This window comes from Grampus griseus (genome assembly GCF_964374135.1).
Source record: "Grampus griseus genome assembly, chromosome: 16".
Lineage (NCBI taxonomy): Eukaryota > Metazoa > Chordata > Mammalia > Artiodactyla > Delphinidae > Grampus > Grampus griseus.
Window position 1 is genome coordinate 38,734,486 of NC_139010.1, and position 72,089 is coordinate 38,806,574.

Sequence of the window (72,089 nt, forward strand, 5' to 3'; positions counted from 1 at the left end):
AAAAGACCTGTATGCAAAAAACTATAAGACACTGATGAAAGAAATTAAAGATGATACAAGCATCATCTTGGGGAGAGATATACCATGCTCTTGGATTGGAAGAATCAATACTGTGAAAATGACTATACTACCCAAAGCAATCTACAGATTCAATGCAATCCCTATCAAATTACCAATGGCATTTTTTACAGAACTAGAACAAAAAATCTTAAAATTTGTATGGAGACACAAAAGACCCCAAATAGCCAAAGCGGTCTTGAGGGAAAAAAACGGAGCTGGAGTAATCAGACTCCCTGACTTCAGACTATACTACAAAGCTACAGTAATTAAGACAACATGGTACTGGCACAAAAACAGAAATATAGATCAGTGGAACAGGATAGAAAGCCCAGAGATAAAACCATGCACCTATGGTCAACTAATCTATGACAAAGGAGGCAAGGATATACAATGGGGAAAAGACAGCCTCTTCAATAAGTGGTGCTGGGAAAACCGGACAGCGACATGTAAAAGAATGAAATTAGAACACCCCCCAACACCATACACAAAAATAATCTCAAAATGGATTAGAGACCTAAATATAAGACCGGACACTATAAAACTCTTAGAGGAAAACATAGAAAGAACACTCTTTGACATAAATCAAAGCAAGATATTCTTTGATCCACCTCCTAGAGTAATGGAAATAAAAAAAATAAACAAATGGGACCTCATGAAACTTAAAAGCTTCTGCAAAGCAAAGGAAACTACAAACAAGACGAAAAGACAGCCCTCAGAATGGGAAAAAATATTTGCAAATGAATCATTGGACAAAGGATTAATCTCCAAAATACATAAACAGCTCATGCAGCTCAATATTAAAAAAACAAATAACCCAATCTAAAAATGGGCAGAAGACCTAAATAGACATTTCTCCTAATAGGACATACAGATAGCCAAGAACCACATGAAAAGCTGCTCAACATCACTAATTATTAGAGAAATGCAAATCAAAACTACAATGAGGTATCACCTCACACCAGTCAGAATGGGCATCATCAGAAAATGTACAAACAACAAATGCTGGAGAGGGTGTGGAGAAAAGGGAACCCTCTTGCACTGTTGATGGGAATATAAATTGACACAGCCACTATGGAGAACAGTATGGAGGTTCCTTAAAAAACTAAAAATAGAATTACCATATAATCCAGCAATCCCACTACTGGGCATATACCCAGAGAAAACCATAATTCAAAAAGACACATGCACCCCAATGTGCACTGCCGCACTATTTACAATAGCCAGGTCATGGAAGCAACCTAGACGTCCATCGACAGACGAATGGATAAAGAAGATGTGGTACATATATACAATGGAATATTACTCAGCCATAAAAAGGAATGAAATTGGGTCATTTGTAGAGATGTGAATGAATCTAGAGACTGTCATACAGAGTGAAGTAAGTCAGAAAGAGAAAAACAAATATCGCATATTAACTCATATATGTGGAACCTAGAAAAATGGTACGGATGAACCAGTCTGCAGGGCAGAAATTGAGACACAGATGTAGAGAACGTATGGACACCAAGGGGGGAAAGCAGCAGCGTGTGGTGGTGGTGGTGGTGTGATGGGAGATTGGGATTGATATGTATACACTGATGTGTATAAAATGGATGAATAATAAGAACCTGATGTATAAAAAAATAAAATTTAAAAATTCAAAGAATATACACAATGTACTATAGTTATTTTCACATAAGTACTCCACTCGTGGCAAAATTATTCTCAGCTGTGATTTAAGAGGTTTAAGTATCAGCACACATGATTTTCTGTGAAGTTAGAGCCCCTCTGGGTGGAATTTTTAGCCCCTTTAATCTTCCCCCATTGTTTTTTTTTCGTGGTACCCTTTCAGCAGGGGGGAGGTGCCACATATAAAGCAGCGGACCCTGTGATAGGCACATAGTAGGTGCTTTAGAAATGTTGGCTGACCAGGACTTTCCTATCTTTGGGGAGAGGACTATCCTTGTGGAGGGGATGGAGGCTTTGGGTTACCACAGCTCCAAGACCACCCATGCTTCCATTTCCCATGTACATCCATTAATACATTGACTTTCTGATTTTTATTTTAAAAAATATCACTTCTCCTTGACACTCTCTCCTCCTGACCACACAACCTGAAGTCTTCCTCCCAGGCAGTCCTAGCTTCATACTCCTGGAAGACAGGGGCCATGTATATTAATACTACTCAACTCTGCCTTCCTAACACGAAAGCAGCTGTAGGCAATATATCAATTCATGGGTGTGGCTGTGTCCCAATAAAGCTTTATTTATAAAGACCAGTGGCAGGCTAGACTGGGTTCCTTGGCCACAGTTTGCCAACTTCTGCTCGAGGTGGTGTTAGGCATGAAGTGGGCAGAACCTGAGCCCCAGCTCACTGACATGAGCTGTGAAAGCCACCAAGAGGTGATGCTCCTGGATAAACAGAAGTTCGTAGCCAAGATGGCAATGGTGCGAAATCCTTCCTCCCATCCTACCCTTGAGTGTCATCGAGTTGGGAAGAGGATTAAACTGAAAAGATTGGCATCACACAGTAAGAGGAGGGACTTACCCAGAGCACGGAAGCTTCATTCTAAGAGATGCATCTGTCTGGGCATTATGAACTTGATAAATTCATATAAGATTCCGCAAATCAGACTGGTCTCTCCTCTGCATTTTCCCAGACTGCATTTCCAAAGGGACACAACCAAAAAGGTGGCCTCGAGAACAGTAGCATATTTAAGAATGCATGTCTATTCTACTGATATTTCTTCAGGCAATTACATGTAGTTATGCCTGTGTAACCAGGAGCCTGCTTTTATTTATTTTTTTGAAAAAGAGTGAATGAAACTCAGGACTTCTCAGAAGTCTAAGATATGGAAGAAACTAACATGACTAGAGGGCTTAGCTCTTGTTGGGAAACAGGAAGCCTCTGTCCCATCCATGCTAGACGGTGGGGGGAGACATGGCGATCCATCCTCAGACAGAACAACCGATCCTTTGCTGGATGCACAAGATCACGAGACCAACTTCCTTCTTCATGACTGAAAGATGTTCAGCTTCCCAGATTATAGCATAATCCCTCCAGGGCAGGGACGGTATGACACCGTTGCCCTGTGTCCCTATAGGTTAAAGTGATAATCTTTGCTAACGTTTAAGGAGCAATTATTTTGTGCCAGGCACTACCAAAGTGCTTTAAGGCCCTTCTCATTTAACAACCTCACAACTCATGCCTTGGGACCCTTTATCATTATTATTCCATATCGACAGATAATAGAACTGGGGATAAAGAGATTGAGTAATTTGGCCCAAATCATGCAGCTACAAGTGTGGAGTCCAGATTTGGACCCAGGGATCCCAGCTCCAGAGACACTGCTCTTAACTTCTATCTATACTGCTTCTAATAATGCAACCAATACAGGTGATCAGTAAACTTTTGGGGTGGATGACAGTAGTGACTTGGAGAGATGGGGAACAGAGGAGGAGGTCTGGGTTGAAGCTAAGCCAAACTGTGCATGACTGCCAGTGAGCTCACTCGGTGCTTTCTCCTGGGTGGGCAACACAGGACTGTCTTGAGGGCTCTGCACTGGAGCCCGGCTCTAAGAGGGCGGCTGCTACTGGAGGAGCTGCAAGGCACGTCTGCAGCTCGTAAAGGCCTTTGTTCAACCGCCGGAGCTGGGAGGCGCGGGAGATGTGCCTACAGCTGGGATCAGTGCTCTCTCTGACCCTCCCAGAGCCTTCCCTAAGGGGCCAGGCCTTCCTAATTTCTCAGTGATTGAGGTGAAGATGAGGGGCAGCTGAGCAGGAGGAGAGGGAAGAGGCACTATCAAGCTGGGGCTTGACATAATAGCTTTGTTCATTAGACCACTTGGTTTTTCCTTCCTCAATACCCAGATTATTTTGATTTTTCTTTCCATTTTCTTTCTTTTTTTTCTTAAAATGTTTTTGATTCAGAAGCTATTTTAATCTCTGTTTTTCTTCTCTAACACTGGCGTTTGGGAGTAGGAAATGTAGTCCAATTACAGTTTTGATTGCATCCCATGGTATACAGGGAAGACTGCACTTCTACTGTCTTTTGATATATTGTGTACTTGGTTTACTTCTTTAACAAAACAGCTATTTAATAGTTTTTGAGCAATTGGATAGCTTTTAATTAGCTCAGCATTCTACACCTCCAAAGTCCTTATATCATGTTATGAGAATGTCGTGGGCAATGAAGTCTGATTGCTTTTTTTATGAGAATATTTTTCAAACAGACCCTATATATCTTTGTAAAAGACCTCTGTACTCTTGAAATATATTTTATCCTTCACTTTTAAAATTTTTCTTAAAAATTCTATTAAATCTCTCCCAATGAAGTGTGGAGCAAAGCTGTTTCATTTATTCTGCTGATCAAACATTTAATTTACTTATCATTGCTTTCTTTGTCTAACATACTCTGATAACAGGGTGCAAAGATTCTGTACATGCAATTATTTCCAAGAGTCAGAGAACCTGTACTCAGATCCTGGTTTATCTTTAAGCTGCTGTATCACTTTGGCCCAAATCACTTGACATCTCTGGACCTAGGTTTCCCTTTTTTATAACATGTAGAGTTGAATTAAAACTTTCAAAGCTGTCTTTTGACGATATCATTCTAGGACAGCTTTCAGTGAGGCTTTACCACCAGGACCATCTTTCCCCTTCCTTTCTGCTCCAAGGTAACCCTTCTAACCAGATTTCACCTGATGAAGGGAAGGAAAGATCAAATAGACCCTGAGAATCACTACACTGTCCTTGAAAGGAAAAGGAATTCCTTGTTCTGCCTACACACACACAAACAACATATAGGATGCCTGAATGTGAACTTTTTAATAATCAATTGTAACGTACTGATGAGAAAATTTTTATTCTGAGCAACCAGCAAGTATTTGGTAAAGGGATTTTTCCTTTTACTTAAGGGCAAATATCAAGAGGCCACAAGCCTAGGGGGACCCTGGCCACCTTATATCTCCCTAGCCTTGGAACGGATACAATGGAACAATCGCAGAGAAATGCCAGCCTCAGAGGGAATAAACTTAGAATCTTCAAATTCCACAGCCTGGCTGTCACCACAGTATATCGGTCAGATTTCACTCAAGTCACTGCCGGGAAAGACCCAGACACCTGGCTAGGATCAAGGTCCTGCAGGCATCTGAAAATCAACTATTCCTTCATGGACTGAGGATGTCGGAACCAAATAATATGGATTGGCTTCAGCATACAACACACATCTACTATGAAAACATCCAAGAACAACTGTCCAATGTACATACAGTGTGCAAGAAAAACGAGCATTCCCTGGATTGGACTCAATCACAGTGGGCCAGCTGCGCCGGGAATTCCAACTGAAATCCTTGACTTCAGGCCCTCTGAGATCTCCAGCATGTCAGACCATGCTCTGGTTCACCCAGAGCTGATAAAAATTACAGTTGGAATTTCAACCACCAAGCTGGGAATAACATTTCAACACCCTCTCTTCAGTTCAGATGTCCCCTCCAAGAAGCTCTTTATGTGCAGCAAAAAGTGACCAGTCTGCTGATCGAGGCAGGGACTGAGAGAAACGGGGTGCTTCCCCTGAGCCCATCAACAGGTGAATTTAAAATGTGGGGAAAGACACAGAACTGAAGAGGAAGTGGCGGCAAAGGAGCCCTGGGAAAGAAAGAGGTTCCCTGGACTGGAACGTTCCCTTGGAAAATGTAGGCGACAAAAAACAACAACAAAAAAGACCAAAACTGCTGAGCTTTTACCCACGTCATTCCCCTTTCCTGGACTGAAATTTTCTCTTTTCCAAATATGAAAATCCTATTTGGAACCCCAGTTTACGCTCCTTCTCTATAAGCCTTTCCCAAACCCATCCACCCCACAAAAACTGCTCCATTCTCTAAACTCAGCCGGTGTCTCGTTTCACTCTAACAATAATGCTCACACTGTCTTCTGGCATCTCACATCCTTGTTTTGTGACATCATGTAATTATTCCACTATTATTCAGCTTTTCACATACTCATACCTCGATTTCTAAACTTGATTCTAACCTTCCTTCCTGAAAGTGAACTCCATGATCATTTTAGCTTTTTCCTCTAAGGCAGCTGTTTCATACATGCTAATTGATAAAGGAAGGAAAGAGGAGGGGAAGGTAACACAGTACAAAAGTGTTCCCTGGTAGCACAAGGGTGGACCTGTCCTGACAGAAAGGGCAACAAAATTCCATGCAAACTAAGTACCAACAGCACCCAGCAGACACCTAAACATGTCTGTTGAATGGAAGGAAGGGAGGAAGGGAGGGAGGGAGGGAGGGAAAATTAGAGGAAATGATAAAGGGAAGTGAGGAGGGGAAAGAAAAAGAGGGAAGGATGGAGGGAGAAAGGGAGGGAAGGAGGAGAGAAGAATAGAAGAATGGAAGAAAGGATGGAAAGAAAGATGGATGGAAAGATGGACAAAGGGGTAGAAGGAAGAAGGAGGGAGAGTGGAAAAAAGGGGAAAGAAAACACAGGATACAGGCCCCAGATGGCTGAGGTGCATATCGAAGGAATGATTTCAGTGAGCCCAGACTCTTGCATCTTCCCATACACTGAAAAGCGCTAAATTCCTTAACTTGAGATACCTGGTTTTCTTTAGTTAACAATAACCTTTTGATGTTCTGACTACCTGCCCTTTGTTATAAAACTTCTATATAACCCGGCTCCCCTCCTCGTCTCCCCGGAGCAGTTTCTCAGAGTTCACTGAAACGCTGTCTGCTCCGCTGCAGTCCTCATTTTGCCCCAAATAAAACTTAACTCCCAACTCTCATGTTGTGCTTTTTTTTTTAAGTCAGGAGTTACGGCGACCACGAATAAGGGACCCAGAGTGGACTTCTCTCCTTCGCCTGAACTCTAAGAGGAAACGGAGCCTTGGTACCAGTAGCGACCCCTTGTGCCCATCTGCCTCCTTGGAGAGTCCAGACGAATTTGGGTAAGTCTCTCCTGGTTCTTGGATCTCCTATGTTGGTTGATGAATCTGAGTTTTATTTGGTGGTGTATAGCAGGTACCTGCCCCCACCCAGCTGAAAGATACTGGGGTGGTGGTGGTGGGGGGCCTGGTTGAGATACCAGGGTTTGCTCAGTTGTAGGAGACTGAGTGGTCTTGGCTGAGTGGTTAGGTAAGAGGCTGATCTGATGCTTTTCCTCAATTTTGCTGCCTTAATAGAATTTTTCAGGGTAAAAGTAAAGATATTACATGAGAGTGTTGCTCTGAAAAAAAGGGACACGACTCCTCCCGGCTGGTTACGGCTTTGAGAAACTCATGGGAGTGGTGGATGCAGAGTCCTCGTACCATGCAGTGGTCCCATAGGAGAAACCTATTACAGGGAAGGGTGAACCATCCTGGGTGCTTACGTATACACCCTGGACCTTGGTAGAACTTAGAGCCTTGGCTAAGGAATTTTCCGATCTGAGTCGGGATCCATTGGGATTTGCTAAGAAATCTGAGTTAACCATCCAGACCTATGAGCCTCTATATCAATCAGTATTTACTTAATTGGAAGTTAAAGGAAATCACATCCTAAAAATGACGAGGCTCTTATGTTGCATACGCAGTTAAGTTAAATTAAGGTTAAAAAGCTGGCTTGATAAAAATATCTTTTCAGAATTCTAACTTTAAACAAAGGCCTTCTGGGGGAAACCTGCATTTCTCTTCCTGTGCCTTTGAGATGTAAATGTTCTACCTGATCTTCCTAGGACTTTCCGTGTATGTCTGTGTTTTGAAAACTTGACCTCTGCCATACTATTTTTTTTTTTTTGCGGTACGCGGGCCTCTCACTGTTGTGGCCTCTCCCGTTGTGGAGCACAGGCTCCGGACGCGCAGGCTCAGCGGCCATGGCTCACGGGCCCAGCCGCTCCACGGCATGTGGGATCTTCCCGGACCGGGACACGCCACCAGGGAAGCCCTGCCATACTATTTTTGAGAGTAAACTTTCTGGATTTTACTTAGGTTACACCCTCCCTATCTCTCTTATGGGGAAGCCTCTTGCATCTTAATGGTTTGAATCACTATAAATACATATACTTTATTAATGCCCAAATGATGGATCCTTTTAAAACTGGAGAAACTAACAAATTGGTCAATCTAGAGTGCTCTCATTATAAACAGCTGTTTTACTGGTACCTATAAAAACAAATCACATTAAAGGTGGAAAAAAGAAATATATCTAATGATTACCTAAGAACTTCTTTAGTTTAAAACAAGTAAGAAAAACTGGTGTGGGAAGCTTCATTTGTGGTCTTTGCCTTCCCTCAATGGGTCTCACAGATGCTAACAGAATCATTACAATAATTAATGTTAACAGTAAAAATCCTATAAGGAAAGTCTAGATACTATTTCCAACAAGGTAGAAATTTTAAAGGCATTCTCTCAAATGAATAAAGAAATCTTTAGATGGTTATTTAAAATGGGATAAATAAAATGGACACTGATGTGACTTAAACACAAGGTTTTGATATTACACTACCTAAGGTTAAATGGGCCAAAGGGACCCCCTACTGGTCCCCAACATTAAAAGCCAAACATGTCTGTTCTATTTACCCCAGCTTTAAAATATATTTAACAGGCTAAAAAAATTTGTTTTACACTGAGATACCTGACCAGCAATTACTTGGGACAACAGTTAGGCCAAAGGGTCTAAGTTCCTTGCGTCAACCTCACTCTGGGGATCCCAGAAGCCTTTTATATAAAAAAAGATAAAATGGACAGGGAACAAAAAGAAAAACTTCTAGAATTCCTCCTGTAAGCTTGTTGATTGGCTCTTAATGAAAAGTAAAGTTAAAGGTATAAAGTTGATGGAATTGAGATGAAAGTATATAAAATTGGTATATTTAAATGGGCTTTATATAAGATGGCTACATCTCTTTTGTTTAATTATATTGTGGAATAGTCACGTTTCACTGGGAAATACTTCCCCTACATGGTATTATAAGACAACGCCTATAAATCTGCCCCTCACGAAATATTAATTGAACATACTAAAAGACACCAACAGGGTTACCTGAACCATACAAGTAGGTAAAACTGGGAACTAACATTCAAGGGCTAAGAAAAATAAAAATAGTGATTTTGCTCTGGGTTTAACCTGTCAACTCAGAAAGAAGGTCTTTGCTGAATGCCTTATACAAACCTTTGAAGGCATGATAAATTAAACTCTAAAGTTCTAGAACATAGAACTTGTAAAATAATTTCCAGTTTAATTAGAAATCTTGTCACTGATAAAATCTTTTAGTATCATTTAGGTGACAGACCTGTTCTTTGGGAAACTAAATCAACTGTCTTTCCCTTGCAAATCTCTTACAAAGCAGAAATGTAAATACAGGCCACAAGGACCTGAGACTGAGCCTAATTAGCTCAATCAGACAAGACCTGAAATCAAGGAAAAAAAAATGACAAAGTGGCAGTTATAAAATTCAAACCGCTGCGAATGCTCCCTCAGCCAAACTTTACAAATAGTAAAGCCTTAGTCATATAAACAAGCAACTTTAATGTATTCCAACTGTCCTTTGTAAACTAGTAAGTTTATATTGTAATACCTAATTCATAACTAAGTTTTTTTTTCTTTTAAATGAAGCCATGAGATCTCTAGTTTTGCCTGTTTATGTCTGTGTACACATTATACATGTGAGATATCTCCACCTCTGGAAAGTATTATCAAAATTGAACTTATAAAGAGCTCTATTTAATTTTTTAAAAAGCGCTTACAAATAAAGAAACCGGCCAAAATAACTTTCAGGTTCATGTAAACCGGGAAATATTCAATATTAAGTTGATATCTGGTATTAAAGCTTGTTTGTGGATCTAATTAATATAGACATACCGTTAGAGTCATCAACATTAAGCGTAATACTTTACTGTACCTAGGTTTAATAGAAGTCAAATCAGACCTTATCATATCTGCTGCAAGAAAAATAGCTTGATAACACTTTAAATAACACTTTAAATGTAAATAAAAGCTTTGGGGTAAACTCTAAAAATATATTTTAGATATGTCTACTTAAAATTATCCCTTCAGATATTTGATAACTTAAAGTTCTAGAGTTGTGCTAATTTAAGTTATGGAAGTCTATTGAATACCTAATTTCCAAAAAAAAAAAAAAGATACTGAGACATCAATTACTAAGTAGAGAAACTAAAGGTATTTAGGACTATTAACGAAAATGTTTGCTGCCACCCTGAGATGTCCTCTATAAGAAAACAAATGTTTTTAGAAATTATCACTGGTATTTATGCTCACCAATCTACAGAATGCTAATATAAAAGACAGTTCATAATTGCTTACTTCTTAACTTTCACTAGAAATTAAGGTTTTTAAGAGTTGAGGATTCTAATTTAAACATGTAATTAAAGCTGATAGGAATAATACAGAAATATTTCAGTGTACAGTAGGAAAGTAGAATGTGTGTTTCCAGTAAAGAAGATATGAGGAATGGAATTAAATGTTATTGAGGGAAAAGGAAGAAAGTATATCTTAGGGCTGGTTGGTTTATTTGGATAGAAAAAATAAGGGACAGGCTGATATGAATACAGATAATGAAAGGTTGTGGAAAAGAAACCCTGAGGAAAAAAAGTTTTATGCATGGTCAGGATTAACTAAATTTAGACTGAAGTTAACTAAGTAAATAGATTTTGTTAAGTAAACTGGTACAAGACTGGAATCTGAACAAAGTTTCTTAGAGTCCTCCTTTTTGATAACAGATTGTGTGAGTTTCTGTTCCCTTAACTAATCTTTCTGTGACTTTGGTTAAATGAATAAGTATTGTTTCACAATGACCTGTTGTGTTTTAAAACCTTTTTGATATTTTTAACAAACGTCCCAAATATTAAAATCCAACTAAAGTTCTTTTTAGCCTCCAGCTGACTCTGGGATGCTTTGAAGGAACATCTCTGAGACATCTTAGAGAGGAATTTTTTTTTTTTAATCTTTATTGGAGTATAATTGCTTTACAATGGTGTGTTAGTTTCTGCTTTATAACAAAGTGAATCAGCTATACAAATATCCCCATATCTCCTCCCTCTTGCATCTCCTTCCCACCCTCCCTATCCCACCCCTCTAGGCGGTCACAAAGCACCGAGCTGATCTCCCTGTGCTATGCGGCTGCTTCCCACTAGCTAGCTACTTTACATTTGGTAGTATATATTAGTCCATGCCACTCTCTCACTTTGTCCCAGCTTATCCTTCCCCCTCCACGTGTCCTCAAGTCCATTCTCTATGTCTGCGTCTTTATTCCTGTCCTGCCCCTAAGGTTCTTCAGAACCTTTAGAGAGGAATGTTAAACTAAGTTTATTTGGTATGTTTAATTACTTCAGAAACATTGTCAAGTAATTGGAGACGAACCTTAGGTTATAGTGTATGGATAAATGTCAATATAGATATTCCAAAATTTATATGGAATTCCTAACATCTGATATGCCCTGATACAATGTTATCAGTCATAATTCTAATTATTCTAAAATGTCACGGAAATATCCAAGTCTCCTACTAATTGCACTGTACTCAAATCTTTAGCCATGCTATTTTAAGTTTTGTCCTGATGCTTTTACAGAATGAAGATTTTCAACAAGACTCATAAAAAGAACTTTTTTTAAAACAAACATAAGTTTCTGATGGCCTTTAGATAATACCACTGAACTATGTAACAAATGATGGAAAACCTGATTACTTCATCCAGATCAACAGGAATCAATTACATGGGGCTGAATGAACTGATGAATGTGATTTATAACTTTATGACTTTGGGAAATATACTAGCTTTAATATTGTTTTTCCAGAAAAACCTTTTCTCTTATGCTATGACCTACAAGTTGATAAAGTATACCCTTGTAAACAAAGATAAAACATTTATCTTTTTCGCTCTACCTGATCCTGCCAGAATTTGGCTTTTCCAGCTGGCCCTCCTATGGACTTGATGGTTTATTGCAACTGGATTACAACAAGTTATACTAAGCATTGTTTTAATTTGTTCTTTGTTTCTAAATTGTTTATAATTGTGTCTCCCTGCTGCACTATGACTTTGTCAATATTACTAGCTGCATTACTTATATCCTGTCTATTTTTTTTCTTTTTTGCGGTACGCGGGCCTCTCACTGCTGTGGCCTCTCCCGTTGCGGAGCACAGGCTCCGGACGCGCAGGCTCAGCGGCCATGGCTCACGGGCCTAGCCGCTCCGCGGCATGTGGGATCATCCCGGACTGGGGCACGAACCCGCGTCCCCTGCATCAGCAGGCGGACTCTCAACCACTGCGCCACCAGGGAACCCCCATATCCTATTTTATAAGATCGTTGTCTCTTACAGTACTCAATGATAGTAATCAGGCTATTAGCCTACTGAATTCTGAGGTCTAAATGATGGGAAAAGCAGTGCTACAAAATTGCACGGCTCTTGACACCCTTACAGCATCTCAGGGAGGCACCTGTGCCATAATTTAAACTGAATGCTGTGTTTTCATACCTGATGAATCCTCTAATACAACATGTTTAATGAACCATGTGAAAAATCAGATTTCTGCCTTAAGTGACCCACTCCCAAATCCTGACCACCTCTTAGAAAACTGCTTTGGCGTGGGACGCTCTTGGCTTAAGTATTTACTCATAACTCTATTAATATTATTAGCTATATTATTTGTATTTTGCCTGTTTTACAGGATCGTTTTCTATATTACCAAATGTGTGACTGAGCCTCTAACAAAAATAATGATGACTAGGCGGCTTGAAACAGTCGATCAAATAAATAGTTCTGTATGCGATCAGTGATTGTAATAGTGCAACTCTAGATATGGGAAGATTCAACAAGGGAAAACATTTCCTGGATCATAATAGGTTAGTAAGAAAAAGGATCCAGAAAATCTTTAATCTGATGATTAAACAGGGCCTAATCTGAAAATTAACACCTGGAGTTGCGTATCAACAAGAATTTTCACCTGATCTGGGATGAACCTCCCAGCGCTGTGGGACAAAATTTGGTCATGAAATGTCTCCCAAACATTGGTCTAATTTCCGACCAAGAGGAGGGACTGATAAATGGAATATTTATAAATGTAATGGAATATTTATAAATGGAATATTTCCTACCATATCACTAAACAAAGGATGTCACAGTCATCAACGATTGCAGCCCTTCAACGTGAGCCAGTGAGCCCTGAGGGAACTCAGGGCTGAAAAGAATACCTGCCATCTAGCAGCCAACTGACTGCAGCCACTCCCTACGGTGAGCCCTGAGGAAACTCAGGATGTGAAAACACAGGATACAGGCCCCAGACGGCTGAGGTGCATATCAAAGGAATGATTTCAGTGAGCCCAGACTCTTGCATCTTCCCACACACTGAAAAGCACTAAATTCCTTAATTTGAGATACCTGGTTTTCTTTAGTTAACAATAACCTTTTGATGTTCTGACTACCTGCCCTTTGTTATAAAACCCCTCCTCGTCTCCCCGGAGCAGTTTCTCAGAGTTCACTGAAACGCTGTCTGCTGGGCTGCAGTCCTCATTTTGCCCCAAATAACTCGCAACTCTTATGTTGTTTTTTTTTTTTTTAAGTCAACACTGCCATTTCTTGATTACAGAAAATAGGCTTCATTCAGTCTCCATTACTTTCCCTGAGTTCCAACCAGCAGGTTCAAACAGTTGCTAATTAGGGAAGGGGGGGGCATGCGCAAACAAGGGAGGAACTGCCAAAAGAAACAATAGTGCAGCCTTGGGGTAGGGTCCTGGTTCCCCCTCAAGGGACACGCAAAACAATACCTTTGAGCTGTGTTGCAGATACTGAAACCCCAACCAGGTGGGAGAAGTTAACTGTATGCTTCCCACAAGCACGTAGACCTCAGGCCACCAGGTGGAACCAGAAGGTTGATGATGCTGCCTCCCACTTTACCTCACCACCAACCCAATCAGAAAAATGTCCACCAGCTGATCACGCCCTCTTCGAACCATTACTAATAAAACGCTTCACTACCCCCTCCCTGTTGGGACGCATAGTTTTTGAGGGCACTAGCCCGCTCTGGCCCCCTTTGCCTGGCAAAGCAATAAAGCTATTCTTTTGTACTTCACCCAAAACTTTGTTTCCAAGATTTAATTCGGTGTCGGGGTACAGAGGCCAGATTCAGCTTCACTTACAGGGCACCCAGCACCTAGTTCCAGGCTGCCTGATTCACCTGCATAAAGATGTGCGTGAACCACCTCCAAGGCCAGTTTGCTTCACTGGTCAGCACCCACCATCTCCTTCAAGTGCCCCCCGGTCCAGGGACGCCGGCTCCCACAAAGCTACGCCTCATGACCCAGGGCTTGGAGCTCTGGGGGACGTCTCGGCAAAAACCTGGGCACTCCTGGTGCAGCGGAAGGCCATCTCCTCTTACTTGTGACAAGGCAACACATGACGCAGCCCACTGGCTTCCTGGGCAGCCCATTAGGGAATCAGGGATCCTGGGTTCCGAGGGGTCGGGGTGGGGAGCGCCTCTGAGGACACGCACTGGCGCGCATGCAATGCTTCCCTCACTGCCAACCACCGACCCCCCCTGCAGCCCTCGCCCCTCCTGCACCCCCTCCTCCATGCACCCCCAAGGACCTGGAAGGCGGGAGAAAGGGGTGGGGGGAACTAGAGCCTTAAAGCCCACCCGCGTCCTTCAAGGGGAGGGAGGAACGCATCTTCCTAACAGTACTTCTCTCAGGGATCAGCCTGAAAGCAAGGACCCTGTGGGGCCCTCCTGGACACAAAAGCCTTTCTGTGTCCCCCGTTTCTGGTTTGTAGGAAGTAGGCGTCATTCAGCCTCCAAGACCTTCCCCGAGTTCCAAACAGCAGGTTCAAACATTTGCAAATCAGGGAAGGGAGGGGGGGATGCGCAAACAAGGGAGAGGCAATCCAGAAACAATGTGCAGCCTTAGGGCTGGGTCCAGGTTCCTCCTCAAGGAAAATACAAAGCAAGATCTTTGAGTTCTTCAAGGGACCTACAAGCCAATGGGTGAGTTTCGAGCCCGTGGATGAGTTGTAAACCCGACAGCCCAAGACTCAATCAAATACTGGAACCTACTCTAAGAGTGGGGGGAATGGTTAGGAGGCTGAGTCCCACTGCAGCGGCTCCAGCCCTGTGACACCGCACATCCCCGCCCCCCCCCACTTCCCCTCGCTCAGTAGGTGGGGCGCTGCGACTGCAGCTGGGACGCTGAGACTGCGCCTCCCCCTCCCCATTCCCCTCAGGAGGCGCAGGTTGGACCTCTCCCCACTCCCGCCGGCCCCGGTGGGCCGGGTGGAAGGCAGGAGCTAGACGGCGCACCAAAGTTCCTCTGGACCAAGACGCTGCCCCCAGCTCTTCCCAAACAGCAGGGACGGCCCCGAACGAACGCGAACACGTGGGACTCAAAAGTTGGTCTCCCGCAGCAGCCCAGGGACGCGGTATTGGGTCTGCCCCTACTTACCAGGCGCGGCGCCCCGAGGGTGGACTGGGCTTCGGCTGGCGGGGTCCAGCCCGAGTGCGGCGGCGGTGCGGCCGTGGGCGAGGTCGAGGGTCGCGCCGCCCTCCCCTCGGGCTCCGGGGCAGCGCAGCGGCGGCAGAGAGAGGAGACGCCAAGCCGGGAGTTCGGGCTCCGCGGGGACCCGGGCTTCACTCTAGGCGTCGGGGGTGGGTCCGCTCGGCCCTAAGTCTCTAGAGGAGGGGGGCGGGGGCGGCGGAGAGTGTGGGGAGCTAGAGGGAGTAAGCGGGGCCAGAGCGGGCGGCGGGGCACCACGCCTCCGCAAAGAGTTTCCACCTTATGAAGATCCGCGGGCTACGCAACGCACGCGTCGCCCACGCGCCGCCTGCTCCTATGCCTTGGCGCGAGCGCCCCCTGGGGGCCGGGAGGAAGGCGGGCAGGGAGCGGAGTGCACCGCCCGGCCCCTCCGTGCCCCGCCCGCCGGGTGTCCCGAAGCGGGCGGTCCGGACTGGGGTAGGCCCGCCTTGGCAGCAGACCTGGCTCTTGGCTAGGCCCCATCGCTCACCTACAGCTCCTGGGGACACGTCTCCTCTCCACTTTGGGGTAAAGCGGGGATATCTGGAAGCGGGTAGGAGTGAAGCTTCTTTCCGCACGCATTCCAGGAAACTTCTTGGATGGTTGTTCAACTGCCACAAAAAACGGTGAGGATATCGCTCACCTGTGCATCCTCAAGGTCTCCAAGAGCGCCTGGCCTATGGTAGGAGCCTGGTAATTATTTTTTAGTAAATAAGTGCATGAATAAATGGATCCTGAGGCTTTTTTCCATCCCATAATGTCTTCTGGAATACATCCACTTCACAAATAAGTGGAAGATAAAGAAATTCTTGGGGAGCACCAATGTTTTAAAATAAATATAAACAGGCTGTCTTATGTAAGGGGTAACCACTGCCACATGTTCTGAAGCACTTTAGAAAGGAAATGTGGCTTTCCTGTTCCAAGCTTATTAAAAGTCGAATTCAGACAAATGAGCGCTGGAGGTGTATACTGTGCCTTACGTCTGATTCTTTCTGCAACAACAGATAAACTAGACAGCTACAGTAATCAAAGAGGATTATTCCACATCCAGAAACGGAGCCAGCTGTCAGGTGGAGGAGCATACAAGCCAAAGGAGGCCTGTTGGCGTTTTTGAGAGTGTCTGCTTCCAGCGTAAGGTTTACTTTATTTATTTACATTTTTATTTATTTTATTTTATTTTTAAAAATCCATTATTTATGAAACCGTTCTCTTTGGTCAGATATATACTGGTATTGAAAGCAGTTAAAACATGTAATGGTTATCTACAAAAAAATCATTTCTGATTGTTGTATTCCCTCAATAACATATGCATCTACACAGGTGCAAGGATATTATATTCCCCAAACATTTTATATTCAGAATTAAATTTTAAAGGACCATGTTTTCCATAGTTTTGGTCTGGTGAACAGGTTATTTAAAAAAAACCCATTAAAAGGGGCACAAGTCATCAGAATAGGCGCCCAATATCACAATAGGCACCAACCGTCAGAATAGGTGCCAACTGTCAGAACAAGGCATCAGCCATCAGAACAAGCACCAATGACCAGAAGAGGCATCAACCATCAGAATGCTTGACATACTGCTTATTCCCCATTGAACTTTCACTTCACTTATTCATGTATTTATATTGGAAAGGACTCAGCTTTCTGTTTGATTCAGTGGGTTATTATCCATTACTTTCATTGTTTATTTTAATCCTCACATTGTCCCAGATTTGACCAGTGAGGACCTCTTCAAACTGGATTCTGGGTCTTTTTAACATGCTCCATCATTCTTAGAGCATTTTGTTACTTTGTAGGCCCCAAAGATCTTACAGACTCATCTTGTATTTTCCCTGCCCCTTGGATTCTTTGAATGGAGAATGGCTTTTAGAAGTCAGATATGGGTGCTAGGTGTGCTCATTGCTATTGGGGTGCTCATTGCTCCTAGGCTGTCTCAGTGGACAGAACAAAAAGTGTGTGTGTATATGTGTGTGTGTCTCACAATGACATTAATATTTATCTCTATATATTGAAAGCCATTAATTTACATAATACCTCTAATTCTAATTCAAAGCCACAGGGCTCATTCTGGTTTTCTCCCCTTCTGTATTTGTAACTGCCTTCTTAATCAGTGAGAAAACTGGCTCCCATCATTCTTAATATATTCGCTTTGCTTGGTTGATCTCCCTGCATGGAGCCAACTTCCCATAGTAGGACACCCTCCCACCAGCACCTCGTTCTGCTTGGGCTTTGGCATTCCACCTTGGCTCTTCCCTTTTCTCGTGTGGACACCCTCTTCATTGTATTTGGGCTCTGACACTCTGCTCCCCTGTATGGATACTCTCTTTGTTCTGTTCTGGCTCCGACATCCCATGCCAGACCCTCCCCACCATGGGGTGCTCTGCTCTCACAGTGCTGGGCTGCTCCAGTAGCTGCCCTACCCTGTGCAGATGTACTCCTCCCTACTCAGCTCCAACACCCACCTGGTCTGCCCTTTATGGGGACATCCTCTCATTCCACTTGGGCTCCAACTCCCTGCTCTTAGCCTCTGAGACTCCCTAACCCTGGCCCATCCTCATGAATGCTGAGTCTCTGGTGATGGTGCCATGCCTCTAGACTATAGCAGTTAATCAGGTAGCCCTTCCTCCACAGTCCCCTAGTTCTATGACTGGATTGTCTCCCCTGATTCCATTAGCTGTAGGGTGGTAACTTCTTTTGCTAGTCTTTGACTGCCTCACCATATCCTGTATTTTCCCTTAACTCTGCCCACGCCTCTCTGTTACTTTCCCATTTAGATCTCTTCATGTGGCTATCTGGGGGTGAACTCTCCTGCTTGGAGTACGACTGATATGCTACCTTTCATTTTCTTGGTCTCCCTTCCTGGAAATTTTATCAATTGGATAATGGATCATTTGCATTAATCATCTATGCCTCTTATTTTTGCATAGAATTTCCATCTTTTTGTGTTTTTGCTCTACATTATGAGACATTTCTTTACCTTCCCAGTATTCCCGTCCCTCCCAATAAAATATTTTTCAGTTTCAGCAATCATGCGTTTAATTTTCAAGGGTTCTTTCTTGCTTTCTTGGTCTTATGTTTTCATAGCAATCTGCCCTTATTTGCTGGATTCAGCAACTTTGTTAATCTCCCTAAGGATTAATGGAAGTTTCTTGTCTCTTAAGGTTCTTTTCTATTTCCTGAAGTATTTCAGCTTCTTTTGAGGCCAATTATTTTATTTATCTTGATGTTTTTTTCTTTTGTGCTGTTGATTTTCTGAATGTATGGGACTCTTTGGTTCTCTGTTCATAAGAATGGGAAAATAAATGGATTTTCCTGGATAGCTGATGAGGCTTTCCTTTGCTATGGGTCTTCCAGGGAAAAAGCAAGACAGCTACCCGGAAACTCTCTGTATGGGCGACATACTCGTCAGCTTCCCTTTAGAATGAGCAGGTGGAAGGCCAGGGACATTTCACAGAGGGCTGTGTCTCCAAGAATGAGTAGGAGTTTTCCAAGTGCAAAATGAGCTCAATGAGTCCAGGTTCTGGAAGCAACATCTACACAAGCCTGGATGTGTAAAACACAATGACATTCCCTAAAAATGAAGAGTTTATGTGGAGAAGGAGTCTGGGGGAGGCACCTTAGGAAACCTTAAGGAGAAATAGTGTCAGACTGATTTTATTTATTTAATCATTTAGAATTTGTTTTTAAATTTTTACTAGGGTATAATTTATATATAGCCCAGTGCAGATATCTTAATTGATGAAGTTATGTGTATTTATACATTCAAGTGACAACCACTCAGATGGCGATATAAAACATTTCCATCACCCCAGAAAGAGTGTCAGGCTGACTTTACAGGCTCCCATGGCTGAGCACATAGAGCCCGTTAGGACCCTGTTGGACTAATTCAGGAGAGAGGTGTGTATTGTGCCATGTGGCTGGAGAGGTTTTCGACTAGAATTGGTAGGCACTGCTCATTAGCTGTGGGTAGGGAGCTCAGGGAGGTGGACAGGCACATAGGACACAGGAGTGATAACAGCAGCCACAGATCTCCAGGATGTGTTTCCTGCCAGGGACTGTACTAGGAGCTGCTTGCATCTCATCTCATTTTTTCTCAAGCAAGATTTTATTACTGACTCCATTTTACAAAAGAGAATCTGAGGCTTGGCGAGTTGGCTCCCACGCCTAGCTCCTGACCACTCACCACACTGGTTCTCAGGATGCTCAAAGTAATAGCAAATGGCCCGCAAGGAAGTGGGTTGGGTCCATCTTCACTTCCTGACCCTCAGCTTTCTCCATCAGACCAAGGACAGCATTGATTGACCTTGCAGTGGACTGAGAGTTCAAACTTTGAGCTGTCGAGGGCCAAACACACCTTTTTGACTCCAAGGTGATTCATGTGGAACATTCCTAAGGGGGCAAGGAGTGAGGTCTGTCACTAAGCTATTAAGGAAGGTCAATGTCTAGGAGGTTGGACAAAGCCAGACACTTTTGTGGTGCAGGGAAAACCCTATTGAGCCCCTTCCTCAGAGACTGCAGAATGCAGCCTGGCCACTGGCAGGACCTCCCAGACTGGGGTCCTGGCTCCAGATGCCAGCGAGTGGGGAAGTACAGCTCCCGGTTTCTTGCTCATGGGCTTTGCTTTCTTGGGGAGCTCCAGATATTCTTGCTCTGCTCTGTTCAGGGCTCAGCTGCCACCAGGGGTTGCTGTTTCCTTCCCCGGCTGAGCAAGGGTCTGATAGCTAGCTCCTGCTGCATTGGTTTAACTAGGAATGTCTGCTATCAGGCACTCCGTCCCCTTCTCAGTGGCTCTCCGGTGCTGAAGAAGGAGTTCGGACTTTGGATTCAAACCCCAACCCCACCATCTACAATTTGGTTGACTGAGGCAAGTCATTTCACTTCTCTGAGCCTCAGTTTTCTCACCTGTGAAATGGGGTGATCATACTTCACAAGGTGGGAGTGAGGATGGAATAAGAGAAAGTGCTGCTGCCTGGCGCGGGAGCTGGTCACTATTTTCACTGCTCCCTCAGCTGCTCTCTGATCCATGGGGGCTTGGGCTCAGGCCTGGGAGCCCTGGGCAGTTGCTCAAAGGGCTCACCTGTAAGACCTCAGCCCTCGGCCCCACACAGCTTCCCCACGAGGAGGAGCTGTCAGTGTCTGAGTTCTTGCCCACACAGAGAACAGGTGTCTATAGGTGAATGGTTTCTGGACAGGAAAGACTCTTCACTTTATTAGTTTTTTAGTTTTTACTTTTTTGGCCGCGCTGCGTGGCTTGTGGGATCCTAGTTCCCTGACCAGGGATCGAACCCCTGCCCCCTGCAGTGAAAGCACAGAGTCCTAACCACTGGACCACCAGGGAAGTCCCAAATACTCTTCACTTTAGACTCCTGGAAGCCATCATTATGATTAAGTTCCGTCAAATGCATTCCTTCCTTCCTTTGTCGGATGCTGTCACTGTATATGGACCCATGCTGGGCTCTGAGGGCAGAGACAAGGAATAGTGCCCTAGACACGGGGAGTATGTTATGTAAACATACAAGCAGGCTTCGCCACCTGCCTCTGCAGCAGAGCACAGAAGGCTGCGGGAATGCGTCATGGCACAGGGGACATCGGAGCTGGGCTGTGAAGGAGGAGCAGCATTTTCCCAGGCAATCAAGGCAGGGACGAGAGTGGTCCTGAAAGAAGACGTGGCAGCTGCAAACCCGGAGGGGCCGGTGAGCAGAGGCATGGGTGTTTGGCAGACTGGATCTGAGTGTTTCTTAGCTGAGTGACTTTGGGTAAGTTGCTCAATGCTTGAGTCTCACTTGGCTTCATCAGTAAAACAGAAATAAAAATGCCCACCTCTCAGAGCTGTTGTGATGATCCAATAGGGTAACGTCTGCAGAGCCCACATGGACCATAAATGACAGCTGTCATTCTAGAAAGCTGTCACTGCCCACAACTCTGGAAACATTTCCATAGTTGGCACCATGGATGGTGCCTCTGGGATTACTTGGTGTGTTGCGGGGAGCGGCTGGGAGGCCTGGGCCGTGTCCTGTGGGTCATAGGGAGCCATGGAAGGTTTTTTTCCCTCCAGCTTTATTGAGATATAGTTGACATATAACATTATGTACATTTAAGGTGTACAATGAGTTGATTTGATACATTTATATATGGCAAAAGGATTACCACCATAGCATTAGCTAATACCTCCATCCCATCACATAATTACTCTTTCTTTTTTTCGTGGTGAGGACATTTAAGATCTACTGTCTTAGCAACTTTCAAGTATATAATACAGTATCATTAGCTATAATCACCAAGCTGTACATTAGATCCCCAGAAGTTGTTAATCTTATAACAGGAAGTTTGGACCCTTTGACCAATTATCTCCCCATTTCCTCAACCCCCTGGCCCCTGGTAACCGCTGCTTTATTCCGCTTCTGTGAGTTGGAGCCATGGAAGGTTTTAGAGAAGAGTTGTATATGTCGGATACCTAGGAAGTTCCCCAAAAGCAAAGCCTACTCTCAGGAGGTCCTCCAAGTACATACGTGATTTTACCATGTGGCCTTCTGGAGGAAATTATAAGTTAGTGTGTTCAAAATTGAAGCAGCCTTTGTAATAAACATTGTCCCCTTTCAGGCAAGTCCTGTTTCACGTGGACTCCAGTGGAGAAGTGCTTTCTTTTTTTTTTTTTTTTGCGGTACGCGGGCCTCTCACTGTTGTGGCCTCTCCCGCTGCGGAGCACAGGCTCCGGACGCGCAGGCTCAGTGGCCATGGCTCACGGGCCCAGCCGCTCTGCAGCACGCGGGATCCTCCCGGACCGGGGCACGAACCCGTGTCCCCAGCATCGGCAGTCGGACTCTCAACCACTGCGCCACAGGGAAGCCCCAAGAGAAGTGCTTTCTTACTTTATTCTTGTTGCAACAATCTTGGAGGCCTTTCCAGGATCTACCAGGGCCTCCCTGACTGTTCCCACATGCACCTCTGAAAGCCCTGGCATTTTCCAGCCACACCGCCCTTCAGTGATCTGCAGTGAGCCAATGCCTCCAGTCTCAGGGCCTTTGTGCTTACTGTGCCCTCTGCCTGGCCCACATATCTAAAGCTGACCCATTTCCCCACAGCATCTCACTCCCTGCAATAACTTATTAACTTATTTACTCGTTCTTGATGGGCCCTCTCCCCCCAGGGCTGGGAACTCCAGGATAACACAAGGACGGGAACTCTGTTTTGCTCAGCTCTGTGTGTAGCAGGGGAGCCAGGTTCATAGGAGGCCTGTAATTAATATTTGTGAACGAGTTCATGAAAGGCAGGTCTTCTTATGCCCATTTCATGGATGAGGACACTGGGGCTCAGAGAGAACACCAACAGGGCAGTTCCAGCCCTCTTGTGTGTAGGGTCGGGGTGGGCGTTGGGGAGGCCGGCGTGCGGGGCTGCAGCTCCTGGCGCACGGCGGACGGGAGGACTCGCGGCCGCAGCTCCGGAGCAGGCGCCTGGGTCGCCTGCGGCCGGTCAGAGCGTCCTCAAGGGCGGTGCGGGCGGCAGACTGGGCGGGCACTGGCGGCGGCGGCGCGGGAGGGAGGCAAGCGGGCGGGGAGACCGGCAGGGCGGCTCCGCTCCGCACGCAGAGAGGGCCGGGCCGCAGGAGCAGGTGAGACCGGCGCGGGCCCCGCGATTTGCCCCGTGGATCCCAGGGGCAGAAGGGACCCGGGCCCGAGGGGTCCCCGGGAAGCCGCGCGCTTCCTCTGCCGGGCGCCTGGGGAGGGGTCGCCGGGTGGGCTTCGCAGGGACTCAGAGCCGCGCAACCGGGGCGGTGCGGGGAAACCCTGCTCCTCGAGCGGACTTGGGCTCCTTCAGTCTCATCTGTCCTCACCTGTGTGCTGCCGGGAGAGCAGGTAGGGGTGAGTGGAAAATGTGGGCGCCGCGGGCTTTAGGAGACAGAAGCTGTTTGCTGAAATTTCAGGAAACAAAGCAGACATTCTTCTCTCCATTCTTAACCTCATGGGAGAATTGATATTATTTGTATTATCCATTAGTTTTCCTCTGAGTGCTGGGAAGGCAGGCTGCAGTGGAGGGCTCCCCCCTCCCCCCTCCCCCCCGGGTTGCAGAAGGAGAGCTGCTTGGGATCTAAACCCGGAGACACTATTTCACTGACTTTGCACAATAGTCTGCCTTCCCGCTCCCAGAATTACCACCCCCTGGGGTGTGCCTGGAGGACCTGAGGTCTCCTGGCGCTCACTGGGCATCTCTGAGGAATGCAGTGGGAAGTGAGGGACAGTCTTGGTGTGAGGGCCCTCGGGGGAACTCCAAATCACCCAGAGGGGTCTGAAGTGGTCGGAGTGGCCCCAGCTCAGCAGCCCTGGGGAGTGGATGCGATCACCTTGAGGTGATCCTTGTGAAGAGTTGCATTGCTGGAGGCTGCAAGGGATAGACACTAGCTTGTGATAGCCCTTCAAGCCTACGTCTCTCCCCTGGGAGCTGTGCTCTTGTGTTCTGCCCCGGCGAGGGGCCTCTGGGGTTCTGAACTGTGTCGGGAAGGAGGCAGCTCTTTCTAGAGTGTCATTCCATTAGGGACTCCAAACCCGCATCTGCTTGGGAAGGATGAGGGGCTGGAGAGGCTGGGCTGTCCGCAGAGCTGCCCCAGGAGGAGGGGGCTCTGAGCCAGCATGCTGGGGCCCGAGGCCAGGGGATGCTGGGCAGCTGCCACCCCACCTGGGGCATCTTCTCACTTGGGCGAGCCACATCCGGCACCCCCAGGTGCTCAACCAGTCACGCTTTGTTGGGGACCTTGGATGTCCATCTCCAACGCTGCCTCTACCGCTCCACCTGCCCCACATTAGTTCACCTCCTGCTTCAAGACAGGCCCCGCTTCTCTTTCCTCCTTTTCAAAATCTCTGTCTGGCAGGGCCTGGTGCAGGGGGCTTCAGAATCAGACTGACCAGGGTTCCAGTTCAGCTTTGCCACTTACTGACTGTGGGGACATTGGCCAGGTCCCTTCATCTAACTGGGCCTCAGTGTCCTCCTCTTTGAAATGGGGCTGATATTAGATCCAATCATATGAATTTGCTGTCTTTGCAGGTTGAAAGTGCTTGGATACTGGCAATTTCACATGGTTCAGCCTAGGAATGCCTTCCTCCCAGGGCTGCAGTGTGGATTAATGATCAGGGAGATGTCTTGTGCCCAAAGCTCAGTGAAGGCTAAAGTCCCTTCTGCCCTCTGTCTCCCAGCAAAGTGTACGCTCTCCAGGGTGAGGCAAGACACACCCCCTCCTTGGGCTCCCTGCAAGACTGGGCTCCCGCCTTCCCTCCCCTACCTGTCTTTCCAAATTCCCCTTCCTGCTCCTCTGGGTATGGCAGGCTCAGTTGCTTCCATTCTCTCCCCAACCCCTGCCCAGGTACAGCCCCTGAGGCTGCTTGGGCCTCCCATGTGTCTGCGGGACCAAACTCAGACCAGAGTCACCTCTGCATGCGTGCTGCCACTGCCTTCTCCCTACTGCCCCTGTGCACTTTCTACAGAAGGAAACCAGCTTTCGTGCTGACCTGGGGCTCAGGGGTTTGAATTATTACTGCCTTGCCCCTGGAGAATGCTTCTGGAAATCCTCAGTTCCTGTGTACAGAGGGCCTTTCTGGGGTAGGGGCTTATGGAGTGGTCCCCTCTCTGGTGTTCCCTTCCAGCATCTGCAGCTCTGGAGAAAGATGCAAGGGCCAGCTGGCAGTTCTGCTCCTTTCTTGGTCCCCCCAAGATCTCCTTTCCATGTTGATGCTCTCCCAGCCCCAGCACTTCCCTCCTCTGCCCCAGTCCCAGAAGCTGCTGGGAAGGGCTGATTTGGGTTCAGGCATCTGTGTGGTCTAATCAGCAGGGACTGGTGTGGGGTTTCCTGGCTCACTGGTGACCACCCCTTTTATTAGCTCTTTATGGATTGTCTGAGAAGAGGGCTGCAAGTCAGGCAGATCCCCAGTGCTGCCTTCAGCCCTCCCCCTCCTCCTGTCTTGGCCCTTTCCCTCAATCTATTCTCTACATCCAAGTGACCTTTCTGGAATGAACTTGGGCTTGCTGGCAGCCTTTCAGCAGCTCACCCAGCATTTCTGGTCTGGCCCACCTCTCCAGCCCATCTTTTGTTACTCCCTTCCACCTACTCTAGGCTCTAGCTATTCTGAACTGCTTACTGTTCTCTGAGGAGCCTTTCTTCTTCCCTGCCTCCTTGCCTCTGTACCCTGTTTCCTGTACCTTGAATTCCTTCCTCCACCTTGTCTATTTGGATAGTTAACTCCTCTTCATCCTTTGAGCCCTGGATCCATGTCCCCTCTTTTCTCATCTCCTTGCTTCCTTCCTTGATCTCCCAGCTCACAGGCATTCCATTCATACTGGTTTTGGCGATGGCAATGTGGCATTGAGGTTCATCTGTGTTCCTGGTGGCTAGTTCCCCTGGTCTGGGAGGGACATGGCTGTATAAGTCATCTTTGCAGACCTTGTTTCTAGCGTGGGACTTGGTACCTGCTTATTGAGTGAATGAATGAACGAAGCAGGGAGGATTTTCTGGAGCCCTCCCCGTCTAGTAATGGCACTCTGATCATGCTGAGCTTGGCCAGTTTGGAACCAGTGGTGTTGTTTCCCATTGTTGACCCAGCCCTGGCTGTTGGTCAACCGAGTCTTGGGTTTCCATCTTATTTGCTGCTTCTGAGCACGGTGTATCTGCCACAGTTTCATGCAGCTATGGCTGTTTTTCCACTCAAATACTGGACCTTATATTTCACCCTGGTATATTTCATTTTGTCACATTCAATTCCAAATGACTCTTTTTGCCCGAAGACTGTGGTACCAGAAAAATCTTCTTGCCTCTGGGATTGGGTAGCCGAAATAACCAGACTATAAACTATCGTTTGAATTCATGATGGTCTTGTACGTGGCAAAATGTGCCTCATCTTTATAAGCCAAATTAAATGTACAGTGAGTGACGTTTTTGACGGCTGACAAATAGGTTTTATTGGCCTCTAGTTAATTTTGGCTATACCCTGTAAAAACTGTCTCTAACTTAGCACTTGAACATAAAGAACATATATAATGTTCACAGCTCACAAATAGACACGACGATTATAAGGCCTTAAAGAATATCTGTAATAGGGTGTTCCTCTATGAACTGTACTTATCGAAATGGGGTCCAAGGACCATGTGCGTCGGGGTCATGTGGGTCAGTTGTTAAAATACAGATTCCTGGGCCCCATCCTGGACTCACTTAACTGCATCTCCTGGTGAGGGATTCCGGAATCTGCGCTTTCAGTCTGCTCCTAGAATGATTCCGATGTCCCCTGAAGGTTGAGAACTGCTTGTGGGATTAGTGATGACTAGAGAAGTCATGAGGAAGGTGAGCCCCAGTGGTGTGTGATGATGTGGTGGCGCTCTACGTCAAAATATCTCTCATAGGCATTACCACCTGGAGGCTCTGGAGTCCAAATTCCAATTAAGTCCCTTGTGTTGAGGTACCAGAGGAAAACGGACAGGCTGGGCCGGGACATGGAGGAATGGCCCAGGCTGGAGTCTGGGAGCTGCAAGCTGTAACTTGAGCATAAGCATGGAGGGGACCCATAGGGAAGGCAGTGGGCATCCCTTGACCTTGGCCTGGTGTGTGTGTACACATAGGGGTCAGGAGGAGAGAGCTGGTGTGCTGATGACCCAGTCTTTGCATACCTGGCTGTCTTCAACTCTGCCATGTGTCACCTGAGAAACAAGACTGGCAGGACAGCTAGGGACTGAGACCAGGAGGGCACACTGTGTGTCAAGCCCCGAGGTTTTTGTTCTGTCCTAAAGGGGGTGCCATGGAAGGACCTGAGCACATGGCAGAATGTGTTGCTGTCTCTATTTGCATAAAATGTGATAAGGGGATTTCTACGCTGTTCCCTAAATAGTTCTCCAGCCTCCAGGCCACGACTCCAGCCTCCTTCGCTCCACTCTGACCCTGAGCTGACTTGCCCCAGGTGATTAGTCATCATTCTTTCAAAGCCTACTGAACTCTGCATACAACAGTCCAACTTCTTTATCATCAAAATAGCCTCAAACTCTGAGGTCAGAGGGAATTTGTGGAACAGGTTCTGATGTCAGACAGACCTGGGTTTGTATCTGGGCCCCATTACTTATTAGCTGTGTGACTATGGGCAAGTTGCTTTACATCTCTGAGTTTCAGGTCCTCTAGGTCTCAGCCTTGGGAAGGAAGCAGCCATGAACCTCTCTACCTGGTCCCCACTCTTCCCTGGATTCCACACAGGAGGCACTATCCTTCAGTGCCATTTGTCTTTGCTTTGCAGATGTCATCATTGAATCTCCTGGAATCTTTTCACATCCACCATGAACATCTCTCACTTCCTGGCCTTACTGTTCCCAGAATCCCCACAGGGTCAAAACAGGAGCAAGTCAAGTTCTCTGTACACTCCATACAACTTCTCTGACTACTGCCAGGATTCCATAGACCCAATGGTCTTCATTGTCACCTCCTACAGCATTGAGACCATTGTGGGAGTCCTGGGCAACCTCTGCCTGATATGTGTGACCATTAGGCAGAAGGAGAAGGCCAATGTGACCAACCTGCTTATTGCCAACCTGGCCTTCTCTGACTTCCTCATGTGCCTCATCTGCCAGCCACTCACGGCTATCTACACCATCATGGACTACTGGATCTTTGGCGAGGTCCTTTGCAAGATATCGGCCTTTATCCAGTGTATGTCGGTGACAGTCTCCATCCTCTCGCTCGTACTTGTGGCTCTGGAGAGGCACCAGCTCATCATCAATCCAACAGGCTGGAAACCCAGTGTCTCGCAGGCCTACCTGGGGATTGTGGTCATCTGGCTCATCGCGGGCTTCCTCTCCCTGCCCTTCCTGGCTAACAGCACCCTAGAGAATGTCTTTCATAAGAACCACTCCAAGGCTCTGGAGTTTCTGGTGGATAAGGTGGTCTGTACTGAGTCCTGGCCACTGGACCATCACCGCATCATCTACACCACCTTTCTGCTGCTCTTCCAGTACTGCATCCCACTGGCCTTCATCTTGGTCTGCTACGCTCGCATCTACCAGCGTCTGCGGAAGCGGGGGCGGGTATTCCGCAAGGGCACCTACAGCTTTCGGGCTTGGCAGATGAAGCGGATCAATGTGGTCCTTGTGGTAATGGTGGCTGCCTTTGCTGTGCTTTGGCTGCCCCTGCATGTGTTCAACAGCCTGGAGGACTGGTACCATGAGGCCATCCCCATCTGTCATGGCAACCTCATCTTCTTGCTGTGCCACCTGCTTGCCATGGCCTCTACCTGTGTCAACCCTTTCATCTATGGCTTTCTCAACACCAACTTCAAGAAGGAGGTCAAGGCCTTGGTGCTGACTTGCCAGCAGAGTGTCCCTGTGGAGGAGTCCGAGCATCTGCCTCTGTCCACAGTGCACACGGAAGTCTCCAAAGGGTCTCTGAGGCTCAGTGGCAGGTCCAACCCCATCTAGCCAGGGTTAGGGCTTCTCTCTGCCATGTTCATTACCAGCCTCCCTCACTTAGCTAAGTGGGCACGTTGCAAGCTGGGGGTGGCACTGGCTTTGTGGGGCCCAGATAGGGGCCTTGTGAAGCCGAGCGTTCTGATGGTTCAGCTGTTGTTCTTGGGAGAATTCTGAGTCTGGATTCTGCAGGTCACACACAGTATGTCTTGCATCCTGAGCAGATGCCAGAGCCGGAGATGGTCTGATTGATGGTCTGTAGTTCATTCTGGTAACTCAGCAACAGATGCCCAGCCCGGGAGCCCAGGGATTTCACTTCCACCAGTGAGGCTGCAAGGCCGTGGTGGGGTGAGGGGAAGAACACGTGGAGTCAGAGCTCTGGACCTTGGTAAACCCCTAACCTCTGTGGGAGACAATGTTTGTGGATGGGCTTTGTAAGTGGTAAAGAGTTCTATGGAGGCAAGACAGGGGGATTACTGTATATCATTAGCACATCCAGCTGCAGAGAATGGACCCTGGCAGCCAGCTCACACTCCTCTGCAGTAGGAAAATCAGCCCTGAGCAGCAGGAATTCCAGGGTTCACATGCTACTCCATCCTTTTTCGCTTTCTTTGTATCTGCCACCTTGAATGGAAATAAGCCTGCAAGTATATCTCCTTGATAGGACTGTGGGCCCCTTGAGGGTGACATCTGTATTGTCAAAGAGCTTGGGTCCCCTATGCCTGGGACAGTCCCTGGCACAGGGAGAGAGCTCCAGAAAGATTTACCATGGTGACAAGAAAGGTAGCAGGTGCCCCTGCTGAGTGCTGAGCTGAGGACAGCACCCTGCGCCACAGTCCAGTGTAGGAAGGGCCCAGGCTGCTGCAGCCACTCTCTCTCGCCTGCCCTTCCTTGCCTCCCAGGACCTCTCTTGACAAGGCAGCTGGCCAAGGACTCTGCGACCCTCCCCAGTCCACCCACTGCAGAGACTTACAGTACTTAAGGCCATGACTCCAGCCTCCTTCGTTCCACTCTGCCCCTGAGCTGACTTGCCCCAGGTGATGTGTCACCGTTCTTCCGAAGCCTCCCCAGGACTTTGGGCCTCCCAGTGGCTTTCAGTAATGGCAGGGCCAGGGAGGGAGTTCTTGAAGTCTGGGGCACGGGCTGAAAGGAGCAGAGTGTCCCCCTTCCTCCCGCCAGCCTGGGAAGTGGAGAAAAGGCTACGATGAGTGTGAATATCTCACCCGTGGAGGTCAAGGTTCAGGCTTCTGGATCCAAGGCTTCATCTGTGTGTGGACCAGACAGCTTGTCCTTGCAGAAAGGGAAATGTCAAGATTGCTGTGGGCCACCTTGGATGGGATGTCCAGACCTGGTTGTACCTGCTCAGTCCTGCAGAGTGGCTAGTGGCTGGACCCACCACGGCCTCCCGGGGCAGGGTATTCAAGTCCCCAGACCCTTCGAGGGGCCTCACTGTGAGGCTCCTAGGGTTGGCTCTACACAGGGCATCTGGCAAAGGGCCAGGTAGCAGGAGATTGAACAGCCACATTTGATCATCTCTCTGGCCTGGCCTCTGACCAAGAACCTGTACAGCTGACACCAAAGACAACTGCTCTTTGAGTCACCAGCTCCCTTCCTGGAACTGTTTATTTTGTCCCAACTTTTGGTCACGTCTCTCATTCCATCCCTTTGCTCACCTTTATGCGGTTTTTTGGGCAGATTGTTGAGCCATTCTCTCGGTTGCAGCTCGTGCTTGTCCTCTGGTGCCACCTGCTGCTGGCTGCTCCAGATAACCACCTGCCAGCAAAGCCCAGACCCTGGGACCCATTCCAGAAAGATGTCATTGCTCAAGCTCCGCAAGGAACTGGGGGCCTCAGGCCCCTCCAGATCCCTGACGGTTGCCTGGAGTTTGTGTGTCACCACTCATCTCAGTGGTGCCAAGATGCTTGGGGACAAGGATGCTTTAGGGTGCTAGCATGCTTGAAGACTAGGGGACCAGGCTGAGCATCTGGTGAAGGTGCTTGGCATTGGGAATTCAGGTAGAGGATGGAAACCTCGCTGAGTATCTTCTGTGCTCCCCTCACCTTGCTGGGTTGGCGCAACTTGCGTGGATGGCTGTCTCCTGCTCCTGTTCCTAATGACCCTTGGGGTTTCCCATTTATCCAGCACCTTTGGCACTTGTATCTCAAAGTGTGCTCAGAAGACCAGCAGCCTTAGCATCACTTGGAGCTTGTTTGGCATGTAGAATCTCTCTTCCCACCCCAGACCTATTGAATCAGAATCTGCATTTTATCAAGATCTCCGAGTTAATGGTGCAAACATTGGAGAAGCTCTCCTCTAGGAAACAGATTGCCCTGGAGCCTGGAGCCAGTCAGTGAGCACCTTCAGACACCCACGGTGGGATCTACAGTAGAGCTATAGGAATCCTAGTTCTAGAGATATGGCTGTAAAATGGTATTGCTAAAAAGGTGGATTCAGTTTTGATTGTATATCTGGCTGCATGTGGACATATTTCTTGTGGCCTTTTCCTTCCTTCAATAAATATTTGTGAAATGAACAGTTTGCATGGTTATATTCTTGGCAAACATGCTCCTCTGTATTCTGCTCTGTTTCACTTAAAACTGTATCATCAACAGTTTTCCATCTCGCTGGATATTATTTTTGCCAGCTGGTTAAGAATCTAGAAAATGCTCCAGTGAAAGCTGGTACCTCTGAACAGCATCTCTCTTTAGCTCTTGGAGGGGCCTTTTCTCACCCAGAAAACAGACCTGTCCCTGATAGTAGTGGGAGGAACCCATCTTCATAGGAGCACCATGGCTGGAATTGGAGACTCACACTGACAAAGACTGCCTGGGGACACTCAGAGGGTGCAAAACCTTATTGAGTCCTGTCGATGAGAGTGTAAATCCTGCCTAACTTTAGCCCTTCCTTATTATTTTTATTTCTTATTTTTTGGCTGTGCCATGTGGGTTGTGGGATCTTAGTTCCCCAACCAGGGATTGAACCCGGGCCATGGTAGTGAAAGTCCTGAGTCCTAACCACTGGACCGCCAGAGAACTCCCAAGCCCTCCCTTTGTAAAGAAATGACCTTGACTTGTTTTTTCCCATCATAAAAGTAATCATATTCATTTTTAAAAATATGCAAAATTAAAATAAAATGAAAAAGGAAATCATATTTCACCACCCAAAGATGATTACCGTTTACATTTTAGGGAGTTATTTCTTTAGTTTTTATATATATAGTGTTAGGGTGTATTTTGTTTGTTTTTTTAAAACATGGTTGAGATACTGTGAGCGTATGCAGATTTACATGTAAATTTAAGGATTATTTTATCTTGTTTTTGCTTAACTTTATAAGAATATTTATTCATTCATTCAACAAATATCAGTTACATGGTAGGTACTGGGGGTAAGTGATAAATAAAATAGACACCATCCCTGTTCTCAGGGAGTTTATAATCCAGTCAGTGGATCCATCCTGCATCCTTAATCATTACCTATTGTGGCATATTTAGATGTTCCTAGACCTATTATAAATAATTCTGTGACAAATGTCTATGCAGAGAACTTTCTTCTGTATTTGGAATTATTTCCTGAGGAGAGATTTCCAGAAGTGGAATTAGTGGGTCAAAGGGCATGGACATCTTTCAAGGCTCTGGATGTGTATTGCTAAAGTGATTTCCCAAGAGGCTGGAATGATTTCCACTCCCTGACTAGTGCCTGCTTCCCTGTACCCTGGACACTGTTGAAAAATTACCATTAATGAAAAGACCCCCATGTTCACTCGATCTTGTTTTCCTCTCATTCACTCACGAGCATCAGTCCAACATCACCAGTTTTCTGGGCTCCCCTTCACACAAAACTCCAGAGGCTTGTGGAATCTCGAAGTCTCTGCTTCTCCTCCTCCCATGCTGTTTTGTCCATCCAAGTAGCTCTTGCCAAGGTCACTGGTGACCTCCGTGTTGCCAAATCCCATGGCCAGTTCTCAATCTTGTCTTATGTGGCAATCAGTATCATGCGGCAGTTGGTCAGTTTTTTCTCTTTGAAACTCTTCTGCATGTGACTACTTCAGGATGCCACACTTGCGGTTCTCTCCTGACTCACTGGGCACTCCTTCTCAGGCTCCTTTCCTGGGCTCTCATCTCCCTGACCTGGGAACATTGGTCTGTCCCCAGGAAGTCATGGAGGCCCATCTGCTCTCATTCCCTAGGTGGGTTCATCCAGGCCCCTGGCTTTCTTTCTTTCTTTTTTTTTTTTTGCGGTACATGGGCCTCTCACTGTTGTGGCCTCTCCCGTTGCGGAGCACAAGCTCTGGATGCGCAGACTCAGCGGCCATGGCTCACGGGCCCAGCCACTCCGCGGCATGTGGGATCTTCCCGGACCGGGGCACGAACCTGTGTCCCCTGCATCGGCAGGCGGACTCTCAACCACTGTGCCACCAGGGAAGCCCTCCTGGCTTTCAATACCACCAAATGTTTCAATGTCCAATGCTCCCAAATGGGAATCTCTAGTCTGGACTTCCCCCTGCTCTCCAGATTTGTTTATCCAGCCATTACTTTGTGTTTACTGGACATCCAATCAGCGTGTTCAAAAGCAGGCTCCTGATTTGCCTCCTCACCTCTTCTTCCTTAATCTCCCCCTTTCAGTAAATGGCAACTCCCTCGTTTCATTTCGTTGCATCCCAGAATTCATTTTGTTGCATACCTCAGAATGTGACTTTATTTGGAAATAGGGGCATTGAAGATGTTCTTAGTTAAGATGAGCTCATAGTGGAGTACAGAGGGTCCCTAATCCAATATGACTGTGTCTTTACAAAAAGAGGAAATTTGGACACAGAGACACTCACACACAGGAAGAATGCCATGAGAGGTTGAAGGCAGAGATCTGGGTGATGCTTCTACAAGCCAAGAAGGGCCAAAGGTTGCTGGAAAACCACCAGAAGTTACTAGAAAGGCATGGACAGATTCTCCCTCACAGCCCTCAAAAGGAACCAACCCTGCTGGCCCTTTGATTTTGGACTTCCAGCCTCCAGAACTGTGAGACAATATATCTCCGTTGCTTAAGCCACCCAGTTTGTAATACTTTGTTATGGGAGCCCTAGCAGACTAATACAGGAGGTGAGATTGAAGGGAGGGAGACCTGTCCATGTGAGCTATTGGGTCAGCAGGTGTTCAGTAGTTGGAGATAGACCACAATTCAAACTTGTCATGATGAAATAGGGAATTTATAGACTCATGTCATGGGGCTGTCCAAAGGAAGTTCTTTGACTGTAGGCTGGATTCAGGGGTTAAAACAATGACATCAGAGCTCTCCTTTCCTTGCCCCCTGGTCTCTATCACTCTCTCTAATCCCTTGATTCTGCTGGTCTCTTCATGGCTTTGCACTCTACATGTGATAGTAAGAGGCCGCACAGCTCCTGTCTTACCTTGGTCCTTGTGAGCCCAAGGAGAAAGGGCATAGCTTTCTCGCCTTGTCCAGTAAGAACTCCGGGGAGGATTCTGATAGTTCAGCCCTTAACTGATGACTGTGGCCGAGTGGCTGGAACACTTTCTGTATCCAGGCCTGGATCCCTTGACCACACCTAGATCAAGATGGTGGGGTCAGCCCCACTTGAATCACATGGATGTGCAGGGTTATCATACCAGGGCATAGAGGTCGTCCCCAAAGAAAGTAATGCTGGGCAAGCAACAAAAGCAGAAGTGGACTTAGAGAGGATAAATGGATTAGAAAGATACTTGGGTGTCAAGCGGACAGGATGACTTGGGTGTGGGAGAGGGAAAGAAGATTCCCAGGTTCCAGACTTGGGAAAGTAGGTATATGTCTGGTCCATTTAGTGAGATCGAGACGGTTTTAATTTTTTTGGTTTATCTTTGGACATGCTGTGTTTGGGGCCCTCTTGGGTGTGCAGATGGATGGCCAGATGCTTGAGTCTGGAGCTCTAGAGAGCTTTGGCCAAGGCCTGACCAAGTCATGCTGAGGGGTGGGGCTGGGTTATGGCTAGACTGGGGTGTGAGCTGATCTGGAGCTGGATATGGGCCAAAGGAATTCCAGTTTCCCAGAGCTGAATCTGCTGATAGGACACTGAGGTCAGCAAACCAGCTGGGGTCCTGGGATACGGGGTGGGGTAGTGCTCAGCAGGACGCCCCGGTAGACAGGGTGGAGTAAGCCGGCACAGGAACTATTTTCCCAGAGATGCCACCAGGTAAGTTGCCCTTCATCTGTGACCTGTGGCCTCAGTTCTTCTGAGAATCAAGGACTGTTTCAATCAAGGTCAAGCTTCTCGGCTAGAAGTTGGGAGTTGCTGTGACTTACTGCTTTGTAGGGATACAATGATGCCTGAGAAAATCCTGAAAAGACCTGGAAGTTCTTCAGAGAAGAAATCTGTGATTCCTACACCCTGTTGAGAGATGGTCTGGTGGTGGAGGAGTGAGCACAGCTGTCATCTCTGCCTTAAAGCGTGTCATGCTCACTTGGACCGACATCTTTAGTGACAAGGCCCTTGGCCTGACCTGGTCTGGTGGTGGGGCTTCTCCCCAGAGTACCTCTTCAAGGCTCTGATACATCTCACAACGGCTGCAAATATACAGACAGACAAGATTGGGGCTTCTGGGTCCTGAGAAGACACTGGGAAGGGATTTGCAGAGCATATTCAGATGCCTCCTTAACCGACAGCAGCCAGGCACTTCCTACCTCGGGCAGCTGGGAAGGCATCTGCAGGGTGAACTTGCCAATGAACCATCGAGCAGGAGGGTGCTTGTGAATGGGGCTGTGTAATCATGGCCCTTGAGGTTTCTAGTTGTTTAAATGTCACCCTTTATTTGAAACTGATTCTTGTCAGACTTTGAAAAGAGTTTGTCGGTGCAATTGGGTACCAGCACGAAGCTCTCTCAAAATACATTTCCTTTCATTCATGAAGCTGTTAATGGGCATTCGATTAGTCATTCAGGCACTGCCAAGGGAACCATACTGAAAATGGGGCATGCATTCAGAACAAAGAACTTCCACTCCCTGAGATAACCATATCTCCCTTAAAGATAGTGCACTTTGTGATGGCCAGCAGCCTGTTGCCACCTTGTAAATGTCATTTGCAGCCCCTTCTGGGTTTGATAACTTTAAGGTGTGGGGGTGGATCTACAAAGGATTTCTTAAAGAGAGACACCTCCTTTTCCTTCCTTTACTTTTACAGACCCACATACCTGGAGCTCGTGGGAGACCTGTGCCGTACCTGGGCAGGTGTGAGCACCAGCCTTTTCCCCAGACCCCTGGGCACTGTCAGGGTGTGCTGTCAGTTGACAGTGGGGCCTCAGTCACATCCTGGCGGAGGGAATACTGAGGTTCTCATTGGTATATTTAACTATTCAGAGGAAATGGTGAGCACCACATTCTGTCCAGTGTGTAGCTTTAAAACAGTTAAAGATAACATGACTTATATAAGAGGGTGGGTGTTTCAGCATCTGTGAGATCTGGGATCGATGGCTATTGGTAGGGCAGAAGGGCTTGGAGCCTGAGCTCTGGGGAGGGGTATATGCAGCTGATGCCCTTCATCCTTATTCATTGGCGCCTTCCCTGTCGATGGCATGACTGAGCCACCTCCAGACAGGCAGGTATGAAAACAACTACGCAGTGCCATGACAAGGGTAATTATAGAGTCAGGGTGTGGAGAAGGAGCCAGACGTTCTCCGTGAGGGCATTTGGGGTAACGCGTCTGCAGGTTCACGGGGCCGGCAGGATGGGAAAAGGCTCACTTTGCTGTGAGCAATGGTGGGAGGTAGCAGATCCAGTGCATTTGGGGATGGGGCTGCTGAGGGTAAGCCTGGACGGAGAGGTGAGATCCGGTGGAGGAGGCCTTGCATCCCAGGCTAAGCAGTTTGACTATATCATGCTGATGAGGGAAGACACTAACAGGTCTTAGCAGAGGGTTCCACGGTTAAGTTTGAGGTTAGGAAAGCTGCCTTTGACTGCAGTGAGAAGAAGCGGTTAGGGTAGTGCGAACTAATGTATTCAGCTGATTCCTGGTTTAGCTATTCTCTGCAGGCTGGCCTCACAGAGAGGCTGGTCTCTTGCAGAGCTCCAAGGAAGCTGGCTCCAGCTGAATCCTGAAGACGACCAATCTTGGTAGATCACTGCCATGTCATAGGCTGGAACCCCAAACCCTGGCCATGCCAGAGTGGGGCTACGGCTCCCCAACTCTGAATGCTGAGCTGGAAGAGCAGGGCAGATGACCAGAGTTCTGCCAAACCACACTGTGATCAAATCCCGAGTCCTGATCCAATCAGGAGAGGGGCTGCTGCTTCTCTAATCATAAAAGCCCAAGGCCTGGGGTCCCTCTGCTGGAGTCTGACACTAGTCCAGCTAGATCCCCATGCAAGGCCTGGGAACGGGTCCGTGCGCTGTTCCGGAGCTTACCTCTGTGGGTTTCCCCATTGACCCCTACTGCTGCAGGCAGCGTGTGGGCCTCCAGGTACTTTTGCCTTGTTTGCCCAAGGAGTTTGCGGCCCTGAGGCCATTTCCTCAGCCTTTTGGTTCAGCTTGCCAGAGGGAGGCTGCTCTCATTCACAAGCACAGAGTCCTGCCGAATGCGGGGACTTGGAGGATGATGGGGGTGTGCAGGGCACCTTGATGACGGGGCATGTACTGCTGTGCCCACCCACCTCCTCCTCAGCCTCCTCTCCGCCGTCCAAGTCTCTTTCCCACAGCGCGTTACCCAGGTTTGCCCCCCAGCCTAGAAATTATGAGGGCTCTGTGTCTAGTTCTGAGCCCCACAGGGTATGGTTTGTTGTTCAGAAGGGGTGACTGGACCTTATAGAAGCCTTGTCATCTCATGTTAGCCGTCTTCTCACTGTTCAATGGATTCCGTGTCACCTGCTCATTGAGAAAGGGCTGGAAAGTTGTTAACTCTGAGTCTCATTTCCATATTAGTCAAACGGGGGGTGGAGGTTGGACTAGAATATATTCAGGATTCTGTGCTCTTTTAGGAGAGTCCATGATTTCTTTATCTTTGTAGGAAAGAGAGTAATTCTGTAGCCGTCCCATCTTTCCATAGAATGAAGCAGAGGCTTCTGGAGAAGAGTGTGGAGGCTTCTTAAAAAACTAAAAATAGAGTTAACATATGATCCAGCAATCCCACTCCTGGGCATATATCTGGAAAAGATGAAAACTCTAATTCAAAAAGATACATGCACCTTAATGTTCATAGCAGCACTGTTTACAATAGCCAAGACATGGAAGCAACCAAAATGTCCATTGACAGATGAATGGGTAAAGAAGATGTGGTACATATATACAATGGAATACTACTCAGCCATAAAAAGAATGAAATAATGCCATTTGCAGCAACATGGATGGACCTATCATACTAAGTGAAGTAAGCCAGACAAATATCATATGACATTGCTTATATGTGTAATCCAAAATATAGTACAGGGCTTCTCTGGTGGCGCAGTGGTTGAGAGTCCGCCTGCCGATGCTGGGGACACGGGTTCGTGCCCAGGTCCGGGAGGATCCCACATGCCGCGGAGCGGCTGGGCCCGTGAGCCATGGCCGCTGAGCCTGCGCGTCCGGAGCCTGTGCTCTGCAATGGGAGAGGCCACAACAGTGAGAGGCCCGTGTACCGCAAATAAATAAATAAATTAAATTAAATTAAATTAAAAAATATATATGTATAGTACAAATGAACTTATTTACAAAACAGAAATAGACTCACAGGCATAGAAAACAAACTTACGTTTACCGAAGGGGAAGTGAGGGAGAGATAAATTAGGAGTTTTGGATTAACAGATACACACTAATATATATAAAATAGATAAATGACAAAGACCTACTCTATAGCACAGGGAACTATATTCAGTATCTTGTTTTTGTTTTTGTTTTTCGGTATGTGGGCCTCTCACTGTTGTGGCCTCTCCCGTTGCAGAGCACAGGCTCCGGACGTGCAGGCTCAACGGCCATGGCTCATGGGCTTAGCCGCTCCGTGGCATGTGGGATCCTCCCGGACCGGGGCACGAACCCGTGTCCCCTGCATCGGCAGGCGGACTGTCAACCACTGCGCCACCAGGGAAGCCCTCAGTATCTTGTAATAACCTATAATGGAAAAGAATCTGAAAAAGAATATATATATAAATATATATATAATATATATAAATATTATATATATATATATATAAAATCTTACTTTGCTATATACCTGAGACTAACACAACATTGTACATCAACTATACTTCAATTAAAAAAAAAAGAGAGAGAATGAAGCAGAGGCCCTTATTGGCAGAGCCAGTATCAGGACCCGTGAGTAGAATTCCCACTACATGGCGGTGTTGCCTGACTTGTTAAATTCATACCTCATTTTCATGAGGGCTGTGCTGATTTTTCTGGCCTGGCCGACTCAGGCCAGAGCTTGATTCTATGGCTGGGTTAGTTAATTTAGTCATTTTGTAAACCTTAGCCGCGTCAGAGCTGTGCAATTGGCTATTAAAAGCCAGACAATAGCCTCATCCGTCTGAATTATAACTGTGCACCGACAAGACACGTGGTGCTAGATAATGCGCCATAAATGTCCAAAACGCTGAGAAAAAATGTGGGACGAGCAGGGTCAGAGGCCCACGTCACACTGTCGCCAGCTTGCCATGTGGCTCCAGAACTCGGGCCCGTGTCCAGCGCTGAGTTCCCGACACTCCGCTGACTCAGGATGTCAGCCTTTGAGCCTCGCCAGGCAGCTTCTCCACAAGGCCCTGATTCTCCTCCTTCCTCCCACCTCGCCTGAACTGGCCTGCAGCTCAGCGCTAGGGAATGTCAAAATATCTGAGCCTGTGGAGGGTGACAAATTCAAAGCCTGTGAGGGGGACTTCTTTTGGGAAAGTGTATCCTGCAATTAATGACATCACAATTCTCTAGTCTCCCAGCTTGGCATTGTCAAAGTCATCCTCGTAGCCTCTACCTCTACAGGCTGTGGCATCACAACCTACGAACTAGGTGAAGCCCCACATAGGAAAAACCCTTCCCGTGACTCTGCCAACCTCCTTTTTGGATCTTTTTCCCTTTCAAAGCCAAGCTCTTTTGAGAATATTCTACACTCATGGCCACCACTTTCTCACCTTCTCTTTGCTTCTCAGTTGTGGGTGTTTTGATACCCACTGCTGCTGAAACTGCTGTCCATAAATTCACAGCAATGGGATGGCGCACTCATCACCATATGGCTTGGGTCCACACCCCACCTGAACTTTGTAGCACTTTGTTTTGACATTGTGTCCCAGAATTCCCCTCTTCTGTTGGCTTCCGTGACATGAACTCCAGCCTCATTCTCTTAACACTGGCACCTCCTTCTCAGCTCCTCTCTCCCTCACATGCCGGGCTTTTCCTAGTTCCGCTTTGGTGCTTGTGTCCCACCTGACACACTTCCCATGAGCAATTGCATTCTGTTCCTGTGGCTTCAGCTGCCACTTGCAAGTTGACAGTTCCCAAGTGGACATCTCCTTCAGACTTTATCTACTTGCCACTGGACATTGTCTCCTGGGTGTTCCACACGCACCTGACGTGCAAGTGCAAAGCAAAACGGGGGCCCGTCTCTTGGATTCCCACTGGATTTTCCATCACAGTTACTCCCATCAGCAACCACCTGATAGCCTAATTCACAGCATCTGATTCATCCCTGTCCCTTTGGACTGTTGCATTGGTATCTCTGCTCATTGGTATCTCTGCTTCCAGTCTTGCTGTCTTGTGGTCCCTTCTCTACTCCGGTCATAGATTTGACCTTGACAAGTCTATTTGGCAGGTCTATTTTGGCAGTTCCTACCATCTACAAGATACAGTCCCAGTGCTTTTACATGGCCCTTGGGCCATTCATGGTCCACCACTAGCTGGCCCTCCCATCCTCTGTTCTAAATCCATCTGCATCCCCCATCCTGTTGCAGTCACCAGACTCCTTATTTTCTGTTCCTCAAACATGCCATACTTTGCCCAGATTGATGCCTATTGGATTCCTGTGCACTTTCCAAGTTTACCTTCTCTGAAAACTTTCTCTGGCTCCCTTGTCTCATTGTCTGCATGCCCAGAGCACTTTGTAATGTCTCTCTTGGACACTTAGGGAGTCTTAGAACTGGAAAAAAGAAAGGGTGTCTCTCTGTTTCCTCATGTCTGTAGCCCCTCAAGCAAAGGAATTGGGCCTTTATCTTCCGAGCTGCCAGCACAGCACCTGGCCTTGAGTAAGTGCCCCGTGAAAGGACAGTATGCTGGTGTCCACCAAGAAGAAAAGACAAATCAACTTGGAAGCTTAGAGGTGAGCTGGGCTTCAGGGAGGAGACCAGGAAGAGTTGGGTCGGCAACCTCTCCTCTCTGCAGCGCAGCTAATAGAGGCTACAACATCTCTAGCAACAGTGCATGCAGAGTGACTCTCCATATGGAACATTTAAACTTTGGGGTCTAAGGGAATGTAGGCTGTCTATGTTTTGTATTTGAGAAAACAGGGCAGTATAATATAAATTAAGAGAGAGACCAAGGCAGAGTACTGTCCTCTGTAAATTCTTTGGGCCTGATGGAGGCAAGCTTTCTCTCTTGGGCTCAGTACTTTATCACCTAGTCATACTTCCTCCTCTTTTCCCCAGGCAGAACTATTGACACAGGAAACTACATTTGTATATATTAACACAGAAACCAATGAACAAATGCTGTGTCCCTGTGCAAATAGGCAAACTTCCTTATGCAGACAGGGATCAGTGACATTTGGCTCAGAAACTTCTGAGCCAAATATTTTTAGAAATATTTAACAGACGCAGGTCCAGATGATGTGCCGGCTGCCGCACCCTCCTCTGGCGCCAGCCCCGTGCCTGGACACCCCTGCTTTCCTCAGTCTCCCTGCTGTGCTCTGAGCATTTCTGTGGTCCCTGTCCTTAGCTTCCTGGAAGCTAACGTTCTTTAGGGAGTGTGTGTCAGATCCGTGCACTCTCACTTAACAATGAGAGGGGATGGGTTATGCGTGAGTCGTCAATGAATGAGGGTCATTCAGTCAACATCATCAGCCACCTAGGCACGTGCCAGGCTCTGGGGCCACGGAAGGCGGGGCTACAGATGTGCATGAGGCAGCCTGGAGGAGCTCAGCGCTTATAAGGGAGACCTGTATTTGATGGTAAGATTATGTACGAAAAGGCCTTTCTCTGTGCTGTGTCATGTAGTGAAATATAGGGAACAAGTGAATGTCCTACAATCAGAGAAAGCTAAATAACGTGCTATGACAGGCTCCTGGGCTGCTAGTTTAATAGTATCGGGATTGCTCGTGATCTGCCAAATACTGTGACATCGGGATGTTGCACCAGAGTGTGTGCTCCACTATTTGTAAGTGCGCTTACCCAATCGTGGAAAAACAATAAACCAATATCCCTGGAAGGAAATACACCACTGATTATGGGAGTATAGGGATTGTTTTTTGTTCTTTTTCTATTTTTCACATTTCCCAAGTTTTCTGTAATAAGCAGACATGGCATTTATAATCAGAAAAGGCTATTTTAAAAATCTCTTCAGGCCTAGGTGGAAAAGACTGTCCACGGAGGTCCTTAGGGGTCCCCTGGGTTCTGCTCTCCTGTCAGGGAAACCTGGTTCTAAGAATTCCTGTAGAAGAGCTCCCTAAAAGCAAAATGAAAGGGAAGCAGAATGTGCACATCTCTAAGCTTCTGATACATCTTGCAAAACCACTTTCCAGCAAGGCTGTGCTGACTGACCTCCTCCTCCAAAATCGTGTGAGAGGTGCAAAGGGTTGGAGCAGACACCTCGGTCCTGAGGGGATGGGTGTTCTGACTGGTGACATTTAGTGCCAAGGCTACTTCTCTCCCACAGGACACTTGCTGATCTAGTCACCAGGGCTCCTGCTCAAATCCCATCTTATCTCCAAACACCCAGGCCTAGTTCAGAGATCAGAAATACATGCATTTGGACAGAAGACCTCCAAGTACTGTCTTCCAGAGCAAATAAGTCCTACCATTGCTATGGGCTTTCCTGTGTCTCGGTCGGGAATGTTGGAGTCTGTCTGAACAGGCTGTTATCTCCAGAGTGATGATGTGACGTTTGTAGGAGGCTGGCTCTGTTGGCTGTCTGTCACTAGGACAGTGCTAAGAACTGAGGATGCAGGAAGCAAAGGCGTGCAGCAAAGAGAGCCCAGAGTGGGGAGCTGAGTGGCCTGGTGACCCTGGGCAGGTGACTGCCCCTTCCTGGGCCGCAGGTTCCTCACCTATGACATGTATTCTGAGGTCCTTCCTGCCTGAACGTCCAGCCATTTTGCGTGCTCTGGTACAAAGAGATGCTGTGTGAATTCTCAGGGTGCCCCCAGTGCCCAGATAAACTCCTCTGTGGGTTTGCTTGGTGTCATTCAAGTGTTCCAAGTTTTCATTGGCTTTAGACTTCAGATCATAGATTGTTTGAGCTCACAGTATTAGGGTTGGGATCTGACTACGTCAAGGCTCTCAAATTACAGATGAGGTAACTGAGACCCAGAAGGATGGAGAGACTTGTGTGAAGTCCCAGGGCATTTGCAGGCCAGCTGAGAGGATGCCTGAGGCCCTCTCATCTGTGTGTGGAGCTCCTCACATCACCCTGCTTCCCCTCAACGTTGTATCTGAGCACTCCTCCTTGGGAGGAGCAGAGCCAGCTGGGACTAGAGCCCTGGGTTCCAAGTGTGATTTCCTTACACATGCGATGACCAGGATGCTGTCCCTATGAGGCCGAGGCATGCGCAGTGGGGCAAAGTGCTTCCTAACACCAAGCACCTGTGCGGAGGTTGCACAATCAAAAGCCACAGAGGAGAAACCCCAGGACTTTGTCAGAAAGGAGAGAAGGGGACTCTCCCCTCCCAGTCCCTGCCAGACTCTTAGCAGAAGGTGGAGAGTGGGAAGAGGGGGAGGGGCAGGGATGGTCTGCCCCAGCCTTCCCGTGTCGGTCATGAGCCTGGGCACTGAGGCCTTTGGCCCTGCCACCACGAAGCTCCCAGGATGTCACGGTACAGGGGCGTGGGGCTAAGAGTGGGCTTTGGGCGGTGGATTTCTCTGCATCATTTTCTAGCAAGTTGAGCTGCCTGAGTTAGAAGGCAGATCCCCCAGCCTTGCTGTCTGTTCTTGAGAATGTGAATTCCACCTTGAATCACACAATGGGCCATGGGATGCATCTTGGTGTGTTACACAAATTTCTCAAACAAATTACCGAAGCCCATTCAAGAAAAAATAGACAACTGAATAGCTCTATTACTGTTAATGGCATTAAAATTTAAAAACTTCTCACAAAGAAGCTCCCAGGTCTGAATGACTTCACTGGTGAATTCAATCAAATATTTAAGGAAGTAATAACATCAATCCTACAGTTCATTTTTGTATATGGTATGAGGTAGATTCCAACTTTAGTCTTTTTGCATGTGAATATCGAGTTTCCCAGCACCATTTGTTGAAGAGATTGTTCTTTCCCTTTTGAATGGACTTGGCAGCCTTATCAAAAATTAGTTCATCATAGATATATAGGCATATTTCTGGATTCTCAATTCTATTGTCTTGGTCTATATGTCTTTCTTTATGCTAGTACCACACTCTTTGGGTTACTGTAGCTTTGTAGTGAGTTTTGAAATCAGGAAGTATGACTCAGACACATATCCTTTTATTCCTGCCCATATCATGTGCTGGTGACCTGCTAGCCTCCAGGGCCCCCCTTGAACTTCTGGTCCTGAGCCTAGGATAGGCACAAGCCTAGGAGGCCTGCTTCTTCTTTCTTCCCTCAGACTCCTCTCTCGGGTGCGTGTGTGGGTGGGTGGGAGAGGGGGAAGAATATATTATGAAACTTGGATACTTTTGAAAGTGAAAGGGGATTTGTATCCATTTTACAGGGCTTATATGACAAATTACCACAAACTTGGTGGCTTGAAACAATAGATATTTATTCTCTCATAGTTCTGGAGGCCAGACGTCTGGAAACAAAGTATTGGCAGAACTGTGTTTTCTCAGAAGGCTCTTGGGGAGGCTCCTTCCTTTACTTCTCTAGCTTCTGGTGGCTGCAGGCATTCTTGGCTTGTGGCCGCATGACTCCAATCTCTGCTGCCGTCTTCCTATGGTCTTCTCATCTGTGTGTCTTCTCTTCTGTCTCTTATAAGGGCACTTATCATTGGATTTAGGGCCCAGTGGATAATCCAGGATGATCTCATCTTGAGATCCTTAATTACATCTCCAAAGACCCTTTTTTCCAAACAAACTTATGGTTACCAAAGGAGAGAGCGGAAGGGGGTGGGTAATAAATTGGGAATTTGGGATTAACAGATACACACTACTATATATAAAATAAACAATAAGGACCTACTGTATAGCACAGGGAACTATATTCAATATCTTGTAATAACATATAATGGAAAAGAATCTGAAAAAAAAATATATGTAAAACTGAATCACTTTGCTCTATACCTGAAACATTGTAAATCAACTATACTTCAATAAAAAACAAAACAGAACCTCTTTTTCCAAATAAGTTCACATTTGCAGGTTACAGGGGTTAGGATGTGAGCACATTTTTTTGGGGTGGTGTTGCATAATTCAACCCACTCTAGGATTTTACTAATAATTATCCCAGGACAAAAGATATAATACCAAGACTCTCCCCAGCAAAGTAGGGCATATGGTCACCTGGACTGAAGACCCTGGAGTTTACCTTATATGAAGGGACTGCTCTTTTCTTCCATAGCATAGGGCAGAAGCACCCTCCCTCTCACGCCACCCTACCATGCTTCCTTGTGCTAGGCCAGAGTCTGGCCCAACGAGGCCTTCCAAACCTGAGGATTCCTCTTACAGAGGTGGCATCACAGAGGTGGCATCTCAATCTCTGTCTCTCCATGTCACTGAGAGGCAGGGGGGAAAGGAGCTCTGATCCCTTTTATGCCTCCATCTAAAGCTTCCCGTGCTCCTATAATAGACACACCAGGTGTCAGAGAATCCATGTGGTTCCTGACCTGCGCCAGATGTGTTCCCTTGTCTTTCCCTAGAAGTCGGGGATGGATCCAGCCCTCCTCATGTTTGCTTCTCCTCTCAGAACTCAAGGGAGGGGTGAGAGTGCGGGAGGGCTGGGAGATAAATCCATCTGGAGGCAGAGCAGGGGACACAGGTTTCAGAGGGAGAGCAGAGAGAGGTTCTAGGTTTGGTCTTCTGCAGAAGGAGACAAGGGAGGCCGAGAGGGTAGATGGCCCGGGAGGTCTGGGAGGATGGGGAGAAACGAGAGGGGTGGGGTGCAATCTGGGCACCTGGGGGTAGGGGCTGAAAAAAGGGACCTAGGAAATTCCAGAGGCACATTTCTCTTTGTCACCTAGATGCTGGTTGTGTGGTCCCTTACATGGCATTGCAGGGACTTCTGGTACAGTTTTACCTCTATGATGTCCTGCTTTAAGAAAAAGATTCCTTCTTACCAACATTCTGTGATTCTGTGGGGGTAATAATAGAGGAACTCCCCCTCTCAACCACAGGTGGTCAGATGACACATGCTGGACAATTAGAGCGTCTCATAACATTAGACGTGTCACAGGGTCAGCATGTGACACAGCAGGGCCAACCAGAGCCCGCTTTTCAGGAACTGAGGATGGATGTTGGGGAAGGAGTACTCTGTCTATGTGTACTGTGCGGGCTGTGTGAGCGGGCGCTTCTCTACAACCTTCTGCTGTCTCACGGAGAGAATGTGTCTGAAGCCGAAGCCAAGTGGAGGCCTGCAGAGTCTAGAGGTGACTAGGGAGTGTCGAGGACCCTATTTGGACTCCTGGGCCCAGCCACACCTCAAAGTCCTGGTCGTGGGCTTTGAGGGCGGCAAGCCCATAAGATTGCTTTGAGTAGTGTGTCTTTTGATGGCCACAGAATCTTTGACAGGGCTCCCCTGGAGAGGTAGGGTGGACCCCAGGTGGTTGGCTAAGCCAGAGGCCTGTGGGCAAGAACTGGGTACCAAGGAGCACCATCAGTGGGGCTGTGGGGTGTGGTGGAGCAGAGAGCAGAAGTGGCCTCTGAGGAACTGGAGGAGGAGATGCTTATTACCGCATGGTCTCATTTCATACTCACTCAGCCTTAGAGGTGGGCACTGTTCCTATCCCAGTGAGAAGACCAAGGCTGCAGAAGGTGAAGGCCAAGCCACCCTGTAAGCAAGCAGCAGGACTGGAATCCAAGCTCACTCCTCCCCGAGTCAATTTTCCTGATAACGAGGCAGTGATCGCCGTGCCCTCACAGCCTCCTCCACCCAGCTGCCTCCTGAATTATCCTGCTGCACAGACCTCATTACCACCAGAGCAGGGAGCATGGCTCCAGCCTCAATGCACACCTCGGCTGCTAACGAGCACCCTAATTTGATTGGCTCCAAATGAACGTGACGCAAAATTACAAGATGCCAGAAGACACTGCCATAAATCGAATGAGTTGACTTCAATTTATTATGTTTTGAATTCAATTAGATTTCTCCTCCAATCTGCTCTGAATATTAATCCAGCTTCTGGCTAGAGAGTGATACCTGGAAGGGGCTGTTATCGTCGAATTCCAGCCTCAGCCCTTCAGCTTGGGCTCGGGCGGGCGACAGCACTGTACGAACACCTCAGCCTCGGCGTGGGAAAGTCAAGGAAGTTCAAGGCCATCTGCCAAGCGTCCGCCAGCGAGTCTGCATATTTCCTGTTGGGGAAGGGATTTAAAGCAATGCACCCGATTAAAATGGTTTTCAATTATTTTTAGTGCATAAACACTTCAAAACGCTACATAGAAGGGAGTGTTGGAGTCATGGACTTTGTCATGTGACAGGCAGCAAGGGACATGGTGACCTGAGGTCTGGGCTCAGCCTGGCCACAAACTCTCTATGTGACCAGGGTAAATCTCCAACCTCTCCCAGCCTTGGTTTCCCCATTTGCCAATTGAGGGAGTTGGACTCCAAGAACGATTTCGATAGCCTTAGATTCCGTGCCACACACCCACCCACCCTGTCCCCCTCCCGCTGTCATTCTCTGGCCCATTTGCCCGGGGAAACTGACCTCTTCAGTCTGCCTCAGTGGCTCCCACATCTTGGTCCTAGTGCTGCCCCTTGGCTCATAGGGAAGCTGGGCAATGATTATTTACTTTCCTGGGGAAGGAGCAGCCACTAGGGAGGGATGGGGTCCCTGTCACTTCAGGTGGTTAAGACGATCTGGAAAGCCTGGGACTGATAACAAAGGGATGCCGATGACCTCAGGGACCTTCCCAAACTTGGACACCTAGGGGCTGTGACCTCTAAGTCAATAGAAAATTCGGGTATGAAGAAGCCAGGCCTGGATTCTGGGCAACTGGAGATGGGGATCTAGGCCAAGAGTCAGAGCACCAAGTCAGGCCTCAGGAAAGCAAAGGTGAATGGGATCCCGGCCAGCTGCTCTCAGGTGGCTTCCATTCATCTCCCAGGGCCAGAGCTGGCAGGAGCAGAGAGATGAGCGTGGTGCGGTCAGTGTTCTGGACAGACGCCGGAGACAGATGAGCCATATGTCTGCGAAACAGATAAATGGGGGAGGGGCAGGTCTTCTTGTGAGAACTTGCTGTCTCCTGTAGAAAGGGGGTTGACAAGAGGTCCATCCATTCATTCCTTCATCTATTTGTTATTACTTTTTTTTTTTTGGCTGCATCAGGTCTTTGTAGCTGTATACAGGCTTTCTCTAGTTGCGTTGAGTGGGGGCTACTCTTTGTTGTGGTGCGTGGGCTTCTCATTGCGGTGGCTTCTCTTGTTGAGGAGCACGGCTCTAGTTGTGTGGGCTTCAGTCGTTGTGGCTCGTGGGCCTAGTTGCTCCGTGGCATGTGGGATCTTCCTGGACCAGGGCTCGAAGCCATGTCCCCTGCATTAGCAGGTGGATTCTTAACCACTGTGCCACCAGGGAAGCCCGTTTTGTTTTTAAAGCCTTGGGACATCTATCTTTTATAGAAACTTGTGACATAGCAGGTCAAACTCCTAGAGGTTCGGCCCAGCAGATAAGAAACAAGGTAGTTTGCTTCTTAAAAAGCATAAGTTAAATGCTAATAAAGATGATTTCAAATCATCTTCATTGTATTTGACCCTAAAATTTCATCCCAAATGGAGTCACAATCCTAGCTTAGGCCGTTCATCCAAATATCAATATTTAATGATCTTTCACTATCACGGTATATCTTGTCATCGACGTAATACATACAAATAGGAACAAATCAAATAGGACAGAAGAGTTTATGATGAAAGGAAACAGTTGCCAAAGGGCTTCCCTGGTGGCGCAGTGGTTGAGAATCTGCCTGCCAATGCAGGGGACATGGGTTCGAGCCCTCGTCTGGGAAGATCCCACATGCCGCGGAGCAACTAGGCCCGTGAGCCACAACTACTGAGCCTGCGCATCTGGAGCCTGTGTTCCGCAACAAGAGAGGCCGCGATAGTGAGAGGCCCGCGCACCGTGATGAAGAGTGGCCCCGCTCGCCGCAACTAGAGAAAGCCCTCGCACAGAAACGAAGACCCAGCACAGCCAAAAATAAATAAATAAATAAATAATAATAAAAAAAGAAAACAGTTGCCAACCTCACTTCTCCCCAGTTCTGGTCTCAGTCTCCAGAAGCAAACTTCTTTTAAACATTTCCATTTTTAGTTATTCTGGTGGATCCCTCCATAACTCTAAATAGCATGCGTGTGTGGTCTTATTTCTTGATCCATTATCTGTAGAAAATGTATTGAGCCCTACAGTGGAAAGAAGAAATTGCTTCATAGATATGCCTCTCCTTCCTCCCTTCATTTTCCCAAGTTTAATGGTTTCCCGTAAGTGTTTTTAGTTCTTCTGTTATTTACTTTTATAACTACACTGTGTAATTATACCTTGGTCCCGCATTTCATTAACCTCAGTCAGGGTAATGGACCGTGGCAGCCAGTTTTGGTCTGTTCCCATACTCCCCACCCCTCTTTCTTTTGGGAGGGTATCTTCCTTTCTCTCCTGGGGCTAGGCTGGAGCGTGCTCCTGGCCGGCCAGTCAGTGCACTCCATCTCTTTAGCCATGGCAACAGCCTCAATACTGGGCATGTTCCCTAACCCAGGCCATTAAGCATCTTCCCCAGGCCTTTTACTACTAAGACGTCTTTCTTTTTCTCTGGGACTACCTCTAGCAGGTAAATGGAACATTTACTCTCGTAGGGTCCTTCTGGGCCACGATGTGGAGAGATCCTGCCTGAGAAACACAACCCAGAGGCCAACAGTTGTGAGAGGGGGAGCTAACGAGAGAGAGAGAGAGAGACTGAGTTCTGATGATGGGGAAGACTGCTGGATCCATCTCACCTGAAGCCTAGTTTGCCTCTTGACCTTCACGGCTACATGAGCCTAAACATTTCATCATTAGCTCTAACCCAGTGTATTAGCTTTCTGACTAATACAGGGCTAATCACAGCATACTGAACACCCCATCGCATATAAGATGAGTATTAGCAACTATATTTCCTGTATTATTTGCCTACCACTGCTGTAACAAATTACCACAAATTTAGTGGCTTAAAATTTCACAAGTTCTACAGTTCTGGAGGTCAGAAGTCTGAAATGGGTCTCACTGGGCTAAAGTGTTCACAGGGCTGTGTTCCTCCTTCTGGAGGCTCTAGTGGAGAATCTGTTTTCTTGCCCTTTCCAGCTTCTTATGACTGCCTGCCTTGCTTGGCTTGGTACCTCTCCATCCGTCTCCATCACTAGCAATGGTGGGTCCAGTCCTTCTCACATGACATCACTCTGACCTCCTCTGCTGCCTCCATCGTCCCCGTTTAAAAGATTGCTGGGATTCCACTGGATAATCCGGGATTCTCTTCTTCTACCTGAATTTCCCTTTGCCACTGTGATGTTCTTTCTGACACTGCTTCTGACACCCAACATGTGGTATGTTTTCCAACACCAATCAGTTCTCCAGTTCTCCAAGATCAACACCAAATCTCTGATTCTGTGACACAACTCAGTGCCTTACGATTCAATTCAATTCTGACACTAACTACCCAAAGTAAGCACGGACCCCACAGTTTTAAGGGTTCCGTCCCTCAGGCTGACCTCAGTTCAGTTGCCAGTCACAAATACTGCGTCTCCAGGTTACCCACACTTGTGTCCAGATGCTACAAATTTGAAGTTGTTTGAAGTTACCAACTATAATTTTGGATTTCCGTGCTTCTCCTTTCAGCCCCATCAGTTTTTTCTTCACCTATTTTGAGGCTCTGTTGTTCGGTGTGTACACATATAGTATTGTTATGTCTTTCTCCTGAATTGATCCTTTTATCATTTTATAACGTCCCTCTTTGTTTCTAGTAATTTTCCTTTCTCTGAAGTTCCCTTTATCAGATATTGATATATATACACACCTAATTTTTATTTTTTTCCTTTTTTTAAAAAATTATTTATTCATTTATTTATTTATTGGCTGCATCGGGTCTTAGTTGTGGTGTAGGGGCTTCTCTCTAGTTGTGGTGAGTGGGCTCAGCAGTTGCAGTGCATGGGCTTAGTTGCCCTGTGGAATGTGGGATCTTAATTCCCTGACCAGGGATCGAACCAGTGTCCCCTGCATTACAAGATGGATTCTTAATCACTAGACCACCAGGGAAGTCCCCCCTAATTTTTTTTTTTTTTAAAGAAGATGTTGGGGGTAGGAGTTTATTAATTAATTAATTAATTTTTTTGCTGTGTTGGGTCTTCGTTTCTGTGCGAGGGCTTTCTCTAGTTGTGGCAAGCGGGGGCCACTCTTCATCACGGTGCACCGGCCTCTCACTATTGCGGCCTCTCTTGTTGCAGAGTACAGGCTCCAGACGCACAGGCTCAGTAGTTGTGGCTCACGGGCCTAGTTGTTCCGCAGCATGTGGGATCCTCCCAGACGAGGGCTCGAACCCGTGTCCCCTGCATTAGCAGGCAGATTCTCAACCACTGTGCCACCAGGGAAGCCCCCCCCCAATTTTTAAATTCATGTTTGTATTGTTTTTTCCCATCATTTTATGTTCTATCTACCTTTGTCATTGAATTTGAAGTGAGATTTTTGTAAATAGCATATAGTTAGGTCTTTTTTTTTTTTTCTCATTTAACATCCATTTTGCTAATTTCTGTCATGCTTGGTGCATTTAGACCATTTAATTTAAGGCAATTATTGAGATGTTAGGGATTAAATCTGCCATTTTATTATTTGTTTTATGTTTGTTTTCTGTGGTTCTTATGTTTCTCTTTTCTTGCCTTCTTATGGGTTACTTGAACAATTTTTAGGATTCTATATTGATTTGTTTATTAGGTTTAAGAGTGTATCTCTTTGTATAGTGGTTTCTCTGGATATTACAATACGTATATGTCTTATCAAATTCTACTAGTATCAATATTTTACCATTCTGAATGAAGTGTTGAAACGTTACCTGTTTGCAGCCTCTGTCATGCCTGCTAAGTGTGTGAAGAGAACCTCTCCCACCTCCTCTGGAATCCTCACATACACTTGGCACTGCAGAAATGTGTTGTACTCCTTCATTCATTAATGGCCCTCCCTTCTCTTTGCTTCTGCCCCATGGGCTTTATTCATTTTAAATTTACAAGATTAACTTTCAGGCTATCTTCAGAAGAATAGGAGGTGAAGGAATAAAAGAATGAAAAGCTCAAAGGGCTCTTTAAGAGGCAAGCAGTGGGAGGATCCTGGACTTTGGTTCTGGGCAGATCCGATGCCTCGTGAGTTGGCACTGCTCACTCACTCATCGCGTGGGTAAGTGCGTGATCACACCAAGCTCCAGTGTTGTCTCAGCAGCTCACATTGTTGCTGGGAGAATGAGTGAGAGGGAGTGTGTGAAGAGTCTGATTCGGTGCCTGGCACAGAGAGATGCCCTATTCCTGGCTCACTATCTTTGCACCTGCACCATGGTCAAAAGCTGAGTGCTGGGAAGATGCAGCACATCCCTGTGGGGTGACCACAGGCCTCTTTCACTGGTGATTCCTGAAACCGTCTGACTAAACCACCTTTGGTGCCAAGGAATGTCCCAGGAAAGGAGGTGTGTGGCCCTTGGAGGGGACTGCTTCCTGATGGCTGAGCCGAGTAAGGGAGGGGGTCGGGGCCATTTTAAGAAAGTCACTGCCGGACTTCCCTGGTGGCGCAGCAGTTAAGAATCCGCCTGCCAATGCAGGGGACATGGGTTTGATCCCTGGTCCGAGAAGATCCCGCATGCTGTGGAGCAACCAAGCCCATGCACCACAACTACTGAGCCTGCGCTCTAGAGCCCACTAGCCACAACTACTGAAGCCTGTGCGCCTAGAGCCCATGCTCCGCAACAAGAGAAGCCACCACAATGAGAAGCCCGCGCACCGCAACAAAGAGTAGCCCCCGTTCGCCGCAACTAGAGAAAGCCCGCGTGCAGCAATGAAGACCCAATGCAGCCAAAAATAAATAAATAAATAAATAAATAAATTAAAAAAAAAAAGTCACTGCCCACTCCACTCTATCCCTTGGGTACTCCACCTACCCCATTTCAAACAGTAAAACCACCACATCCACCCTCATTACATGCAGTTTATATGTAACTACTATAAAACAACAAGTTCCCTAGTCGACATAATGTTACATATTGTAGGCCTGGGATTAAAATACCTACATATTTCGTCAAAAGATGTTTTTCGTAGCATTTGAGAAGTTTGGAGCTCCTAATGGTTTCTCATGTCGCAAACATTTTTACAGGCCCTGGAAAAACTCAGAGGACCTGCATTATGGGCTTGCAACAGATGAAACAGCCCTGCCAGTGTTCTCAGGAGGATGGTGGGGACCAGGCTTGCTGGGGGAGGGTCAGCCGATGCCCACCACACAGGAGGCAGGGCGTCATGCCACAAGGATCGGTTTGTTGAGCACACCAACATCAGGACTGAGCCACAAGCCCACGGCGAGTGGCCAGTGAGCAGGGTGCAGCAGGCTACAGCATCTGGGTTATCAGCGGGGTGAAATCCTGGCTTTGTTGCCTTCTGGCTGTGTGACCTTGGTCGTGTTACTTGCCCATCCTGATCCTCAGATGCTCTAAGGTCTTTTTACCTTTAGAACCTTTAGGACCAGAACAGCCAAGAGGCTCTTGTTTGTTGGTTGCTGCCCCTTATTGAACGATTGGGTTGGCTAAAAATGGGACATTTCTGGGCACTCTCCTCACCCTGACTTGAAGGCTGTGAGGAAACCCACCGTGTGGAAGGAATGGGGGGAAAATTGAGGCTGGAACTGTGTTTTATTGGCAAAGGGAAGGGGAGGTCAGGTGCTTGAGTTACAGAGAATGAGGATCACACACCTTTTCTTAGATTGAAGGCATTCCTGAGCTCTTTATCTGCCTTGTTGCAACTCCTAAATTGCTAAAGCCTTATGCCTCCAGGTTGGCCTGACGTGTGGTCTCCATGCTGGTGGGGGTGTGAGCCTGAAATGTTCCTCGGCTGAATGGAAAAGCAAGGCCACCTGGGACCTGCCCAGCATCTCACTGTGGGGACTGACAAGCGTGGGCATCGTCAGTGAGCACTTCCTGAGACCCAGCAGGGCAGCAGGGGAGGCAAGGGAGCTTCTGCCTGCTTGGTACTGGGCTGGCCCAGTCGGGGCTTTGGGAGGGCCATGCCCAAGAGGGCTGCACCCTGGCCGGGAACATGCCCAGCCTGCCAGCACTCGGCCCAGGGGAGAGGCCAGGCTGGCACAGAAGGGCAAGATCATGGGGCAGTCATGGCCTGGAGGTGAGTCCAAGCCAGGGGTTATTTCTCTCCTGAAAGTGAGGTCCAAATATGGGTTTACTATTGTTATTGCTGTTTTATTACTGCTAGTGTTGGAAATACACATTGAACAATGTTGTGAGCATTGGAGATTAAACATGAATGAGGCAAATTCCTCTCTTATGAGGCTCACATTCCAGAGAGGGGGACAGATACCCTTCCCCCTAATAAACAGACGATGGCTACAAAATGTAGTAATTTCCCTGAAGAGAAAAACCAAGGGACAGAGAGAAAATAATGGTGATGGGGTGGGTTAGACTTTAGGAAGGGAAATGAGGAGTGGTCCCTGCACAGGAGTGAGGGGGAGGAAGCTGAGGCTCAGAGAAGTAAAGTTACTCACCCCAAGGTCACTTCCTGGTAATGGCAGGGCTAGTGGGCTGTCCCTCTCCACTTTGTCCTGCTCACCATGTCAACCTGTTGGGACCAGGGTCTGAGCTGGGGCAGAAACAATGGCACTGCGGGTGTGTGGCCCCAGTGGAGAAGGTTAAGGGGCCCCATGCAGGCCAGAGCCTGAGACTTCTGTGCTCAGCCTTCAAAGGAATAACTCAGAATCCTGCATCCTGTCCCTCTCCCAACTCTCCAGGCTTTTCCTGGCTCTACTCTGGTGGGCTCAGGAGTTAAGACCTACGCTTCACAAAATAATGACTGAGAAGTGAGATTTTAAAGAGAACTTGGAGAACACCACCCTTATTTTATGAAGGAGAAACAGGTCCAGAGATGGTGGGTGATTTGCCTAAGGTAACACAGCTGACCTGGAGTCGTCTCCCAAGAGGTCCCTCAGTGCTCTTTCCCCTTGTGTGGTTATATTCCCTTCTAGGAAACTTATAAGGACCCAAAGGAATGCATCACTAATGGTGTGATTTTGTGGAAGGTGGGAGTGAGCTATAGGAGGCATGGACACAGCCTACTAATGGCATAATATGAAATTAGCACACACCTGGCACATGGTAAGCCCTCCATGAGTGGGTTGCTCTCTTCCTCTTCCGTCACTTGGTTAAGATGTGATGTCTGAGTTCTGGGTCTTGCACATTGTTGGCGCTCTACCAAAGTTTGCTGATTGACTGCATGAATGCTGAGGTGTGGGGATGTCTTCCTACTTTCTCATCCTCAAAGGACACTCTTTGTATGCTCAGGGTGGGGGAGGTGTAGGGGGAGTCAACTTTCACCTATTCATGCGGATTATATGCTCCTGCACACGTGCACACGCGCGCGCGCGCGCGCGCACACACACACACACACACACACACACACACCCTGGACTTCTCAAGCTTTTGGAGCCAGCAAGGAACATAGCCAGGCCTAAGATAATATTTGTTGGCCTCTTTTTTCTTGTGCTTTAACAGAAAAAAACTATCCTCCAAGCCCACAGCTGTGGAGATCTTCCTGAGCAGTGCCCAGTCTTTAATCACGTTCTGGAGGACAGGATGATCCGTGGCTCAGGAATCTGCTTGGTTGATAACTCAATTCTTCCACTGGGCCACATTTATAAGCAGTGATAGCGCACCCCACGGAAACCCAGAATCCAATTAGGGCTAAGGGCTGCATCATTTCTCATCCCTCACTCTGCCTTCCACAGCCCCTGACCATCCATCTTCCTTGGCTGAAGGCGCCCTGTGGTCTGCAGGGCAAACTTCCGACCCTCCCACTGGACGCTCATCAGGCTACTCTCCTGATGCTCACAGCAGCCACAGGTATTGGAGTCAAATCTTGAGGGGACAGGCTTTTTTTGGTCTCTGGGACTGGGGCACACAGGACAATTCCGAGCTTTCAGTGAGTGGAGGCGTTTCATTACCTCTATCCATTCTAGTCTTGGAGGTCCTGGGTATTTTCAAAGAGAAGATTCCACAGAGAGGCCCTGTTCTGAATTGCAAGTGGTGCGCGGCAACCTTCAGCAGAAGACGACAGAGGCCATTCAGCACAGAGGAGGACATTCTGCCCCCTTGGTTAGGGAAATCTGAACTAGGGGTTAGAAAAAAGTTTGGGTCAACATTCAAAACAACTTTCCTGAAATAAAGGAAGACTTGAATGTACTGACTGAAAGGGAAATTGATACAGAGTGGTCAACACTGAGACAGATCCTAATAAATGAATATTTGACTTTAAAGAAAAAGAATTCTAAGGGTGTCCAGTGAAAAACCATCCCTTTAAAAGCCAAGTTTAAAAAATCCCCAAAACAAACAAATGAAAAATGACATAAAAATTCAAACCAAGAGAAGGACTTCCAGAATGGCAAAATAAGACCTCTGAAAATATGCTCCTCCATTAAAGCAATGAGGATGCTGGCAAAAATTGTTGAAATCAACTTCTTTAGAGCTCTTGGGAAAAACCAAAGGTTTTCAACAATCTGAGTGTCATTTATTGAAGTGAAATGGCTGAATCATGATAAGAATAGCAAATTTTATGGTGTTTTAACTTGCCTTATTCCCATCGTCCTCTCAAGCTCCACTGTAGACTTGAAAACCAAAGGCCTCACACCCCTGGTAGCTGTGGAAACCAGCAGCCTGGCAGCCCCTGAAGAGGACAGAATGGTTTGGAACTTTCCAAAAAACCCCATCCCCAAAGAATTGTCAGTATTTGATCTGACAGCTCCCTGGAAAATATCCCTTCTCAGGGATTACTTTTATTTGACATGGCTCAGAGCTTACTCCGTGCAAACAGCCCTAATCTGAGGACGTTTATCAAAAACAATCAGCGGCCTGGGGTGGCAGTACCAGCTGGGGATAACAAGAAGCTGATCAAAACGCTTAAAAGGAAAAACTGGGGAATGAGGTATTCATAGGGGCTTGGAAAAGCTGTGGCATATTCCCGGAATTCTAGAAGGCCGCATGCATGTGCTGTGTTGTACACATGCCCAAGACCTGCGTAGGGCTTAACCTCCAACTGACCCTGAGGCACAGAGAAAACAGGAAGTAAAGACGGAGGCAGAGTTGTAAGTGCAAGACTTGTATACTGAAAACCATAAAACACCATTAAAAGAAATTAAAGAAGACATAAATAAATAGAAAGACTGCCTATGTTCATGGATTTGGATGGGTTAATATTGTTAAGATGGCAATACTTCCCAGCTGGTCTACAGATTCAATGCAATCCCAATAAAAATCTCACCTGCCTTTTTCTCAGAAATTTGCAAGCTAATGCTAAAATTCATATGGGAATGCAAGGGACCCAGAATAGCCAGTATAATCTTGAAACAGGAAAACAATGTTGCACACCTGCTTTTGCTAATTTCAAAATTTACTACAAAGCTATAATAATCAAGACAGTGTGGTACTGGAAATGGAATAGAATGAGGATCCAGAAACAAAACCCTCACATATATGGTTAATTGATTTTTGCCAAGACAATTCAATGGGGAAACAAAGTCTTCAATAAATAATGCTGGGACAACTGGATGTCCATATGCAAAAGAATTAAATTGGACCATTACCTCACACTATATACAAAAATTAACTCAAAATGGATCAAAATTCTAAATGTAAGAGCTATTAGAAGAAATTATAGGAGTAAATTTTCATGGCCTTGAACTTGGCAAAGGATTCTTACATATGACACCCAATGCAAGAGCAAGAAAACAAAAGGTAAGTAGACTGGATATCATCGAAATTAAAAATTTTTGCTTTTCAAAGGACCTTATCAAGAAAGTCAAAAGATAATCCACAGAATAGGAGACAATATTTGCAAATCATAAATATGATAAGGGACTTGCATATAGAATACATAAACAATTTTACAACTCAACAGGAAATGACAAATAACCTAATGAAAACATGGGCAGAGGATTTGAATAAACATTTATCTAAAGAAGATATACACATGGCCAAAAAGCACATGAAAAAATGTTCAACATCATTAGTCAGTAGGTAAATGCAAATCAAAACCACAATAAGATACCACCATACACTCGCTAGGATGGCTTTAATAAAAGAGATAATAATAAGTGTCTATGATGAAGTGGAGAAACTGGAAAACTTATACATTGTTGGTGGGAATATAAAATGGTTCAGTCATTTTGGAAAATAGTTTGGCAGTTCCTCAAAAAGTGAAATGAAGAATTACCATATGACCAAGTAATTCCACTCCTAGGTATATATTCAAGAATTTGAAAATATATGCCCTCACAAAATCTCTTATCGGTATATTCATGACAGTATTACTCATAATAGCCAGAAAGTAGAAACAATCCAAATGTCCATCAACTGATGAAGGGATAAACAAATGTGGTATTGCATTCTGGTAGTGGGAGAGAGAATTAACCAGGGAAACATGGCTAATTCACTAAACTCACTAAAAGGAAGAAAGGACATGGGCTGACAATTCATAGGAAAACAAGTACAAAGGGCTTTTTACATGCAAAAAGCATCACGTGTTCAAAACCACTTGCTGTAGGAAGACAAATTAAAATGTCAATTTATTACTTTACTCACCAGATTAGCAATGATCAAATTTTGAAAATTTACTGTGTTAGTGCGAGGGTTAGGAAACTGGTACTTTGCTTCTTTATTGATGAGAATGTCAGTTTGGGAGCAATTTGGCAAAATTTATCTCAGTTACCATTCCACATGCCCTTTGATCCATGCACTATATTTTAGGAGTCTATCCTATGACTGTACTGTATGAAGTCATAGGAGGATGTTTATTGCAGCATATTTTCAATAACAAACAACCCCAAACACCCTAAATGTCCACTGAGCAGTGACTTGCATTTATCATATTACCCAACAACTGCATTCCTGGAAATTTATTAGAGAAATTAAAATTCAAGTCCACACACAAACTGCATGCAAATGTTCATAGCAGCTTTATTTATAATATTTCTATTGATGACTAATTCACGTACAATGAAATGGACAAATCATAAGTTTTACAATTCATTATGTTTGGCAAATGCATGCACTCCTATAATCCACTCTTTATAAGATGTAGAACATTGCTAACATCCCAGAAAGTTCCTTTGTTCCCCTTCCAGTTAATCTCTGCTACATCACAGCATCCCCAAATCCCAGGGCAATTAGTAGTCTGATTTCTTTCATCGTATATTAGTTTTCAACCATAATTCAAAAAGAGTTATGTGCTAAAATGTTCATTGCAGCTCTATTTACAATAGCCAGGACATGGAAGCAACCTAAGTGCCCATCAACAGATGAACAGATAAAGAAGATGTGGCACCTAGATACACTGGAATATTACTCAGCCATAAAAAGAAACGAAATTGAGTTATTTGTGGTGAGGTGGATGGACCTAGAGTCTGTCATACAAAGTGAAGTAAGTCAGAAAGAGAAAAACAAATACCGTATGCTAACACATACATATGGAATCTAAAAAAAAAAAAAAAAGGTTCTGAAGAACATAGGAGCAGGACAGAAATAAAGATGCAGATGTAGAGAATGGACTTGAGGACCTGGGGAGGGGGAAGGGGAAGCTGGGATGAAGTGAGAGAGTGGCATGGACTAATATATACTACCAAATGTAAAATAGCTAGCTAGTGGGAAGTAGCCGCATAGCATAGGGAGATCCGCTCAGTGCTTTGTGACCACCTAGAGGGGTGGGATAGGGAGAGTGGGAGGCAGACGCAAGAGGGAGGAGAAATGGGGATATATGTATACGTATAGCTGATTCACTTTGTTGTACAGCAGAATCTAACACACCATGGTAAAGCAATTATGCTTCAATAAAGATGTTAAAAAAAAGTATATTAGTTTTCATATACATGGAATCACACACCGTATATTCCTTTATGTCTGGCTTCTTTTGGTCAGGAACATGTTTCTGAGATTCTTCTGTGTTGGAATGTACGTCAGTAGTTCATTTCCTTTTTATTGCCTGTTAGTGTTCCATTGTATGGATACACCACAATTTGGTTATTTATTCCTCTGTGGATAGATGTTTGGATTGTTTCTCATTTTCTTCTTTTATGAATAAGGCTTCTGTGAACATTGTCTCTAAGTCTTTTTGTTAGAGATGAGTGTTCACTCCTTTTGGATAAAAACCTAAAAATGGAATTGCTGGATCATACAATAGGGAATATATTTGAATTTATAAGAAACAACCAACTATTTGCAAAAGTCTTTGCATCGTTTACTTTCTCACTAGCAAAATAGATGAGCCTATTTGAAATTTTTGATGATTATGCAGTTTTTATGTGAGTATTGGCTATATTCCTTTGTGAAGTGTTTTCTCAAGACTTTGGCCCATTTTTAAATTGGGCTTTTTATTATTGAATTGTAGAAATTCTTTTTCTCCAGCTTTATCAAGATATAATTGACCTATAACATTGTGTAAGTTGGAAGTATACAATTATGTGTTGTAAAATGCTTATCATCATAGCATTAGTTAACACCTGTATCACATCACATAATTACCGTTTGTTTTGTTTTGAGAACATTTAAGATCTACTCTCTTATCAGCTTTCAAGTATATAATACAGCATTAAAACTACAATCACTCTGCTGTACATTAGATCTCCAGAGCTCATTCATCTTATAACTGGAAGTTTGTACTCTTTGACTAAGAGTTGTACGAATTCTTAAATATTCTGGCATCAAGTGCCTTGTTTGGTATGTTTTGTGAATACTTTCTCCCAGTCTAACTGGGAGATGGATCATTTTTTAAAGAAAATTATTTATTTTATTTATGTATTTTTGGCTGTGTTGGGTCTTCGTTGCTGCGCGTGGGCTTTCTCTAGTTGCCGTGAGCGGGGGCTACTCTTCGTTGCGGTGCGCAGGCTTCTCCTTGTGGTGGCTTCTCTTGTTACGGAGCACGGGCTCTAGGCGTGAGGGCTTCAGTAGTTGTGGCTTGCGGGCCCTAGAGCGCAGGCGCACGGGCTTAGTTTCTCCACAGCATGTGGGATCTTCCTGGACTAGGGATCAAACCCGTGTCTCCTGCATTGACAGGTGGATTCTTAACCACTGAGCCACCAGGGAAGTCCTCTATTCATTTTTCTACTGGCAAAGTTTAAAATTTTGGTGAGGTTCAATTTATCAATGTTTTTCCATTGTAGTTACTGCTTTCTCTGTCTTGTCTAAGAAATATTTTCTTACCCTAAGGTGGTGAAGATATTCTGTCTATTTGAGAAGCTTTTAAGTTTATTTCTTTTTTTTTTTTTAACATCTTTATTGGGGTATAATTGCTTTACAATGGTGTGTTAGTTTCTGCTCTATAACAAAGTGAACCAGCTATACATATTTTAAGTTTATTTCTATGATTTATCTCTAATTTTCTTTTTTACCAGATGCACATTACATTTAATATTTAAAAAGTAACTAATTAAAGAAAAACATGTAGGAGTCAGTAGCGTTGAAGTCCAAGGTGTATCTTTATTGTTTCCAGCTAGGTGGCCTTGGGCATTTGCCTCCCCAGGGAACAAAGTGGGCTAAGGAGGTGAGTGCAACAGTGACCCACTGAGGGTCAGTGCAGGTAAGTTTTTTTTTCTTTTTTTAACATCTTTATTGGAGTATAATTGCTTTACAATGCTTTACAAACATTACAATGGTGTGTTAGTTTCTGCTGTATAACAAAGTGAATCAGCTATACGTATACATATATCCCCATATCCCCTCCCTCTTGCGTCTCCCTCCCACCCTCCCTATCCCACCCGTCTAGGTGGTCACAAAGCACCGAGCTGATCTCCCTGTGCTATGTGGCTGCTTCCCACTAGCGATCTATTTTACGTTTGGTAGTGTATATATGTCCATGCCACTCTCACTTCGTCCCAGCTTACCCTTTCCCCTCCCTGTGTCCTCAAGTCCATTCTCTACGTCTGCGTCTTTATTCCTGTCCTGCTCCTAGGATCTTCAGAACCAAGTGTTTTTGAAATCTAATTGGAGAAGCTTACTGCTCCGCAGTGAGGGCACTCCAGAAAGCTGATATATAAGAAAACGTGGAACTCCCCGTACCCAGAGCTGACGAGGGCCAGGGATCCCCCTCCACAGCGCCTCAGTCCTCTCTTCCTGGGCAGTGGGTGTCCACCCCTTTCTGCTAATTCGAGTCTAGGCCAGCTTGGGGCTTCCTGCCGCACCCATGCAAGGCTGGGCTCTGCCTGCTTGTGTGAGGGTGCTATTTGCTCTCTGGGGGGCAGAGGAGGCTTTACAATTCACATACGGTCACACAGGGAGCTGGGGAGGAGCGCAGAGCAGTGACTTCACCTAAGGTGTGGAAATGTCTGCCCCTGCTGGTGTGTTCCTTCAGAACACAGATCTAGGAATGGGAACAGAGGAATAAAGGCAGCCTAGGAAGGGGAGGAGGGGCTGAAACGAAGGGCAACATGGGGCAATGGGCCCCGGTCAGACTGGCACAGGGAGACCCAGGGAACACGGCAGAGTCTGGCGTTTGTGGTGAGTCGGTTCACCCTAGGTTAATCAGTGAGGGCCTATATCGCAACAGCCCAGGGGCAGAGCTTAGATGACTGACTTCTGTTTCAATTAGGATCAATTTATGACAGGGTGGGATGGAGGTGAGGGAGGGGAAACTTATCTGTGAGGAGCTGCAAACAGCAGACACAGGGGCAGTGGGACAGGGCAGTCATGACTCACCCATGGCTAACCTGGTCACTCTGGCAGCAAGGCATTCTGGGAGTAAGAGAAATACTGAGTTCTGGAGAGGAAGGCTTGGCTGTAAAGCTGTGGTCCTGTGTCGGAGCTGACTGGCCCAGGCAGAGTGAGGCAAGCGTGTCCAGTCAAAACTGAGTGTCAGGCACCCCCAGGTTTTGGGTCTGGGAGACGCTGATGGGAGTCTAGCTCCAGAGCACATCGCAGAGGTGGTGTAAGCCCTAATCTCCAACCTGGTAGCCCCAAAATTCCATCACAGCACAGCCCCAGGGCCAGGCCCAGAGCCAGGAGCAGGCTGGCAGGGGAACAAAGGTATCCCAGGCCACCGGGGTATCAGACAGGTCCACTTCAGCCCGATCCCATGAGGGAACTTGGACACCTACTCAGGTGTCCTTGGACACCTACCCCAGAACCTCACACTCAGGCTCAGGGCTCACAGAGCTATTTCAGAATTTATGGGCTGATGGCGAGAGCTGTGGAAATCAACATCCACTCCTCACTACGGGGACAGGGATGCAGTGGCCTGGGGCTACATCACAACCCCATAGAAAGATTTCACTTCCCAGGATCAGGACAGAGAGTGTCGAAGCTCAGCTTCCCCCTTGGGAATTATCTCCAGGACCACAAAGCACTAGGCAGGAAGGGTGGTGGGAGTTGCTGTCGGTAGCTGCAACAGCTTCAGCTCTGGGCTCCCCTCCTCCAGACTCACGCAGGCACACTCACCTTGGTAGCGCTGCCGGAAATCTTACTAAGTTCCATCCCAGATGCCCCTTGCCTGAGCCCTGAAAGGCTCCGGTTGCCCTGGAAGCAGTTTGAGCTTCTCAGCCTGATACCTCCCTGACTCGGCTGCTGACTTTCCCACCATTCCTGCAGTCTGATAGAGACCAGACTGCTTGGATGTTTGCCTTCCTCCCTCTGCCTGGAACGTTCTTCCCTGTTCTGTCTAACTGATAAGCACTGAGTCATCCTCTGAGACCCTGCTCAAGCATCGCCTTCTTTATGAAGACGTACCTGGCCAGCTCCAACCTGGTTGCAGTTAGAATGCTTGGCCGCAGTAACAGACAACGTAAGGTGTTGACCACAAATCTATTCCTCCTTTTGCTTCTTACCAAAGTATGCTGATTTTGTCCAAGTAGTCAACCCTCAGCAAAATGACCCCTTGCTCAAGGAGGAAGTAGAAAGAGGCCAGGCCCAGCATGCTAGCCCTGTCCCCCTGGTGGCAAGAAGCCAACACTGGTGGGCGTGTGCTCGGTTCTGGCCACTGCCCGAGTGCCCCACGGGATGGTGGTCAGGTGTGACGAGCTCTTACAAAGGGGCTCCATCAGGCATTGATTCTGCCGGGCTTGTTTGTCACTGCAGTGTCAGAAACCGAAACAGGGCCCAGTGCCAAGTAGGGGCCAAAAGAGTTGCAAGAAGCTGCTTTCCCTGTTAGATCCTTTTCAGGACTGTTTTCATCGGGTTGGCTGAGCAGGCATCGCTCCTCGGGGGAGTTCACAAGGCCCAGAGTGTCTTCTCAGAATCAGAGACGATGAAGGACTGGTTCAGGCTCCATGGCTATTGGGTCTTCTGTCCTCCCAAAGTCCATGCTCTTGTTTGTTGTTGTTTATTCAAAAATATTCACGGAATGCTGGCTATGTACCAGCCACTGCATGTTCACAAATGAACAAAACCAAGCTCCTGCCCTCAAGGGGCTTTTTGGAAGGAGACACATAAACAGATAATTATCCTCTGACGTCATAAGGGCAGTGATTCTGTGCAATAGAGAGACTTGGTTGCTAACAAGAACATTCTCTCTGGATAGTATAAGCAGAAAAGGAATTTATGAAAGGTCATTTGATAGCTCACAGAATCCAGTACCCAATGAAAACGATGTCTCAATCACGTAGTAGGACAAACTCTGAACTCAGTTGACTAGAGCAGCTTCTGCCCTTCCCCACCAGGCATTGCAATGGAAGAAAATGCATCCAGTTTCAGAGAATGGGAAACCTTGGATCTGAGGATATCGAGGAAGTCCATGAATATATAATGTATCATAGAGAGTTAGAAAATAAAACAACATTTTTCGTTATAGCACCACAAGCAGGGCACACATACTCTCTCATTTTCCTTCTTTGCTGAAATCAAACTGACCAGACCTCCAATTGCAGAAGTATTGTACTTTAGGAAAGGGTCTGTTTTCATCAGAAGTACCCCAATGCTTATTCCAGCAAAAATGATTTGGAGGTAGAGGACACTATCAGTGTCCTGGCCAGGTTCCTTTGCCAGTGGGTGCCCCTTTACCCTACCAGTGGCCACAAGAGTCAGCTAATAACACCTAGCTGGCCCCTTCTCTGGAGAATGCCCTCAGCTAGAGAGGAGCCATCTCACAGGGCGGGCACATGACCCCCCAAGCTGCTCTAGCTGTGACGCTGGGAGGAGAGAGCATCTTTCCAATCTGAGGAGGCCTGCTGCTTCCACCCTGTGGGGATGGGGGGAGATCCACTGGGAGTGACAATGAACTGCACGGTTCTGCTAAACAGATTTCCTTGCTGGGCACATAGTTGGACATCACCACGTTTCCTAGGCCGTCTCCTTGGCTGTAGCTTTCTTGAGGTTCCTGTTTGGACATGTCAAGCCAGTTTTGGGGTGGGTCACAAGGGAATCTTTTGCCCAGAGAACCAGCATTCCAAAGGATTGCAGGGTGGAGGGATCTTCTAAGTCCTTTCTGAAGGGCTTTGGCTGAAAGTGACTCAGTGACTCAGCACTGGAAGAAAGTCCAGGGGGCGACTTGAACAAAAAAAGAAAAAAGAATGATTACCACCCGAGAGCCTCGCCTGAGGCCTGACAGACAGCCCCGAAAGCCAGGAGTAAGGATGAGGCCTGGCCCTGCAGGGGTCCCTTAGACCCTGCTCCAGCCCTACAGACAGCAGCCATGCACATGGGGCAGTTGTGCTGCATGAGTTGTTCAATATTTTAAACTACTTGTTCAGAGTTTAAGAGAATGGCCACCAAAGTCTTTGACATTTGTCCCATTGACAGATGGGGACTGTGTTTCCTTCCCTTGAAGCTGGGCTGGATTGTGATGACTTTGACCAATAGGGCATGACGGAAGTGATCTGTGTGAGGTTTTGTCACAGAAGCAAATGCATCCCTGAGCCGCCGCATAAGGGCTTCCACTACCCTGGGCCCCAACCCTGGTGAGGTCACATGTAGGAGTGTTAGGGGACAGTCCCAGCTGAGCCCAGCCTTCCAGCCGTCTCACCAGCACCCAGCATGTGAGTGAAGAAGCCTCTAGATGATTCCAGCATCTGCCCTAGAGTTCTCTTGACATTTGGGTCTTCCCGACAGAGTCTCCAGACTTGCTGGAGCAGAGACAAGTTATCCGCACTGGGCAACAGGTCTGAATTCCTGACCTACAGAACCCAGGAGCATCATAAAATGATGGTTTTCTACCACTACCTTTGAAAGCAGCAATTGCAGCAGGGTTTCCACCCCTGCAGGTAAAGGTAAGGAATCTGAGGCTCAGACACACACACACACACACACACACACATACACACACACACACACACACACACACACACACACACACACACACACGAAGTGATTAGGTCAAAGTCACAAGAGCCAGTGCAGCGCAGAGCCAGAATCTACCTCTCCTCTGTGTGAGCTCAAAGCCCCACTGATCTGCCTCGCTCTTTGCTCCCAGGTATTTCCTCCCCAAAGCTGCATATTAATCTGACCTGCATGGGGAAAGCCTGGTCCTGCCCTACAGACCCCTGGCAGGAGCTGTGATGAGATGCTTGTCAATGAATTGACGTCCCGCCGATGTGGCGTGACATCTGGACCTGACATGGACATGTATAAACATATTGTCTAGCCCTGAAAACAAACAAATGATTCTCAGGTTTGCACTCTATAAAAGTTTCTAGTTTGCAAACTAGAAAATGTGTGGAGGAGTTGGCCCCAAACCGGGCTTTAAGAGGGACAGTTGAAGGGACTGGGGACATTTAGCTTTGACAGAAGAAGCCTTGGCAGAATATGTGGGCTGTCTTCAGAGATCAGAAATGTTGTTAGTGGGAAAGGATGAGCTTTGTAGCCCTAGATGGCCTAGTCTGGAGAGTGGACTCTATGGGGTAGAATTTGGCTAATCAAAGGGGTCCTACTTTGGTCACCTCTAAAAATCCAAAGACACTTACGTTCCAATGTACAAATCTTTATTGTTCTGAAAAGCACAACACAGGTATCTCAGCTTCTCCTGAAACCAGTTCCTATTGCCACTTGGTGAAGATCAGAGATTCTCCAGGCTTGCATCATGGGAGGAAGGAGCACTAATTTGGTCAAGGACTAGAGAAGCCCAAGCCTCTTAGAACACAGTGTCCTTGTGTCAGGCCATTAATTTTCAGCTTTCTCTGTTGGTAGGATGATGAGAGAATTTTTCTTCTACGTATAGCCTAGTATTTTAAAATGAAGCTGGTGAATGAATGTTGGTGATAGCCCACTTGGTCTGGATATATGTGTTCCTTTCTCAGCTGTCCACAAGCATGTGGTCAGAAACAAACAGGCTCTCACGGCCTTCTCTGGTTGCCTGAAAGAGAGGCATATCAGCTGAGACACTTATTAAAATTCCATATTGTCTGGTCTATTCTCTGCAGATCTCAGATTAGTAGATGGGAGTGGGCTGAGAGCCTAGGGGACTCTGTGATCAGTCAGGCTTGGGAAGCTCCTGGGTAGGGAGAAAGAAATCATCACGAGCCCCTGTCGACCCCTTCATGCTGAGGTATTTGTCAGATCAGGTATATGCTAAGGTTGGGAATGTGCTCACACCTGAAAATGACTTGGGAAGACAGTGGAAGTAGGAGCCCCAGGCTGATCCTTACTTCTGGGTCAGGGAAACTGGCTGGAAAGCACTGGAAGCTGGGAGATAGAGGACTGAAAGCTGTGCTGTGGTTCCCCCAACCCCCATCCCCACCCATGGCCAAGGTTGAGCAAGCAGGACCCAGTGGCTCCACCTTCTTGGCCTTTGCTCTTGCCCTTCTGAGCCTTCAGGGGTCACTGCCCACCAGGTTCAGCAGGGCATTCTTGTAGTCGCTGCTTGTGTCTTCCTGAGGACAGGAGGAACGTGAGAATTAGAAGGGGGGTTGGTTTGTGACATTGGCTTGACTTGGAGTCACCTCCATCAGGAGCAGCTGCTCTTATTACTAGGAGTTGTGCTTCTCTGGGGGAGACCTGGCACATCCCTCTACAGGTTCCTATGCCACAGGCCCCTCACTGTCACCCGTCTTCCTTTGTTTTCCATTTCAGGCTGTTTCTATTGCCACCCCCAATCCCCTACCACCTACCGCCCCATTCTGAAACATCTTAAAGCAGAAGTGTCTTTTTAGCATATTGTAAGCTATGTGTGTCTTGGAAAGTGTAGTGAACAACGGACACTTGTAGAGTAACTAGAGGCTTGACTTAATAGCCAATGAAGACTTAGGGATATATTTCTCATGACTTGACTTCTGTTATTGAAGCCGTCAAGGCCTCATTTGGTATTAATGGCTAGAAGAGCTATTTCTCTTGAAGTCATAGCAGTGTGATAATCACTGTGTTTTCTCAGCTCTAGAACGTTCACTAATTGGAATCAGGTTAGGCAGCCCACTGGAGCTCATATGATTTATGTCCTTACATTTTTGCTGTCAGGACTACCTGTATCTGTATTTGAATGCTACGCCTCGACTCCTACTAAACTATTTACTCTCACTGACTCTTCAGATATCCTTCTGCAAGGATTCGGTGTGTCATTTTCAAAGGGGCAACCGTAACTCAAATGCAAAGCTAACTTTCTGGGTGAAACGTACAGGGGCCTCCACTAGCGACACCGACCTCCTTGCTGATCCCTGTACCTAGCACACAGCAATGAATGCAAGCGTGTGATACCCACTGAGGAGGGACGGACACGTGTGACTCGTGACATTGGTCACAGCACTCAGGTTCCCCAGTAAGGCCTCTGTTTAAAACTGCTGTTAGACATGGGAACTCATGGCTCACCACGATCATGCTGCTGAGGGTCTTGCCGTACATCTCCTTGAACCGACACTTGATGAGATTTAAGTCAATCTCACTCCTCGAAACGATGATTCTTATCAGGGTCCCATCGTGAGTTCCAGCTCCCTGGATAAGACACAGCAGTCAACCATCACTTCTTGCCTTCCTGGTCCATCTCTGTGATAATGGACAAATCTATGTTGGGTTCAGGGGGCTTTCGTAGGGGATGGAGGTACAGGAATGAGCCTCTGCTCTAGCAGTGAAGCACTGAGAGGGATGCGCTGAGGGATGGGCTAAGGGATCCCTTGATCTCTTCTCACTCACTGCTCGTTTGTCTCTTATTAGACGCCAAACGCCCCAGATGGCAGTGTGTGTTTGATTTGCTACATCAGATTCTAGACTGCTCCGGGAATAAGGCCTCTTCCTAGGGTAGCCACATCATGAAATCAGCTTCACTGGCCAATTCACGTGCAGGACCCTCCTACTCACTTTCATCCTTGATCACTCTCATGTCAGAGGGAGCCACGTGACCAAGCGAATCCCATGCCCTCTCTCACTTCCTGGCCAGATGTAGCCAGAGAGCTTGGGGTTCTTGCTTCAGGTGATGTTAGCAACCATCAGTCAGAGAAGGTGGGCTGACTTTAATCTCCAGGAATTATTTTCACTATCTATCTTCCATTGTGGTTCCAGATACCAGAGCCTCCCCTGATAGGAATGTCTTGAACATCTGAGTGGCCAGTGCCGCCTTTTGGACAACAGGCAACCCCAGATGGGCACCCTGGCACACGCAGGGTTGTTGAACTGCTGTGTGTGGCAATCTCCCTCTTAAACATGCCCGTTCAAAGGATGCCTTGACCTCCTGGCAATCCTGACCTGTGCTTTGTCAAGGAGGCCACGTGGGCAATGATGCATAAATAAAATCATGAATAAAAAAGACAATTGCACTGGCTTGGACTCAAATCAACACTTTGCCACCTACTAGCTGTGTGACCTTGACCACAAGCCTTGGTTTCACGCCCTCTGGGAGGGCAGATTACTACATAAGTTTCACAGGATTGTGGTGAGAGTTCAGTACCATGAACACCTGTTGAATGCACCTACTCAAATTCAGCCTTCAGGAGCTGTGGCTTCCCTTCCCTAGCTTGGTTTGCCCTTTGAGAACTAAAACCATTCTGGTCCACAAGAGGCTGGGATGAGAGGAGACCCAAGTGTCGAAGACTTGGGTGGTGGCTCTGAGCTCCTTGGCTTTGCAGTTGTGCCGTGTAGGACTGAAGGTCAGGCACACAGAAGACAGAACAGTTACCTTCATGGCATAGTAGAGGCGCTCTGCAAAGTAGCTGTGGAGGTTCCGGGTGCATTTCACTGGCAAACAGGAAAGTTCTGTTAGCAACCAGAGGTTGTAGGCGACATCGTATACATGTTTATTTATTTATGTCTTGCTTTGGGTCTTAAGGGTTAGTGTTGTGCAAGTCTTGGCCTATTTATCTGTGCTCTGCCTAGTCCTAAAATGAGAGGCTTTGTGTCAGGAGGGGTGGGGCAGGGAAGGAAGCCCAGGGCACTGGGCACAGGTGCAAAGGCCGAGAGTAGGCAGACAAAAGGGCGAGGTGTGAAACGCACTGGGACCCAAAGGGCTGGTCTGGCTCATCAGAGCACAGCTCCACCAAGGGAGTCCCTGGGCTCTTACATTCCAGACACAGCTTCACCAAGAACCTAGCCACACAGCTCCACGGAGGAGCCACCGTTGTGGTGACCACTGGCCTCTGAGTGCCTGCTTTACATGTCACCTCTCAGAGGGCCCCTGCAGATTGAATTCTCCTGTGACAGGTGGGTTTTGGACCCAGAGCGAGAAAGCACCCAGGACATCTGGCCCTATCCTCGCTTTCAGGGATGCTGTTTCAGAGACTTGGTGTCTGGGTGGGGAGGTTGGTGTTTTAATCCAAGGTGGCAGAAAGAGCGAGGGTTTTGAGGGAGGTAGGCATGAGTTTGAACCCTGCTTGATGGTACCAGGTGCCTAGTGACTTGATCTCCCTGCCTTGCACCATCCTCACGTGTAAAGTGAGTGATGAGTCTTCAAGGATAAACAAACAGGAAGTGCCCAGCACACCAGGGCCCGGCATAGCCTTGCTTTTCCCTGCCTGTAGATTTTATTCAGGAGTTGTTTAAATCGGATCCAGGGGCTGCCTTTGGAAGCTGAGACTGGAGCAGGAGGCACGCTTAGATGCTCCGACATAGATTGGATTTATCACAGCAGTCAAAGGCAGCTGGGAGAGTCAGATGCCCCAGTTTACCCCCGTGGACCAGGACATACTGTGCAGCTCGCTTGGTTGCTCGGCACACAATGGGCACAGCCTGGTGTGGAGGTGACCTTGGCTCCATCATGGGAGGGAGGAGGGAAGTCCCTCTGCCCTGGGCCTCAGTTCTTCACTCTGCAATGACTCCGCTCCCTGTCAACTTTGGCTCTGGACCCCAGGATGTGCTCTGCAACCTGTCCTCCTACATGAATCTGACCTCATGCTTCGTGGAAGGTTCTCAGTGTTCCCCTAGTGTCAGACCACCGATCACTCAGTTTGGATTCCAACTACACATCATCATTTCTTCAATCAGCAACTGCGGCAGGGACCAAACCCCTGGCTAAAGTCCAGCTGGGTGACTTCAGGGCTTCAGTCAGAGCCGGGATGTTCCTTGTGCGGCTGCTGTGGGTGAGCACAGGCCCTGGGCCCCGCACAATCCTGCACGTGTGCACACACACACACGCACACACACTCACACGCACAACTCTCGCACACACACTCATGTGCACACTCTCTCGCGCACACACATGTGCACACACACGCGTGCACACACTCGCACACACTCACACTCACACACTCACACAGTTAGACGTGCACATGCATGCACACTCACGCACGC

The 72,089-nt window shown here is 47.0% G+C and overlaps 2 protein-coding genes across 4 annotated transcripts in view; one reads left to right on the forward strand and one right to left on the reverse strand.

Moving 5' to 3' along the window:
- Window positions 1–27,813: 27,813 nt before the first annotated feature.
- On the forward strand, window positions 27,814–28,962 carry NPY4R2 (neuropeptide Y receptor Y4-2; the record flags this gene model as incomplete). The annotated part of the gene is made up of 1 exon (XM_082673826.1): window positions 27,814–28,962. Exon 1 carries the CDS (start codon window positions 27,829–27,831, stop codon window positions 28,960–28,962), a length of 1,134 nt encoding a protein of 377 aa, XP_082529952.1. The 5' UTR covers window positions 27,814–27,828.
- Window positions 28,963–68,194: 39,232 nt separating this feature from the next.
- Window positions 68,195–72,089, reverse strand: part of LOC309835008 (annexin A8) — a gene marked incomplete at both ends in the record, with an annotated part of 16,213 nt that continues 12,318 nt past the window's right edge. For all 3 annotated transcript variants that reach the window (XM_082674263.1, XM_082674262.1, XM_082674261.1), the window contains 3 exons: window positions 68,195–68,254; window positions 69,183–69,305; window positions 70,483–70,541. In XM_082674263.1, the coding sequence (XP_082530389.1) occupies window positions 68,195–68,254; window positions 69,183–69,305; window positions 70,483–70,541 (242 nt within the window). The remainder of the gene's footprint in view (window positions 68,255–69,182; window positions 69,306–70,482; window positions 70,542–72,089) is intronic.